Source organism: Oncorhynchus mykiss, chromosome 28, assembly GCF_013265735.2.
Source record: "Oncorhynchus mykiss isolate Arlee chromosome 28, USDA_OmykA_1.1, whole genome shotgun sequence".
In the NCBI taxonomy this organism is placed as follows: domain Eukaryota; kingdom Metazoa; phylum Chordata; class Actinopteri; order Salmoniformes; family Salmonidae; genus Oncorhynchus; species Oncorhynchus mykiss.
The window spans coordinates 16,264,094-16,336,182 of NC_048592.1; the positions used below are offsets into that span (position 1 = coordinate 16,264,094).

General features: G+C 43.4%; 1 pseudogene; it reads left to right on the forward strand.

Annotated features, from left to right (window-relative positions):
- Positions 1–31,250: 31,250 nt before the first annotated feature.
- LOC110508172 lies at positions 31,251–32,186 on the forward strand (annotated as a pseudogene).
- Positions 32,187–72,089: the final 39,903 nt, after the last annotated feature.

The following is a 72,089-nucleotide window of genomic DNA, read 5'->3' on the forward strand; positions in this document are numbered from 1 at the left end:
ATGGCCTGCCGTGTTTCCATCTCTAGTGGTTTCCACTAAGCCGTCATTTGTTGGGATTCCTGATGAGAGTGTACAGATTTTCCCAGAGGTGTTCTCTGCGTGTGCAGTGACACGTTCTATGAGCCGTGGCGAATTGGTCACTGCGCCGACTAATGATAATAATACAAAGAAGTATGCCACTGTTTTCCCTGTTATTCCGTTATCTGTAACCCGCTCAGATTTAATTAATGCGCAACGGGATGACCCCACGTTAGAAGAGTTGCGTGACCAAATTGTGCCTGTAGAACAGTTGGGAGATGTCGCCCATGGCTATTTTCTCCAAGAGGATGTCCTGATGAGAAAGTGGGTGTCTCATGATAGTTGTTTTCTGGGGGAGGCAATTAGTCAGGTTGTTGTACCAGTTAAGCTTCGTGACTTGGTGTTGGAAACTTCCCACAGCGACGTTGCTGGACATATGGGGGTGAGGAAAACCTACAATCGCATTTTAAGACATTTCTTTTGGCCTAGATTAAAGAGGGATGTTTCTGATTTTATAAAAACTTGTCACACCTGTCAATTAACTGGTAAGCCTAATCAAGCTATTAAACCGGTACCATTGTTTCCTATTCCTGTACTCAGCCAACCTTTTGAGTATCTGATTATTGACTGTGTGGGTCCCCTGCCTCGTTCTAAAAAGGGTAGCAGTTACCTGTTCACTGTGATGTGTCAGACCACTAGGTTTCCTGCTGCCTATCCTCTCCGATCTATCACAACTAAATCTGTGTTAAAAGCTTTGACTCAGTTTCTCTCATTGTTTGGAATCCCTAAGGTCATTCAGAGTGATCAAGGATCGAATTTCACCTCTAATCTGTTTAGTCAGGTTCTTCAACAGCTCCATATTCAACACAATTTGTCTAGCGCCTATCACGCGCAAAGTCAAGGAGCACTGGAACGTTTCCATCAAACTCTAAAGTCGTTATTGAGAGCTTATTGTACTGAGATGGATAAGGATTGGGAGGAGGGGTTGCCTTGGTTACTGTTAGCCGCTAGGGAGGTTTCACAGGAGAGCACGGGTTTCAGTCCAAATGACCTTGTGTTTGGACATAGGGTGCGTGGACTTTTATCTGTTCTCCAGGATGACTGGAAGTCTCCCGAGCCTCCTCAGTCCCTGTTATCGTATGTGTGTGATTTCCGGAGACGGCTGTATGCCGCTGGTGAAATGGCTAAAGAGAAGTTATCATCTTCACAGGAGAGGATGAAGGGCATATTTGATCGCCGAGCTGAGCCTCGTCAATTTAGTCCGGGTGACCAGGTTCTTGCTCTGTTACCAATTGTTGGTTCTCCTTTTCAAGCCAAGTTTCAAGGTCCATATACAGTGTTGCGCCAGTACACTGAGCAAAATTATCTAGTGGCCACTCCAGAACGAAGGAAAGCACACCAGCTGTGCCATGTAAATCTGTTAAAACCCTATTATGCACGTTCCTCTGAGACTGAACAGTGGGATTCTGCAGAGGACGCTAAACCTGTTCTTTTGGCTGATACCGTTGTTTCCTTGGGTTCTTGTCGTGCTAGATCTGTGCATGAGGAGGAAGATGTTCCTGGTCCTGACGATTGTATATTGCAGGGTAGATTGAAAAATTCAGAAACACTGGATATCTTAGACAGTCTTCTCACTCACCTACCTGTTGATGGGCGGAAAGAGATGGTTGGTCTGATTCAGAGATTTCCAGGTTTGTTTTCTGATACACCTACACGTACAAACTTAATGGAACATGATATTGACATTGGAGATGCTGACCCCATTCGTCAGCGGTTCTATAGAGTTTCTTCAGAGAAACTACGTTGTCTGGATGCTGAGGTCAAGTACATGCTGGAGAGTAAGATAGCAGAGCCTTCTTTCTCCAGTTGGGCTTCTCCCTGTATCTTGGTCAGTAAACCGGATGGAACAAACCGATTTTGTACGGACTACCGTAAGGTAAACAGTGTCACAAAGCCAGATTCATTTCCTCTTCCTAGGATGGAGGACTGTGTTGATCAAGTCGGTGCAGCTAAGTTTGTGAGCAAATTTGACCTGTTAAAAGGCTATTGGCAGGTGCCACTGACGACTAGGGCACGTGAAATCTCTGCCTTTATTACACCCTTTGGTCTGTACTCATATTCGGTTATGAGTTTCGGTCTGCGTAATGCACCTGCGACTTTTCAGCGACTTATGAACAGGGTTGTTGCCGGTCTGACTGGGTGCGCTGTTTATTTGGACGATGTAGTGATATATGCAGATACTTGGGAAGAACATCTGTCCCGTATTCAAGCCTTGTTCGAGCGTCTGGCTGCGGCTCGCCTCACAATCAATCTGGCTAAATGTGAGTTTGCTCAGGCAACTGTTACATACCTTGGAAAAGTGGTTGGGCAGGGTGAAGTGCGTCCTGTTCGGGCGAAAGTGGTGGCTATTGATGCTTTTCCATCACCAACTACTAAAAAGGAACTGATGCGTTTCTTGGGCATGATTGGTTATTACCGTAGTTTTTGTAGTAACTTCTCTACTGTGGTCGCTCCCTTGACCGATATGCTGAAAGCTAAGGCTGTTTACGTTTGGTCTACTCGTTGTCAACACGCTTTTGAAGAGGCAAAGAGGTTGCTTACCTCAACTCCGGTGCTGGCTGCTCCTCGCATGGATTTGTCATTTACCTTGCAGGTGGATGCTAGTCATGTGGGGGCAGGTGCAGTTTTGCTGCAAGCAGATGTGTCTGGGGTTGAGAGGCCTGTTAGTTTCTTTTCCAAAAAGTTTAACGATTATCAGTTGAACTATTCGGTTATTGAAAAGGAAGCACTAGCACTCATTTGGGCGCTACAACACTTCGAAGTGTATGTCGGGTCGGGGGTAGTACCTATTGTGGTCTACACCGACCATAACCCCCTCACTTTTTTGAGGTCCATGATGTGTCCAAACCAGAGGATAATGCGATGGTGTTTATTTTTACAATCATTCCATCTCGATGTGCGGCACATCAGGGGATCTGAAAACGTGATTGCTGATGCGCTCTCTCGTGCACCCTGCTCCTAAATGTTTACGGGACTGACCATTGCTTCCTATTGTCATGTTCTCTCTGTCCTGTCTGCTCCCTCCTGGTCTTGTTTTCTTCGTTCCTCTTAAATGTTGCTTCCTGTGCGAAGGTTGCTGAGGTTTGGGGAGGAGGTTGGCTGGGGCAAATTGTAAGTGTAAACACATAACCCCTCACCAATTTGGGACTGCAGGGGCTGGTATGTTCCGGGGTCCTTGTTGGTCCCCGGTTTTATGGGGGGGAATGTGACGACCCTCCCACTCTGTCTGCCGTATTTTGTCTTTGTTCTTGTTTCCTTCCTTATTAGGATGCCGGTGGGCGGAGTTGAGAGGGTCGTCAGCTACATGGGAAACACCTGGGCCCAGGTGTTTCCCAGGATAAATACACCCCTTCCCCATTCATGGAGGAGACTCTCTCCATGCAGACATTTGTAGATTGTGTTGTGGTTCTTGTTGACTTTTTGTTTGTTTGCTTTGGCACCGTTCAACACCCTGCATTATCACATTCATGCATGCAAAACACTCACTTACGCTACTGCTTACTGATTACACACATCATTGTATATTTTCCTTAGTTGCTTTAGTTAATAAATATCTTTTGTTACTCCTTATCTCCACGTTGTCTCCCTTTGTTACGGGCTTTGAGCCGGTTCGTGACACATGTATTTACATGACATGAAGAAACATTGAAAATAAGTTGTAAGCTACTTTTGTATCAAAGTTGTTGTAGAACTAGTATCATATGAAACACATTCCAGACACTGGCTCTTGCGATCTGATTTGACAAGAAATATCAGCTAGATAGGATAGCCAGCTGCAGCGATCACCAAGATATGCCAGCTAACTGCTGTCAGCTTGGATAACCACAAGGTCAGCGCAGGCTTTAGCCTATCCATAGAACTGAATTAGCTGACCATCTTGAGATGGCGTGTCCATCAGGAGGAGAGAAGTCCTCAACTTCAAAACAATGTTCTCTCCATAACAAATTAAGCTAGCTGAGCTGTACTCACTACTCCACTTGTTTGTTGTAGCTGAACGGCAAAGACACACTCAAGAAACACCCACACTCCTGCTAATCAAAGGGCTACCCAGACCCCTCTTTTACGCTGCTGCTACTCTCTGTTTATAATCTACGCATAGTCACTTTAACTCTACCTACATGTACATATTACCTCAATTACCTCGACTAACCGGGGCCCCCGCACATTGACTCTGTACCGGGCTGCTGTTTAATTATTTGTTACTTTTATTTTCTATTTAAAAAATTGTACTTATCTATTTTTTACTTAACACTTAAAAAATATATATTCTTAACTTCTTAAAGCAATGTTGGTTGGGCCTGTAAGTAAGCATTTCACTGTAAGGTTGTATTCAGTGCATGTGACAAATAACATTTGATTTGATCAAACCACACTCCCAAGATGGCTCTCGTTTGCCTTCAGTCATGGCCTCTAGCGTTTCTTAATAAGCATCGATGAAAAACGAGGCCAAATCAGTGATTGACCTTTAAACATTGTTTACAAAAAAAATATTAAAACATTTCAACAATGTATTTGCTTTTTAAACTGTTGAATGTAGACTTCTGGTGCCAAATCTATCTGTAAAAGTACACCTTGGAGAAATATGCTTGTGGCTTGTGACCATTTTGAGAAATCATATGAAACTTCTCTAAATGATAATACATAATATGACAATTTTTTTGTAAGTGCAACTTTGACATCTCTGGAGCCTGTAAAGTACAAAAGTTTTGTGCTGCACTATTGTGACCCATGGGATTAAATGGGTTATTAATTGAAAAAGCACCACAGCTGTTTTTAGTCAATCGTTTCTCTGAACAGACTGTTATATATTGCGGCTCCATTTCCCTGCGAGGTCAATTTTCAGCTCTCCGGCCGTGTGATGTGATAGGCTTGGCCCCATTGCTTGCAAGGGTTCCTGACACTATCATGTCCATGTTTACTCCCCTGCTCAGTTGGCCAATCACCTCTCACCACTCCTTATATCCTACTCACCCCTTTGCATCCTCCAGACCTTCTCTTAGAGGCACCGTGGAGATTCAATCATCTCTCGCCCCAGCCGCCCAGCCCATGGACACAAGGTGGAGTGCTGACAGGTGCGAGAGGGGCCAGATGTGCCCCTCGGACGTGAGGTCAGTGATACACTGCTGGGCGACCGGGTCGGGGTCGCCTTCTGATGGGCTTGTAGTCTACTTCCCTCCTCCCCACTGCTTTCTCTGCCCACTTCCTATTTGGCCGATACGGTGCAATAACTGTGCAAAAGTTATACATTACAGTATGTAGCTTACATTCTTCATCATTAGTACTTCTGAGATACATATTCCAATTAAGAAAACCATGTTCCACAGAGAAACACTTTGAATAACAAAGAGTAACAAATAGAGAGGTTAAGATAGAGCCGGAGAATACACATGGTGTTAGATAATAATGAGTTATCATTGGGCGGATAATTGGAATTAGAATGTAATATAGACTCTCTCTTTGTTATAGGGAGAACATAGTGCTTTGTTTCTACTGTGTGGTAATTGCTCATAATAGACTACAGAGAATTTAAAAAACACTTCTCATTTTTATCTGCAAAGCCTACTTCTTCATCATGAGAGTAACTTTCTGGGAAAGCAATGGGCGCACACAAACTTTGCCAGCAGTCCCCCCAAAATATTTGAATTAGGAGTGTTATGAAGTGTTTATAGACTAATTCCTGGTATTGCAGGAGTACAATTTTATTATTTATTTTATATTATTTTATTATTAGTCTTACGTGTCATTACCATTTCTGAGAGCAGACAGTATTTTGTGAACAGCGTGAGACAATAACAGATTCTTGTGCACTGCACCGCTCTCCTGCCTATTGCAAAAATGTTTCTCAACAACATGTATTCTACTTTAATCAATAGTTTAGTTTCAAGATGAATAAACAAACAATCAAGCATCTGAGAATAGAGTGTATCTCATCTGCATATCGTTGCAGGTTGGAAGAAAAATCCATTCCAAAACACATGCACAGTGGTATTTCACAATATCAATGTCAAATCGTGCTCCGACCGGGGTCAATCAAACAAACAAACCAAGTCAAATTGCTTCAAAGATCATTTAATTTCTATTTCTCTCAATTTCACAAGCTGAGTTGGTAATGTAACATTATAATATGAAGTGTGTGTGTGCATGCGTGTGTGTGTGTATACAGCAGTGGTGTAAAGTACTTAAGTAAAAATACTTTAAAGTACAACTTAAGTCGTTTTTTGGGGTTACTGTACTTTACTATCTATATTTTTAACTACTTTTACTTCACTACATTCACTAAGAAAATATTGTACTTTTTACTCCATACATTTTCCTTGGCACCCAAAAGTACTCCTTACATTTTGAATGCTTAGCAGAACAGGAAAAGAGTCAAATTCACGCACTTATCAACCGAACATCCCCTGTTTGTAAATGATGTCTGAATGTTGCAGTGTGCCCAAGCTTTCCATAAATAAATAAAAACAAGAAAATGGTGCCATCTGGTTTGCTTAATATGAGTAATTTAAAATTATTTATACTTTTACTTTTGATACTTAAGTATATTTTAAACCAAATACTTTTAGACTTTTACTCAAGTCGAATTTTACTGGGTAACTTTTACTTTAACTTGAGTCATTTTCTATTAAGGTATCTTTACTTTTACTCAAGTATGACAGTTGGGTACTTTTTCCACCACTGGTATACAGTGGGGTCTGAAATTATTGACACCCTTGATAAAGATTAGCAATACTCTATAAATTAAATAATTCAAATACTTAGCTATATTGAATATTATATTGATATATTGAATTTGGGAAATTATATTATTTTATACCAATACAATTGCTCAGAGAAAGAGATTTTGCTAAACAAGTAATATATTTCTTTATCAAAATGGTAGGGGTCAAAATGATTGACACCCCTAAAGATTCGTATGAATGAAATAGTCAAACGTTTAGTATTTGGTCCCATATTCCTATCATGCAATGATTACATCAAGCTTGTGACTCTACAAACATATTGAAACATTTTCAGTTAGTTTTGGTTGTGTTTCAGAACATTTTGTGCCCAATAGATACATGCATGGTAAATAACATATTATGTCATTTTGGATGTATTTTTAGAATAAATAAGGATATAATTTGTTTTCAAACACTTGTACATTAATGTGGATGCTACCATGATTATGGATAATCCTGAACTAATGAGTGAGAAAGTTAGAGGGTCAAAGACCGTACCCCGAAGGCATACTATCCTCTCACCATTACCAATAATAGGAAAGGTTAGCATGTCTTGGGAGTATGATCTTTGACCCTCTGTGACTTTTTCACTCATCATTATTCACGATTCATTCAGGATTATCCGTAATCATGGTAGCATCCACATTAATGTAGAATGTAGTTCCGAGCCGAAAACGTGACAATTAACTACAATGACCATAATCCATTGTGCCTGTACTGCCCTTTGTTATTCCCATATATGTACAATAGATGACTGATAATGGTGGGCGCTGTGTTGAAACCACAACCATTCCATCTTGGCACTCCTACACCACCATAAAAAATATTTTGCAAGCTATAGAAATGTACTCAACACCGATGAGAGGGATATAGACAGTTTGTGAGATAACTCTACCCCATTGACAGCTGTATAACTTGGGAATTAGCAGTCTTGAAAGTATGCCCTATATATTTTGAAAAACTACTACAATTGTGATTTCGTCAGATAGCTTTGCAGCTACTAGCTTGCCAGCTAGCTAGCTACTAGCCACACATAATAGGATGACTCGTTGAAGAGCACAGAGATAAAGATTTAGATGGTTGTCTGGCTGGCTGGTGTCTTGTTTTGCTCGCTTTGTACAAAATAATAAAATGCAGTATGACAGGATCTTTCTAAATGCAGCTCTTTTTTAGCTAGCTATAACTGGCATGTTCATGTGTCTCCGGCCATGATCAACTGAAAAAGACCTCACGACCTGGGTGGTATTCACCAATCATAGCGCAGTATGAAACGACGGTTAGAATGCAACCAATTACAATTCAGCATGTTGACACATATGCTATTATAGCTGGCTGCTACTGCCTGAGCAGAGATGAGATGATGACAAATAAATTAAATAATAGAAGTCATAAAAAAAGTTAAGACAATGGGAGGTTTTTAATGTTTTGGCAATTGAATGTTCTCAATATTTGGCTTTGGAATTCCAATTAGAAAGCAAAAAAAAATGTATGTTGTTTTTTAAAATCAAAACCAAACTGTGAAAACAGTTTTTTTTAACCAAAACAAAACCGAACCGACCTGAAAAAGAACTAATCGCTCAGCCCTACCAAGCTAGGCCTACCTTTTCTCCGTGTGCCCAAGGATTTACTATCTGTTTTCTCTGGTAGCAGATTGACAAAACATGAAGAAACTAGCCAAAGATGACTCATAATCTTGTTATTTTCAGTAAGACTGCATTATACCCGGAATCTTTGTGCATAGCTCAGTGGCCGTGACATCCTCAAATCTTTCACTCATTAGCACTGCCCCTTTCATGATTTAATAGATTGAAAACACTCAAAGCTGAGCGGCACACATTAGCTTTCAATAGCTCCTTGATTTGAATAATATTCAAATCAACACATCAGGGCTTGGCCCTCGACTCGAGTGCATAGCTCTTCCTCTCAAATATCAAAGATCAAGACAAATATCTCAATTGCTGTTTATTATGTGCTAGATCTTAGTCAGGGGGCCGGGAGACATGTTGAGGTGTGTCTTAGTTTGGATGCCCACTGTGTACCACCTTACTCTTTCTATCAATCCTACATACATACTACAGTACCTTGCGCACATCATAACCCCTGTTGTACTAAGGAACACCTTATTTTCATGTAAATAAACTGGTCATTATATTTTAAAGTTGGAGGAAAAGTGCATAGCACATTCAGTAAGATACTATAAGTAGGTAGCCTTTGGACATGTCTTAGAACTGGACCTCTACCAGCACCAGTCCGTCCGTACACAGTGCATTCTGAAAGTATCCACATTTTGTTAAATTACAGCCTTATTCTAAAATGTATTAAATGCATTTTTTTCCTCATCAATCTGCACCTGAAACCCCATAATGACAAACAAAAATATTTTTTTTAGAAAGTATATATAAAAAATAAATAGTAATACCTTATTTACATAAGTATTCAGACCCTTCGCTATGAGACTCGAAATTGAGCTCAGGTGCATCCTGTTTCCATTGATCATCCTTGAGACGTTTCTACAACTTTATTGGAGTCCACCTGTGGTAAATTCAATTGATGTGACATAATTTGGAAAGGTACACACTTGTCTATATAAGCTCCCACAGTTGACAGTGCATGTCACAGCAAAAACCAAGCCCTGAGGTCGAAGGAATTGTCCGTAGAGCTCCGAGACAGGATTGTATAGAGGCACAGATCTGGGGAAGAGTATCAAAAAAATGTCTCCAACATTGAAGGTCCCTAAGAACACAATGGCCTCCATCATTCTTAAATGGATACAGTTTGGAACCACCAAGTCTCTTCCTAGAGCTGGCCACCCGGCCAAACTGAACAATTGGGGGAGAAGGGATTTGGTCAGGGAGGTGGCCAAGAACCCGATGGCCACTGACAGAGCTCCAGAGTTCCACTATGGAGATGGGAGAACCTTCCAGAAGGATAACCATCTCTGCAGCACTTCACCAATCAGGCCTTTATGGTAGAGTGGTCAGACAGAAGCCACTCCTCAGTAAAAGGTACATGACAGCCCGCTTGGAGTTTGCCAAAAGGAACCTAAAGGACTCAGACTATGAGAAACAAGATTCCCTGGTCTGGTGAAACCAAGACTTAACTCTTTGGCCTGAATGCCATGCGTCATGTCTGGAGGAAACCTGTCACCATCCCTACGGTGAAGCATGGTGGTGGCAGCGTCATACTGTGTGGATGTTTTTCAGCGTCAGGTACTGGGATACTAGTCAGGATCGAAGGAAAGATGAATGGAGCAAATTACAGAGAGATCCTTGATGAAAACCTTCTCCAGAGCGCTCAGGACCTCAGACTGGGGTGAAGGTTAACCTTCCAACAGGACAACAACCCTAAGCACACAGCCAAGACAACGCAGGAGTGGCTTCGACAAGTCTCTAAATATCCTTGAGTGGCCCAGCCAGAGCCCGGACTTGAACGCGGTTGAACATCTCTGGAGAGACCTGAAAATAGCTGTGCAGCAATGCCCCCCATCCAACCTGACTGAGAAGGGGAGAAACTCCCCAAATTACGGTCGTGACAGGCTTGTAGTATCATACCCAAGAAGACTCAAGGCTGTGATCGCTGCCAAAAGTGCTTCAACAAAGTATTGAGTAAAGGATCTGAATACTTATGTAAATGTGATATTTCAGTTTTACATTTTTTATACATTCGCAAAAATGTCTAAAAACCTGTTTTTGCTTTGTCAATATGAGGTATTGTGTGTAGATTGATGAGGGAAAAAAATAGATTTAATCCATTTTAGAGTAAGGCTGTGACGTAACATAATGTGGAAAAAGTCAAGGGGTCTGAATACTTTACAAATGCAGTGCTCAGGGGAGAGAGGGCAAGTTTGGCCTGGTGGTTTGTAACGCACAAGCCTCCTGGAGGCCCGCACAGGATCTCTCAGCAGGTGAGGAGAACCAGGAAGGGCCAGCACCTTCGGTATAAGATCTTTCAACATGGTGCATGCCTCCAATGTCTCCATGGACTGTACTGTGGCAACCAAATCCTCATACACTTTTAATACATGTGTTCTACTAATCAAACCAACCAGGCTGTAAACCTGGAGATTGGAGAAATCTCCATATACTCTGTAAGAGAGCAATGAAATTCAACCAAAAAATTGGAGACACCTTGGAAAAGCCACGCACGCTTCCCCCGTGTTGGAAAGATTCAGAATTTCCTCAATGCCGGCCATAAAAATATGCCGACATTTAAGCTATTGTTGATATTTCACACAATGGTGGAGTAAATGTTTGTTTGGATGTCTATGCCAATATATGTTCATGTCATCATCACCAATCAACTTCATAAAAGTACAGATCAACTATAATGTGAAATTCGCCTCACTAGCAAGCATGCTAGATAATGCTAGGTATTGTAATGAGTGCGCTGAGAGTATAGCGAGTGAGTAATAAATGAACAAAACAATAAACACGAAACTCAAACAATGCACTGACATGAAAACAGTCAATAACACCTGAGGAAAGCACCAAAGGGAGTGACCGATATAGGGAAGATAATCAAGGATGTGATGGAGTCCAGGTGAGTGTCATGAGGCGCTGGTGCGCTTGACAATGGTGACAGGTGTGCGGAATAATCAGCAGCCTGATGATCTAGAGGCCGGAGAGGGAGTATATGTGACATGTATCAAAAGGCAATCCAGTAGACACTGGAAGCTATAGTGAACGTCAATTGGTCAATAGCACCGAAATGTCACAGTGTATTTGCGTAAAGTTAAACTTTACTTCTGTTCTCGCTCCCTCGCCCATGCTCGCATTGCCCAACGGTCCCCCGCCCACTTTGCTTCCCATCATTGAAAATGATTGGGGCTTCCGTTGTTTCATCGCCCACATCCTGTTATGTGGACACGGTCTGCTACATTGAAAAACGGCTTTACCTACCATCACCGATTTTGATATGGCTAGCTTTGCTACCAGCTCATGAGTTAGAATTTGGCAGCCAATTTTTCTAATCCTAAATAATATCCAGCAAAAACAGCCAAATATATCAACATCGGATTTTATTAACTACATTGTGGGCCTGTTAGAATGTTATTCAAATAACTATTTCCATCTCTGCTTCTCTCTCTCTCTCTCTCTCTCTCTCTCTAACTGAGAGAGGGCTTTTCAGAGTGGATTTTTTTTTCTCGCAATATGCTACCAATTATTCAGTAAGGTTCTGGAGAATACTAAAGAGAGGCAGGGCATGTGAGGATATCAAAGATAAAACGAATACTTTATCCTGCAGCACCATTATATTTCATGTCGCTCTGCCGTCAATACATTTTAAAGAAGATGCATTACTGTCCAATTAATATCCTAAATACAAATGTTACATGCAAGTCTGACTGATTAATGCCTTTAAACAACTTACTAAAATGTGTATTAATAACATGATTTAATCATCTTTTAATAAGTGGTCATTAAAAACGTAAAAATATTGCTTCTCTAATGCTAAACCTTTCTTCTGAACTGATGAAGGTTTCTCTTCAGTACCAAAACCATCACTATCAAACCCTTCAAGGCAGCTGTGGAAAGACACACTGACCTTGTTTCCAACATATATCACCGTGGTAACATCTGTCTGTATGACAGCCAGGTGATAGACACGTGACTAAAGCTGCCTCTGAGTCCCTGTTAGCCAAGTGGTAAGGTTCTCTAAGTCGCCTCTGAGCTGTAAAACAAATTGCTCACACACCCGAAACCTTTCCCAGTCTAAGTAGGAGTACGCCAGCACGAACATGTGCAGCTGATGGAGGGAAAGGAGACAGTTTTTTATAGCAGTCAATCGAAAACTGCTTCAATCCGGAAAACAGAACAGGGCTCCTACGCATTAACATAAACATTGATAATGACTTCTTCTCACAGGGAAAGGGGGCCCACAACATGTTTTCCACAATAGCAGGTACAATATCCAATTATGTACAGATGTTAACTTCACACAGCGCTGCTTCGCTCACATCTGTTTGTTAGAGGGAGAGCTCATTAGGACAAGGGAGTTTTAAACCCCCACCATCAAACACAGCTTGGCAAATTTTATGACAGCATGTTGAGCATTTACAACAAACATCCCTGACTCTTGTAAAATTTTGGGTCTTTGGAGTTGATGACTTAGAGAAGTCTTGTAACGATCGTCTTCGGGAGAAAGAGCAGAGGACCAAAGCGCAGCGTGGTAAGTGTTCATCATTTTAATTAAAGAAAGCACTGAACACTGAATCAATACAAAAATAACAAAATGAACGAACTAAACGAAACAGTCCTGTTGACATACACACGTAACACAAAGACAGAAAATAAACACCCACAAAACCCAGGTGGAAAAAGGCTATCTAAGTATGATTCTCAATCAGAGACAACTAACGACACCTGCCTCTGATTGAGAACCATACTAGGCCAAACACAGAAACCAAACATAGAAAAACAAACATAGACTGCCCACCCCAACTCACGCCCTGACCATATAAACAAAGACAAAACAAAGGAAATAAGGTCAGAACATGACAGTACCCCCCCCCCCCCCCCAAAGGTGCGGACTCCGGCCACAAAACCTGAACCTATAGGGGAGGGTTTGGGTGGGCGTCTGTCCGCGGTGGCGGCTCTGGCGCGGGTTGTGGACCCCACTTCACCACAGTTTTTCTCTGCTTCCTCAACCTCCCCCGTGGTCTCTTACGAGCGGCGACCCTCGCCGCCGACCTCCGACTGAGGACCCTAGCCATGGGTCCCGAATGGACGGGAGATTCCAGCAGCGCCGGAGTGAAGGACGACTCCGGCAGCGCCGGAGTGAAGGACGACTCCGGCAGAGCCGGAGTGAAGGACGACTCCGGCAGCGCCGGAGTGAAGGACGACTCCGGCAGCGCCGGAGTGAAGGACGACTCCGGCAGCGCCGGAGTGAAGGACGACTCTGGCAGCGTCGGAGTGAAGGACGGCTCCGGCAGCGGGAGACTCCGGCGGCACCGGACAGTCGGGAGACCCCGGGAGCTCCGGCGTGAAGGGCAATTCTGGCATCGCCAGCGTGACAGGCAGCTCTGACAGCACCTGGCTGACTGACGGCTCAGGACAGACTGGCGGCTCTGGCGGCTCAGGACAGACTGGCGGCTCTGGCGGCTCAGGACAGACGGGAGACTCTGGCGGCTCAGGACAGACGGGAGACTCTGGCGGCTCAGGACAGACGGGAGAATCTGGCGGCTCAGGACAGACGGGAGACTCTGGCGGCTCAGGACAGACGGGAGACTCTGGCGACTCAGGACAGACGGGAGACTCTGGCAGCACAGGACAGACGGGAGACTCTGGCAGCACAGGACAGACGGGAGACTCTGGCAGCTCAGGACAGACGGGAGACTCTGGCAACGCTGGAGAGGAAGGCTCTGACAGCACTGGACAGGCGGGAGCACCTGTAGAGAGAAGACGGAGAGACAGCCTGGTGCGGAGGGCTGCCACCGGAGGGGTGATGCGTGGAGGTGGCACTGGATAGACCGGACCGTGCAGGCATACTGGAGCTCTTGAGCACCGACCCTGCCCAACCTTTCCTGGTTGAATGCTCCCCGTAGCCAGGCCAGTGCGGCGAGGTGGAATAGCCCGCACTGGGCTGTGCTGGCGAACCGGGGACACCATGCGTAAGGCTGGTGCCATGTACGCCGGCCCGAGAAGACGTACTGGAGACCAGATGCGTAGAGCCGGCTTCATGACACCTGGCTCGATGCCCACTCTAGCCCGGCCAATACGAGGAGCTGGAATGTACCGCACACGCACTGGGGACAGCGTGCGCTCCACCGCATAACACGATGCCTGCCCGGTCCCTCTCGCTCTCCGGTAAGCACGGGGAGTTGGCGCAGGTCTCCTACCTGTCTTAGCCACACTCCCTGTGTTCCCCCCCAATACATTTTTGGGGCTGCCTCTCGGGCTTCCTTGTCAGCCATGTTCCCTCGTGTATCGCTGGCTCCTCTCTACGGCTGCCTCTGCTCTCCTAGCTGCCTCCACCTGTTCCCATGGGAGGCGATCCCTTCCAGCCAGGATCTCCTCCCATGTGTAGCAACCCTTCCCATCCAAAACGTCCTCCCATGTCCAGGAGTCCTGACATTGCTGCTGCTGCTGCCCGTTACCACGCTGCTTGGTCCTTTTGTGGTGGGTGTTTCTGTAACGATCGTCTCGGGAGAAAGAGAGGAGGACCAAAGCGCAGCGTGGTAAGTGTTCATAATTTTAAAAAGCACTGAACACTGAATCAATACAAAAATAACAAAATGAACGAACGAAACGAAACAGTCCTGTCTGGTGACATACACACGTAACACAAAGACAGAAAATAAACACCCACAAACCCAGGTGGAAAAAGGCTATGAAATGTATGATTCTCAATCAGAGACAATTAACGACACCTGCCTCTGATTGAGAACCATACTAGGCCGAACACAGAAACAAAACATAGAAAAACAAACATAGACTGCCCACCCCAACTCACGCCCTGACCATATAAACAAAGACAAAACAAAGGAACTAAGGTCAGAACGTGACAAGTCTCTTCTACTCTGACATTACACTCCAGAAATGAAATTTAAGAATCCAGTTTGTACTGTATGATGTATTTCACATTTTTGTATGTAAAAGCCAACTGATGCAATTGACATTTTCCAACATTTCAGTATTGTATAAAAGATTGCTACATGGTCTGATACGAACATTATGACATGTTAACATGTATTATAACACGTATTATATATTTTCAGCAGTATACCCTGGTGGATACTGACTAGCGCCACGTCATATTGAAATGTGAGCTGGGATGCCTGAAATTCTTCCCTGCGAAGTCTGCTTGACACCATGGTATCTTTGAAAATACCCCCCTTGCCCAAATTACTAAAATTGCAAAGTAGACATTTCAAAGCGTCAAGGACACAGCAGGAGCATGTGTGAAACCACTTTTATTTCATTAGAGTATCAGGACACGGGATGTCGAACGGAGGTCCCACGCTGCTAATATAATTGGCTTCTTGTAAGGCAGGGCAGAAGCATGACATTGTGCGCCCCACGAAATAAAAAAAAGTTTATTGGCTTGACTTGCACATATGCTTAACTATATTTCTGACAAGTTACAACTGTGCCATATTATTTATGTCCTTTCCAATAAACAAAGAAGAAGGGTTGCGAGTCAGACAGTGCTTGTTTCCACGTCACTGAGGGATTAATTGATTTGAGCGGAATTCTCAACAACTTCTTAGTTAGCAGTAAACTAAAAATAGTGGCCACTGGGGTGGCTTTCAGAGCGGCTTTCCATCCAGTCACAACTCCCGAGCCCAGCAGCCCTTCGGTTAACAGCATTAATCACTGTAGAGTTGAATGGCATTCTTTAATTTACATATACAACGTAGTGTGTAAACCGTACCCTCTATAAGGTTCTGGTATGCACGGAGGCAGAGAAAACATGACCTTTAAAACCTGCTTTGTCGAGCAGATCTGCTACTTGCACACACTGCAGTACTACTATACACAGCCCTTTCGCAACGCACAGACCCTTTAGAATCAGGTTGATTGAGCGTTGCCCAAAATGGTTCAGGCCTATCTCACATTCTGAAGCCCCGGGTTAGCCCGTTAAACAGGATGGTCTACTAGGCTCAACAAGCACTTGGCTACTCTGGCTGGCAGGGGGTGGCTGGCAGGGGGTGGCTGGCAGGGCTGGTTCAAACTCAATGACGCGAGACTGGAAGTTTTTATAAGAGCATGGCTCGTTGTGATTGACTGCTGTCGTAATGCTCATTAATTAAGTTTTGCCACGATGCCACCCAGGGCGTATAATGCTTGAATTTGAGTCAAACAAAAGGGAAAGTGGTCTACTGCATGGAAAGGCAGAGGTCAACCAGTCTCTCTGTGTCCTCTCACTTTTTAGCTCAGCTGAATGCCCCCATTGTTGTGGGAATTGAGCGATAGAAGGCATTATTATCTCTTTGAAGGAACTTTTTTCCTATTCACAATGTTATTGGGCCGGATGCTGATAGGGGAAACTTGTTGAATGATCAGAGAAATTATATTCAACATTTGTCTTTATTGTTATTTACAGAAAAAGAAGTCCTGGATGCTTCAATAGGCAACAAGAAGTCCAAATGGGCTGACCAATTGGATCCTGGTCTGCTTAAGTTTTCAGCGCCCAACATTGTTGGCTCAATAATCCACATTTTTTATTTAACATTGTTATCAGGAAATATTCCAAAAGTTTGGAAATCAGCTCTTCTGCTGCTACTCCATAATGACAGGGATAGTAGAGATGTTAATAAGTATAGCCCCATTTCAGCGCTTCCTTGTCAAGCTAAGAGACAAAAAAATGGAGCCGACAGAGAGAGCTGCTTCGCTTCTAGTCCTTGGGAAACTTTGGAGGATTTCGTTTTTTTAATGTATCATTTCTTACATTGTTAGCCCAGAAAACTCTTATGTGTTATTACATACAGCCGGGAAGAACTATTGGCTATCAGAGCGGGATAAACTTACCAGCACTACGACCAGGAATAAGACTTTCCAGAAGTGGATCCTTTGTCCGCACCACCCAGGGCATTTGAACTGATTCCAGAGGCCAACCAAAAACAACACCACTGGAGAAGAGGGAGCCAGACCGGTCTTCTCGGCAGACTTAGGTGGCATGCTCAATTCCCACTGCTTCTGAGTATATTACTTGCTAACGTCCAGTCCCTAGATAACAACGTTGACTAGATCAGGGCAAGGGTTGCTTTCCAGAGAGACATCAGGGATTGTAACATACTCTGTTTCACGGAAACATGGCTCTATCGGGATATACTGTCGGAGTCGGTGCAGCCACCTGGATTCTCAGTGAATCGCACCGACAGGTATAAACATCTCTCCAGGAAGAAGAAGGGCGGGCGTGGGTTTCATGATTAATGACTCATGGTGTAATTGTAACCACATACAGGAACTCAAGTCATTTTGTTCAACTGACCTGAACTTCCTCACAATCAAATTCTGACAGTATTATCTCCCAAGACAATTCTCTTTGGTTATCGTCACAGCCGTGTATATCCCCCCCCTCAAGCCGATACCACCCCAAGGAACTTCATTGGACTTTATGCAAACTGGAAACCATATATTCTGGGGCTGCATTTATTGTAGCTGGGGATTTTAACAAAGCAAGTTTGAGGAAAATGATATCTAAATTATATCAGCATATTAACTGTAGCACTCCCGCTGGAAAAACACTTGACCATTGCTACTCTATCTTCTGTGATGCATACAAGGCCCTCCCCCGCCCTCCTTTCGTCAAATCTGAACATGACTCCATTTTGCTCCTCCCTTCCTATAGGCGGAAACTCAAACAGAAAGCACTCGTGCTAAGGACTATTCAATGTTGGTCTGACCAATCGGAATCCACCCTTCAAGATTGTTTTGACCACGCAGACTGGGATATGATTCAGGAAGCTTCCGAGAATAATATTGATGTGTACACTGAGATGGTTACTGATTTCATCAAGAAGTGTATAGGAGATGTTGTATCCACTGTGGCTATTAAAACTTACCCTAATCAGAAACCGTGGATAGATGGCAGAATATGCGCAAAAACTGAAAGCACAAAGCACAGCATTTAACCATGGCAAGGTGACGGGGAATATGCAGAATGCAAACAGAGTAGTAATTCCCTCCACAAGGCAATCAAACAGGAAAAACGTCAATATCGAGACACTGACGTCGCAGACACCAACGTCTTGCTGCCAGACAAGCTTAACACGTTCTTTGACCGCTTTGAGGATAACACAGTGCCACTGATGGGGCCAGCTACCAAGGAATGTGGTTCCTTCTCCGTGGCCGATGTGAGTAAGACATTTAAACATGTTAACCCTCGAAAGGCTGCCGGTCCAGACGGCATCCCTAGCCGCGTCCTAAGAGCATGCGCAGACCAGCTGGCTGGTGTGTTTACAGACATATTCAATCTCTCCCTGTCCCCACATGGCCACCACTGTTCCTGTACCCAAGAATGCAAAGGTAACTGAAGTAAATGACTATCGCCACATAGAACTCGCCTCTGTCATCATGAAGTGCTTTGAGAGGCAAGTTAAGGATCATATCACCTGACCACCTTAGACACTGAGCTGTCAATTTTTTAAAATACTTTTGATCATGCTATTTTATTGAGTAAGTTGTCCTCGATAGACCTGAGTTCTGACCCCTGTTTGTGGTTTCATGATTGTCTTAGTGACAGAAATCAGGCAAGTGTGATTGATGGGGTTAAGTCCAAATTCCTTGAAGTATAGAGCCATGAAAAGTATTTGCCCCCTTTCTAATTTTCTCTGTTTTTGCATATTTTTGATATTGAATGTTATCGAAACCTAATATTAGATAAAGGGAAATTGAGTTTACAAATAACAAAACAAGTGTATACTTATTTAATTTATTAAATTAACAAAGTTATGCAACACAATCAACATCTCGCATTTGAAGTATATATATATATATATATATATATATATATATTTTTTTTTTTTTGGTATACTTGAGTATACTTGTAATATATTTAAAATATACTTTTTTTTATCTTGGGTTAAAACAGGCAAAACTAAATACAGTTCTCATAAGATTGTTTTAGATGGATTGCATCTTTACTCATCAAATGGTTCTATAATCAAATGGGTCCCTACATACAAATAACTTGGAATTTGGATTGACAATGATTTATTGAAAAAAAAAACATACAATTGAGCTTGTTAAGAAACTAAGATTTAAAGTGAACTTTTTTACAGAACCAGATTTAGTCTCTCTCTAGTCAGCAGGAAGCAGATTGTGCAGTCAAACTTTCTACCTGTTCTTGACTATGGTGATACTATTTATCAAAGTGCAGCTGCCTCTTCTCTTGAACCCTTGGATGACGTTTGTCAGGAGACAGGAGACAGTTTAATTAATAGAAGACTAATTGATCAGATATAAAAATATCTGAAGAGTTATATTCTGAAAGTTATAACTTTGTAATTTGAAGACTTTCTGTGGTGCTCGGACTTCCTAGTTACAGTAATTACATTTACATGACTAGTTTAATCACGTAATAACAATTACAGAGAATTGATTTGATAAAATAACAGTCTTCACTTTTAATGATGCCAAAGACACGACAGTGCCATACACATTAGCATTCCAGTCCTCTTTTGATCCATAATACTCTCTTTCCTATGTAACTTGTCAATTCATAAACAGCCTACAGTCAACCTCCTAGAGCTATCCCCCTACTTTTTTCAATTTCCGCCTGAAGACATACCCAAATCTAACTGCCTGTAGCTCTGGCCCAGAAGCAAGGATATGCATATTCTTGGTACCATTTGAAAGAAAACACTCTGAAGTTTGTGTAAATGTGAATTGAATGTAGGATAATATAACAGAATAGATCTGGTTTAGATAATACAATGAAAAAACCGTATGTTTTTTATTTTGATTGTTGTATCATCATCTTTGAAATGAACAAGATAAAACAAACATTCAGATAGGATGATGGGGACAATTTCAGTGACACATTTCAGAGGGAACACTACTTGTGCAAAGTTTCAGAATGATAACTTCCAAAATGAGTGTGCTACATGACATTTATCATGAAGTCACCCAGGTGTCCCACACAAGTAGCCCAAATGTACCCAAGTGGCCAAATTGGTGAAGGTATACATTTTGAAACAAATAACTATATACAAAATGCCAAAATGGTATTCTAACACACACCCACCCCCCAAAAAAAAATTGAGAAAAAAAAATGAAAAAAATATATACATTTACAAAATAACATGGGTAACTATTTACACACTTTCAATTTGGAAGACCCTCAGTCCCCTATGAAATCAAATGTATTTATATAGCCCTTCGTACATCAGCTAATATCTCAAAGTGCAGTACAGAAACCCCGCCTAAAACCCCAAACTGCAAGCAATGCAGGTGTAGAAGCACGGTGGCTTCTACACCTGAAAGGCCAAAACCTAGGAAGAAACCTAGAGAGGAACCAGGCTATGAGGGGTGGCCAGTCCTCTTCTGGCTGTGTCGGGTGGAGATTATAACAGAACATGGCCAAGATTTTCAAACGTTCATAGATGACCAGCAGGGTCAAATAATAATAATCACAGTAGTTGTGACAGGACAGCACCTCAATAGTAAATATGAACAGTTTAGGGTTCCATAGCCGCAGGCAGAACAGTTGAAACTGGAAAAGCAGCAAGGCCAGGTGGACTGGGGACAGAAAGGAGTCATCATGCCAGGTAGTCCTGACTCATGGGCCTAGGGCTCAGGTCCTCCTAGAGAGAGAAAGAGAGAATTAGAGAGAGCATACTTAAATTCACACAGGACACCGGATAAGACAGAAGAAGTACTCCAGATATAACAAACTGACCCTAGCCCCCCAACACAAACTACTTCAGCATAAATACTGGAGGTTGAGACAGGAGGGGTCAGGAGACACTGTGGCCCCATCTGATGAGACCCCCGGACAGGGCCAAACAGGAAGGATATAACATCACTCACTTTGCCAAAGCTCTACACAATATTGTGCTGCTGAGGTATAATAAACAGATATATATATATATATATATAGAGAGAGAGAGCGAGAGAGTACAGGGAACATAAGGTTGAATATATTATTATACACCTGCTAGATCTACTGTCTCTTTTATATTATGACATTTCAGCTAGATCTACTGTCTCTATTATATTACAACAGACCAGCTGTATCTACTGTCTCCATTTCACTTTTGGCCATTGTGGTGGGCCTTCCCTCCCCTCAACAGCCTCAAATAGGCTATTTCATGTGGGTTGGGGTGTTGCGGCAGACACATTTCATCACTTTTCATTACATTTCATTACATAATTTCATCACATTTCATTACATTACATTTTTATATATTGCTTCTAAAATTAAAAAAAAATCACAAATAATATTTTATATTATTAATTTCAAACAAGGGCATTCGCATGAGAAGAACTTACCAGTCCAAAATGGTGACATTGTTCCTCCTCTGCAGGCACCGTTACAGATTATACACAGTGGCTACAACGGTGTCCTCTCCTTTCAAAAAATATTCCTCCACTTGGGAATCGCTAAATTAATCATCCTACAACAATCTCTGTCTCACTTTTCCGATCAATTTCATCTAAAATTGTCTGTACATCTGTATATCTTGACTTAGATTTAGATTTCCCTGACTTAGTCGCCATACTGATTGATATATAAACAGCTGAATCTGCGCGTTTACCAAAACAATGCTGTGTGTAAAATGCGTAGCTCCTTCCGGAATAAAATTTCAATAGCGAATGACTCTCTTTACTTTACCTCAGCTCATTGGCTATCTACCCAGCTAGATTTCAAGACGATCAGTGGTCATTGGGTTAAAATACAGTCAATCAACGAAACAGTGGTCATATCATTGGTGCACAGTGATGTCATTACTTGTTGTCTTCAAATCGGTTTCTTTCAGTCAATACGTCAATATGGCCCATCAGTTTTGGTTGTGTTACAAACAAACCAGTTGATTGCAATGAAACCAAACATGACTGGAAAAGTCACGTTTTGTGTGGGTTATTTACCTGGAATGTGTCGTCGAAAATGGAATGAGACGGAATTCACGACACCAGCGGTTCACAAAATGTTTCGTGTTTAAACAAAAGATCATTCATTGTGTAACAATGAGCATTGGGATTGCAAACAGATGAAGATCGTCGAAGGTAAACAATTTATTTTAATGCAGTTTGTGATGTTGATACGCCTGTGCTGGTTGAAATAGTTGTTTTTTATGGCGCTCTATCCTCAGATAATCGCATCGTATTCTTTCGCAGTAAATCCTTTTTTAAATCTGACAATGCAGTTGGATTAGCATGATTCTAGGCTTTCGATACATGTGAGACATTTGTATTTTCATGAATGTTTAACATGACTATTTATGTAGCGATCACCGTCTGTTGTGGAATTTCAGCCCGCTACCGGGTTCCGTGCTTAAGTGAGAACTGAAGCTTGCCTGTATTATTAGGCCACCTCTGGAGACCGTCTCCCATTCCTCACTTCCCTCATCAACTCATACCTGACAAGTCAAAATGGCCTGAGCTGCTCTCCTCCTCAAGAAACCAACACTCAACTCATCTGACTTCAACAAATATTGACCTGTATATGTTCTTTATTTTCTTTCCAAAACACTTGAGCGTGCTGTCTCTGATGAACTCTGTCGTTATCTTTCTCAGAACGATCTTCTTGACCCTAACCATTCTGGCTTCAAGATGGATCATTCAACAGAGAATGCTTTTGTGATAGAATTGAAAGTGCCTAATAACTAAATAATAATACAGAATCATAATGTGTAAGTAAGTAATATGCCATTCATTTATCTCAATGTTGATTATGCGATCTGTGTTCTCTATTGATGTCTGATCTGAGTTTGATTGGTTATACCTAGGAATTCCTATAGGGTCGCATGGGGCTTCCCAGCTCACTCATTACAAGTGACTTGAAGCCGAATCTCGGTGTGATTTATTAACATATTTCCCCCTTTCAGGAGTATAACATTTTGGAGGCTCTGCTAAAATGCACATAAGATCATCTACACGACCCTTAACCGACAACATTCATCAAATTCAACTCAGGCAGATGACAGAGTGTGACAGACGGCTATAGTGGCGGTTTCACAGACACTGAAAAAGGAGTGCGTGCAAACTGAGATCAGAGTGGACATCAGGGAGCAGCAAGGTCCATTAAGTAAAAGAGAACCCTCACGAAAAGTGTTGTCAACTTTTTTTTCTAGTAAAATAGAACCAGCATTAGAGGAAATGCAAATAGAAGTGAAATGAGCATTGTATAAACTGATGAAAGACAATGTCATTGAAATCACTTATCAAGACCAAACTAACTAGGAACATGCGCATGACACAATGGGAAGAAGTAAAAGACCTAGAGGACGATGGTACGTCTGAACTGTTGAACCTTATAAATGAGATGCAGGAGTTCAGTTCAACGGACGAAGCGAATAAAAATGAAGAAAACGAAAAACTACAAACCGAGCTACAGTAATTAAGGCTTTCACTAAATCAAAAGGAAAGTGAGATGCAGGAGCTTGTTATTGACAAAAATGGAAACGACACTGACACAAACCAGGCCCCGCCCCCTCCTCAAAACACAGTGCAAATTCACTCTTTGTATGGCACAAATAGTTCAAGACAACAGGTGAATCAGGCCAAAAAGACAGACTCACATTTTCCAGCCTTGCTCACCAAATCGAAAACAGACTGAATAAATGGTATCCAGAGATAGAAATAGTGGATGCAGTGGTAAGCATCTGGGAGTGGTATTGGTATTGCATCTGGGATGCAAATGTGGAACTATCTGGAAGAAGTCAGAGTTGACTCTACCCACACTGAGGAGAATACTGCAGTCTCACTACCAAGAGAAGGGTGCAAAGGAACTGTGAAGCCAACTCGCATCAGAAATATAAAGAAGCAAAGAGAACCCACAAAACATCCTAATCCGTTCCTTAGATCTGAGACGCAAAGTCTGGTCTTAAGTATGACCCAGCACTGGTCTAGAGCAGGTTCATGCATCCTGTCTGGTCTACAAAATGACAACACAAGAACGTACATGCAGCCATACCGCTTAGACACAAAAACTACAGATGAGCTGTTCCTAGAGAAACTGAATGCTGCATGTGCTGCATGTGCTAGCGAGACAAGGAAACAGAACAAAAGAGAAACGGCTATGCCACATTGGCCCGGCACTGTCCAATCAGCTCAGACTGATGAGGCTCTTGTTGAAAAGAAATGCCCGCCCCAACAGAATACACCAAAACTTCCCCCTGAACTGGTATCATAGCTAAAAGAACTGAGGTCTGACATGATGATGTTAAAGACCTTGAGTGCTGAAGCCTCACAAATCAGAGAATCCATACAACAACCGGTGTTTATACCGCAGCAATGTGACAGCATGACAACGCATTATCAAGCACAAGTCCCACCGCAGCAGCCCTGGCCAGCTTGTGGCCTGGGACGGATGAGGGAAACCATCCAGGGCCATCAACAGCAATTTGAACCACAGGTGAGAGAAGTAGCCCAGTTCCAGCAGAGATATGCACCACAGCAATACAGTGCACCCGCAAACCGTGCCCCTTTGAGAACGTGCTTCCACTGTCAACACAGCGGATCAGAGGAGTGCTGCCAGCACTGTTACAGATGTGGGAGCAGCGACTACTTTCTGGCAGGCTGCTGGTTCAGATGAACAAGGCCAACGAGAGAGGCCCCTTTAAACGATGACAGGTTGCCCCCGTGGGACAGGGAGTAACCATTCACACAGACACGTCCCAACACTGTACAACCTGTGGAATGAGACAAAAGGGCAATTCACTGAAACAGTGCTCTTCCTGTAAGATCAGTGCTCTTCCTGTAAGAATATCAAAAGGAACACTGGGCTGAACACCGGAAATACTGCACAGAGACCGTACTCCTGTATGAAGACGAATGTAACAAAGAAGACTTCTGCTGAGGTAAGCCAGCCTTCTACTGTAACTGCCTTAGTAGGAAAACAGTGCTTTGTTGAATGCTGTCTACAGGGCCAGAGAACTCAAGCCTTGTGGGACACTGGCTCTACGGTGTGTATCATTGATGAACTGTGGAAAGATGAAAACTTACCTGGTGTTAGGCTGAAAAATGTTGCAGATATAATTGACTCACCTAACTCACTACAGATATCGTAGTAGCTGCCAATTGAATGAACATGCCTTATGCAGTTTGGATAGAAGTGACTTTCAAACTGGCCTCAGAGGCAACTGACATTAAATAACTAGTCATCCCAGTGCTCGAGATGAAGGGCTATCTCATCCAATTATTGGCATTAATGTGATTGAGCAATCGTCAACAACAATGTACAGCTAGGAGGCACACGCACAGAGCAGTTAAATGAGACAGTGAGAATGGCCTTTCCTAGCCTAAAGAAAAACAATGTCCAGGCCTTCATAGAGCTAGTGACTGCTGAACAGTCATACGAGCAGCTGGTGAAACGCACCGGACACCACACTGATCTTTGAGCCTGATATTAACCCTCAGTGGCCTTTAGTTCTATGCGACTCTTAGTAAAGCTGAGAAAAGATGCCTCTCCACATGTCATCCTGACACCAATGTATCCTGCCACCACATGTCATCATTGATGTTCAGAACGTCACAGACCATGACATCATGTTAACAGGGTGAACTGTAATTGGCACTGTGCAGGAAATGAAGTCAGTGTATCCTGCCTTCAACACCCCCCCCCCCCCCCCTTGTTGCTGTCAATAGAGTTCAGACAGAGTGAAAATACTGAAGACTTATAGGATCCTCCTGTTGATCTGAGGTACCTCGACACTCAGCAGCAACAATTCATTCACCAACTGTTGAGAGAGGAATCATGGACAGCCTTGGAGAAAATTCCTAGGTTTTCACCCTTGGATCAGGGACAAGCATATCACTAGGAGTCCATGGCAAAGGAAAGCAGCCTTTGTGACCCCATTGAGCCTGTATGAGTGGGTTTGGTTTCCGTATGGACTCATGAATGCACCAGCAGCCTTCTAGCACTGTATGGAGGAATGTTTGGATGGCTTGAGAGATGAGACCTGTGTCCCGTATCTGGACAACACCCTCGTCTTCAGCAAGAACTTTGAGATCCATGTCAACTATTTTAGAAAAGTACTACAGAGACTAAGAGAATGTGGGAAAAAGCTGAAGCCCAGCAAGTGTGAGATATTCAAAGCGGAGGTCCGCTATTTAGGGAGAATAGTGTCTGCTGAGGGAAGGGACAATCGATCCAGCTGATACTGCAGCAGTCAGAGCTCTGAAGGACAAAAGACCAAGTACAGTAGGAGAGCTCAGAGAAATCATGGGGTTGCTAAGCTACTATAGGTAATACATTAAAGATTTCTCACACATTGCTAGCCCACTCTACAACCTGCTCACAGGGCCCCGTGAAGAAGTTACAGGAACACACAACAAAGCAAAGAAATGGCAGACACAGGGGAAAACATGGGGGAGTGCTCTCTCACAAATCAATCACGTAGGCTGATAAGCATCAACAGATAATGGAGCGGCTGATAGACCATTTAGTACAGCCTCTTGTACTATGTATCCCAGACTTCTCAGAGCAGTCTATCCCTCACACAGACACATAAAACAAAGGTTTAGGAGCTGTGCTGTATCAAAAACAAGATGGATAACTGCGTGTGATAGCCTGTGCGTCTCGGACCTTGAATGCACCAGAGAAATACTACAGTCTCCACTCAGGAAATATTTGAGGTTCTAGTCCTGTACTGGTCAATCACAGTAAAGTTCCGCGACTACTTATACTACAGTATGCATTGACCTTCACAGTGTACAGTGACAACAATCCCTAACCTACGTCTTGTCGATTGCCAAGCTGAACGCAACAGGGTGCAGATGGATTGCAGAACTCGCCAATTTCCATTTCACTATCAGATGTCTTCCATGCAAAGAGAACGTTGAGGCAAACAGTTTGTCCAGAATGCCAATAGACATGGTAATACTGATGAGAGAATGTTCAGAGAACATCGGACTCATTTGAAGCAACTGCACTGGCCATCGAAGCACAACAAGGCTCCAACATATCCTGGTCTCCACTATGTATAATCAACAACAGGACAACTCCCCACCATCTGCAGAGGAATGGAGAGGTTGAGCGCTTTAATAGAACATTATTACAGATGCTCAAGATACTCACAGACAGACAGAAAACAAACTGGAAGGAGTAACTGAACAAGCTGCTGTATGCGTTGTCGTGTCTTTGGCTATGCCGGATTAAGTGATATGACATGCTATTCTATAAAATAATTTATCCGTAATTAATATCACCTGATTGAGCTAATCATGTAAATGTAATTAACCAGAGAGTCGGGACCACGAAATAATATTTATAGAGCTGTTATCTTCCGAATAAACTCTGAAAGACCTAGTAATATTTTACATCAATAGCAGTCAATATCAGTCGTCATCTCACTTCAGTCTGATCTGAAAGTTGTAAATTCTTGGTTATCTGCAAGAATCCTGGCTAACAATTTGAATCAGCAATACAAAATTGGGTTTAATAATTTATTTACTAAATACCTAACTAATCACACAGAATTACACATACACGTAATTAAATCATATCTTGATTACAAATTACGTCATAAAGGAAAACGTCCCTAGCGGGCGGAACAGATATGACAGCTTGTTACACAAAAGAAAAGGGGCTGGGTTGAGTGAAGGAGTGGGAAGACTGATGAACAAAGGGAAGAAGCTGGGCTATCGTAAATACAGTATCTTATGCATTCTAAATTACCGCCCATATGGAAAAGGAAAATGCAATAAATATTTACTCAGGGCTGCGCTTCAGTAGGTTGGTGGTAGATGGAAGATCGTGTTGCCTTTGAAGAATGTCTCTGGTGGTCAATTGGATAAGTTGTAGTAATGTCGTTGTGTGATAGACGGGATACTCTGTATGTTCCTTCCTAACCCTCGTTTGCAGCAGCTGTTGCTAACTCAACGGCTAGGAGGTATCACTTCTGTAGTGAATAAGAGTTCAAAGTTCATACCATTCTCAACCAAAGCTCACACTGATGTTGGCTTCGTTCTGTAGTTATTATCTGAACCATTCTGACATAAGACTGTCATCCTCACATCATCGGAACAGGAAGTTATGTTGTCATCAAGGGCTTATATAGGAAGGGAGAGTGGGCGTGATTGAAAAGTTTTATAGCCCATATCCCTTCACAGGGCGGGCCACTGATTGAGCAGCCCTATCTTATGAAAACCCAAATGTCACATTTTAGCCCATCACAAATAATTTCCTGTTCAAACATTTAAATTGAACAACAATTTCATGTGAATCCGATAATTCTGATGTGTAGACTTTCCACTGTAGAGTGTATGTCTTCTTATCATTGATGAGATGTCTCAGATGACAATGGAACTGACATCATATTCATTAAGTACCAGATTACCAGAATATAGTTCATTTCCCCCCATCTACTGACGTTCCCAGAATCTCTATGTTAACCAAGGGTTTTGCAAATGTAACATCAGTAGGTTAGAGAGAGGAAAAAGGGGGAAAGAGGTATTTATGACTGTCATAAACCTTAGCCCCAGGCCAACATCATGACAGCGTATTTTGCATTCGGAAAGTATTCAGACCCATTGACTTCTGTTACATTCTGTTACATTCTGTTACGTTACGTCACAACCTTATTCTTTAATTGAATAAATTGTTTTTTCCCCCCCTCATCAGTCTACACACAGTACCCCATAATGACAAAGCAAAAACTGTTTTTTAGAAGTAAAATATATATATATATACACAACCGGGCAAAAGTTTTAGAACACCTACTCATTCAAGGGTTTTTCTTTATTTTTACTATTTTCTATATTGAAGAAATGTAGGACATAACACATATGGAATCATGTAGTAACCACAAAAGCGTTAAACAAATCAAAATATATTTTACATATGGGATTCTAGCCATCCTTTGCCTTGATGACAGCTTTGCACACTCTTGGCATTCTCTCAACCAGCTTCATGTGGAATTCATTTCAATTAACAGGTGTGCCATCTTAAAAGTTAATTTGTGGAATTTATTTTCTTCTTAATGTGTTTGAGCCAATCAGTTGTGTTGTGACAAGGTGGGGTGGGGGGGGGGAGGGGGGTATACAAAAGTTAGCCCTATTTGGTAAAAGACCAAGTCCATAATATGGCAAGAACAGCTCAAACAAGCCAAGAGAAACGACAGTCCATCATTACTTTAAGGTATGAAGGTCAGTCAATACGGAAAATGTCAAGAACTTTGAAAGTGCACCATCGAGAACATCCTGACCGGTTGTATCACCGACTGGTATGGCAACTGCTCGGCATCTGACCGCAAGGCGCTACAGAGGGTAATGTGTATGGATGTCCCAGTATATCACTGGGGTCAAGGTTCCTGCAATCCAGGACCTATATACTAGGCAGTGTCAGAAGAAAGACCAAAAAATTGTCAGACTCCAGTCACCCAAGTCATAGACTGTTTTCCCTGCTACTGCACGGCAAGTGATACCGGAGGACCAAAAGGCTCCTTAACAGCTTCTACCCCCAAGCCATAAGACTGCTGAACAATTAATCAAATGGCCACTGAACTATTTACATTGACACCTCCATTTGTTTTGTACACTGCTGCTACTCGCTGTTTATTATCTAAGTATGGTCACTTCCTCCCTACCTTCATTTACAAATTATCTTGACTAACCTGTAACCCCGCACATTGACTCGGTTCCGGTACCCCCTTTACAGTATATAGCCTCGTTATTGTCATTTTATTGTGTTACTTTTAATTTTTTATTATTTGGTAACTATTTTCTTAACTCTTTCTTGAACTGCACTGTTGGTTAATGGCTTGTAAGTAAGCATTTCACGGTAAGTTCTACACTTGTTGTATTCGGCACAGGTGACAAATAAAGTTTGATTTGATTTTGGACTTGATTGATTAGACAAAATAATGTATAAAGAGCCATATAAGGTAAAATGCAAAAGAGCCATACAAAGAATGTCAATCCAAAGAATGTCAAAAGAGTTCCATGAATGCAATTTTCCAGTTAAGTGTTAGGGGGCGCTATTTTAATTTTTGGATGAAAAACGTTCCCGTTTTAAACAAGATATTTTGTCACAAAAAGATGCTTGACTATGCATATAAAAAGAATAAGAATAATTTTGCACGCCCAATTTTTCAGTTTTTGATTTGTTAAAAAAGTTTGAAATATCCAATAAATGTCGTTCCACTTCATGATTGTGTCCCACTTGTTGTTGATTCTTCACAAAAAAATACAGTTTTATATCTTTATGTTTGAAGCCTGAAATGTGGCAAAAGGTCGCAAAGTTCAAGGGGGCCGAATACTTTCGCAAGGCACTGTAATTAAGGTCAATGGTGATGTTATTGGGGCGATAAATAATTCTGAAGGGGAGTGTGTCATAGACTTAAAAGTGCCTTTTAATAACAACAAAATAATGCAGAATCATAATGTGTACCCGTAAGAAATATGCTATTCATTTATCTCAATGTTGATTATATGATCTGTGTGCTCTATTGATGTCTGATCTGAGTTTGATTGGTTATACCTAGGAATTCCTATAGGGGTGCACAGGGCTTCCCAGCTCACTCATTCCAAGTAACTTGAAGCCGAAGCTACATCTCTGTGTGATTTATTCATATATTTCCCTCTTTCAGGGGTATAACACTCTTCTCTGTGTCACGGAGGCTCTCCGCACTACCAAAGCTGACTCTCTCTCCTCTGTTTTCATCCTCCTAGATCTCTCCTCTGCCTTTCGACACAGTGAACAATCAGATCCTCTGCTCCACCCTCTCAGGGCTGGGTGTCTCAGGCTCTGCACACCGCTACTACCAGGTGATGTGAAGAGGATCTGTGTCTGTACCTCGTACTTTCACTACTGGTGTCCCTCAGGGCTCGGTTCTAGGCCCTCACCTCTTCTATCTATACACCAAGTCACTCGGCTCCATCATATCCTCACATGGTCTCTCCTGTCATTGCTATGCAGATGACATTTTTCTCCTCCTCCCCTTCTGACACCCAAGTGGTGACACATATCTCTGCATGCCTGGTAGATATCTCAGCTTTGATCTCAGCCCACCACCTCAAGGTCAACCTCGACAAGACGAAGCTGCTCTTCCTCCCTGGGAAGGCCTGTCCGCTCAAAGACCTTTCTATCATGATTGACAACTCCACAGTGTCGCCCTCCCAGATTGCAAAGAATTTTGGCATGACCCTGGACAACACCATGTTCTCTGCAAACATCAACGTAGTGACTACCTCCTGCAGGTTCATGCTCTACAACATCCGTAGATTACGACCCTACTTTACACAGAAAGCAGCGCAGGTCCTAATCCAGGCACTTGTCATCTCCCATCTAGACTATTTTAACTCTCCGTTGGCTGGGCTCGATGCTTATGAGATCAAACCCCTGCAACTTATCCAGAATGCTGCAGCCCATCTGGTGTTCAACCTTCCCAAATTTTCCTATGTCACCCCGCTCCTCCGCACACTCCGCTGGCTTCCAGTCAATGCTCGCATCCACTACTAGACCATGGTACTTGCATACGGAGCAGAAAGAGGAACTGCCCCTCCCTACCTTCAGGCTATGCTCAAATCCTATACCGCAACACAAGCATTCCATTTGCCACCTCTGGTCTTTTGGCCCTGCCACACCTATGGGCGGGCAGGTCCTGCTCAGCCCAGTCTAAGCTCTCCTCTATCCTCCCACCACAATGGTGGAACCAGCTTCCCCCCTCAATCTAGAACAGAGTCCCTGCCAATCTTCCGAAAGCACCTAAAACCCTACCTCTTCAAAGAGCATCTTAAATAATCCCCCACCTCACCTAAAAAAAAGAATCCCTGCCCTCTTCTAGCTCAGACTTTGCTGATAGCTACTTTATTGAGGAAAAGTGTACTTATTATGCCTTGATATGTGGTTGTCCCACCTAGCTATCTTAAGATGGAACTGTAAATCGCTCTGCTAAATGACAAAATGTCAAATGTAATTATATAAATATGTGTATTATCCCTTGTTCGTAACATCAAACAGACAAGAGCAGACAGCGGTGGACTGACTCAAGCTCTCAGCAACAAACCCTCATGTTTATCAATGAGCACCACAGAGTGGAATTACATAAAAAAATCCCCCCAACTCACAATCTCACTGGTGTCACACTAACAACTCCTCTCCCATCCCGGTATGGTAGTGCAGAAGCCTGTTATCCTCCCCAACATGGCCGCTGTGGCAACTATTAGTATCAATCAGATCACAGTGGAGATGGAAGGGCAATTGAAGTGAAAATGAGGCACAAATCAGCCCTGCTAAACATAATAGAGACTTGTGTCGGTTCCTCCTCCTGCACTCTCTCCCCCATCCTCCCTCCCTCTCCCCAGTGTGTCCACAGTGTGATCGGACGTAGCTGAGAAGGAAAGTGTTGGGTTAGGCAGACAGACAGTAGTCCCAGCTGGAGGCAAATGCAGAGAAGGAGAGAGAGATGACGAGAGAGGGGGGAGTACGGTATGATCGCAGATGGAGATGTGCCACAGGAGATTAATCCACCGCACAATCAGAGGGCCTCTGAGATTTTAAATACAACCTGAAACGAAGGGAGGAGGAGGAGGTGGAGGATAACGGAAGGATAACGGAAAGAAGCCATGAACAAATAAGGAGCTTTTGCCGTTGAGGAACTTTGAACGATCTCCCTTACTGTACAATAAGCGACTGGTGACAGGCTCATCCTATTAGAGGGCTAGCTTATGGGAGGGTGGAGGGGGTGGATTTTATTAACTGTTGATGATTTGAGGAAAAGGTGTAAATAGTGGCCAGACCATGTTTCTCTGAGCCCTTGGCTGGCTAGCAGTTGATCCCTATTGATAAGGGAAGGGATTTATCTGGCTGTGGCCAGTCTCATGGCTAACCTTCGGCTTTTAAACTACCTAAATGTAATTCATAACTGCATATAACATTATCAATGCATACATTGGGCTCCTGAGACACTGCATCCCAATTGCAAGAGGCGACACTACAGTCCCTGGTTCGAATCCAGGCTGAATCACATCCGGCTATGATGGTGAGTCCCCTAGGGCGGCGCACAATTGGCCCAGCATCGTCCGGGATAGGCTGTCATTGTAAATAAGAATACGTTCTTAACTGACTTGCCAAGTTAAATATAAAATCAACTTTTAAAGACTCCCTCCTCTTCAACTTACTTGGAAACTATTGGATGGATACTCAGTGTTGAGTGTACAACTGATTTAGAGTATATATGATGTTTAATAGATTGTCTGTCATATAACTTTATTACTGAAGTAATGAAAATGTATAGACATGAAGGTAAAGGATTCTGTAAAATGGGCTTTCAAACATTCATTTACTTGTTTGAGAGAGTAGAAAAGAGGGGTACTTTGATAGTACAAATCATTACTTTTAGAAAGACGATTTGATGTACTTTTTAGCAGCATTATTATTGTTTATACACAGGCCAACAACAGTCTACTAAATGATACAAATATGTTATATTCTCCTTTGAATTGGACTAGCTAAAACAATCTAACTGGCGTAATTGGGATGCACATAATGTTGATCCCTGGTGGTGTGCCATTTGAAAAGATTGTGAAAGTTAGTTATATCTCATTCCCGCAATCAGAATAAATAGCAATCCCACGTGGGCAAATGTATAAACAAGAGCAACGTTGTACATTACTAATTCATAACATTGGAGAAAGCTTTCAAGTACAAATGAGCCCATTTGTTTTCTCCCTTTACATCGACAGTAACCGTTTCAGTCTCATTCAACCACAACTGAGAATGCTCTATTGTTCTAAACAACACAGCTTCGCCTCTCTTTGTGAGGATATTTGATTCTATTAGATTCAATCTGTTTCATCACGTCAATTACGCAAAAAATAATTACCATCCTGATCTTAATAAACCATCAGAAGCAAGTTATGTACGAGAAATGAACCATGTTGGATATTGTGGGGGTTGATAGCTTACTAGGCTTCAGAGTGATTTATTCCAAAGGGCAAACATGGCAATCATGAAATAATGGACTTAAGAGAAATTGCTATAGAATGAGATAAAATATCAATACGTTAGAAATGCAACAAACAGGAATACAGATACACACATACAGGTGCGTGCACACACACACACACACACACACACACACACACACACACACACACACACACACACACACACACTTCCTGTCTGAGGGAGAAAAGCATCACTGTGGTGAATAAGTTGGGAGCCGGCCACACTATTTGTGTGCTATAGAAACAAACTCAAACAAAGAGCAGCTGCTAGCGTGACTCATGCAGTTACACATCTCTGCCTAAGGAGGGCCTTTACTGTCTTCTTTGAAAAGGAGTATGAACCAGAGGATGTTAGCATTGAACCGATTCCAGTTCACCCTAATGTCAAACAACGCTTTTGTAAATCTGACAATTTCCCAACAGATGACAACAGTCCAAATACTCAAATGTTACACATTTCACTAATGTCACAGAGCTACATGATATACACTGAGTGTACAAAACATTAAGAATATGCTCTTTCCATGACATAGACTGGCCAGGTGAATCCAGGTAAAAGATAGGATCCCTTATTGATGTTGCTTGTTAAATCCACTTCAACCTGTTTAGATAAAGGGGAGGCAACAGGTTAAAGAAGTGTTTTTAAGCCTCGAAACAATTGAGACCTGAAGTGTGTATGTCTGCCATTCAGAGGGTGAATGGGCAAGACAAAATATGTAAGTGCCTTTGAACGGGGTATGGTACTAGCTATAGTAGCTGCCAGGCGCACCGGTTTGTGTCAAGAACTGCAACGCTGCTGGGTTTTTCACACTCAACCGTTCTCCCGTGTGTATCAACAAGGGTCCACCACCCAAAGGACATCCAGCCAACAACTGTGGCAAGCATTAGAGTCAACATAGCCAGCATCTCTTTGGAATGCTTTTGACATTAATCATGTGTTAACACAGTACACAAACATGGTAAGAATACATTTTTGCGTGACTCGAGAATGTATATTGAATCAGTAAACCTACACCAAACACAAACTCAGTGAATTAATACTTGAGTCTGATCTTGAAAAGCATGAACATTTACTGTGAAACCCCTGGGGTTCTAACAGGTCTCCAATGAGAACACTTTGTTTGCCTTGCTCCAGTGGATACACTGTGACTACACATCTGACCTCTATAGCCAGCCTTCCCAGAACAGACCGCACCTAACACCTAAACCAACCCACCCAGTTTCCTGCCATGCCAGACAAGACAGCAGAGAGATTGGAATCAGCCTGAGGGGAGCCAGGGAGGGACTAGAGAAGGAGGCAGGCAGAGAGGGAGGAAAGGAGGGAGGGAAGGAAGGAGGGAGACATTAGTCACCATTACCTCAGCCCGGTTCAGGATGGATGCCGCATGTTGCGCAGCGGAGAACAGATTCACTGGATTGATAAAGTGTCTGAGACGTGAGGAGAAGATCAAAGCACAGAGAGAGAAAGAGAGATTGGAAACTCTGGGTCAAAGTTATGAAATGATTAGATCCGTTGTCAGCTGAGGATACAGTGGTGAAAGTGGATCAGGGAGGAGCACAAGAAGCTACGTGAAGTAGCTTATTTGTTGATTGGTAGCCAGCGTTGTTTCAATATCTAATATTTCAAGTACTGATGCAAAAATGGAAGAATGTGGACTGATATGATGATTGAACAAAGTGATGAAGTGTGGGGGGAGCTGCTTGAGACAGAAATGATTGATTGGTTTGAGTGATGAAGTACATAGGGAGTTGTTTGATTGACTTGAGGAAATGAGGAGAGAGCTGATTGGTTGGAGTGATGAGAAATAGAATGAGCGGATTGGTCAGACTAATGAGAGGCAGAGGGAGCTGATTGGTCAGTGATGAAGCACAGGGATATTTGTTTGGATAATGATTGGGTGCAGAAGGATATGATTGGTCAGAGTGATGAAGAACAGAGATATTGGTTCGAGTGATGAAGAGCAGAAGGATCTGACTGGTTAGCGTGATGAAGCACAGAGATATGTGATTGGTCAGCGTGATGAGTTTGCAGTATGAGCTGTCAGTGGTGATGGAGTGTTGTGTTGTCTGTGACAGGGCATCGTGCCATCCGCCCCAGGCGTTACTATGATCAATAACTTTCCCCTATTGGCTTTCTTTTTTCCACCCATCTCAGAGGGTGGGGGGACTGCTGTCACTTAAAAAAGGGGGCTTGACTGGGGAGCTCTTTGTGTCTTAGAGATATACTGTATTTCTCTATAAGGACATTTTCATAGAAGTCAAGTTCCTAAAAAAAGAGGGAAAAAACAACAATAGGCTACATACAACAGCACTTTAATCTAATCAGAACTCCGCCAAGGTCCCATGCAGTTTGTATAAAAGCAGACATTGTAGTGAAGGTGGAGGTGTTAATCAAGGTCAGCGTATTCTTCTGCCGAAAGGAAAAAGGACAACAAAGAATAGTTTGCCATATCTGGGTCAGCCACTTTCTCCACCTTCCTCCTAATGTTTGAAGTGCATTGCCAGATTTGACAAATGCAACTTCAGAAATAGTCTATTCAGACGTACCTACTTAAGGTGGAATTTATACTTCAGAGAAAATAGATTTAATTACATTTGTGGAAAAAATATCCCCCAGAAGCCCTCCCAAATAATATGCATAGCCTGAAAAGTAGGCTCTATATTAGAACTACCCCAAATTCAATTTTACTCTTCATTTCCCTCCGCCATCGCTCCATGTCGCCCGAAACGATACGAAATGAATTACTTTGCATTTGTACTTAACACAGTCTCACTTGATCTACTATGCAATACGCAGGGATTCAGAGTCGGGCATCAAACAAGACTCCATGAAATATCTCCATGAAAACTGGGTTGTGTTGACTGTGAGGGGAGAAATCCCTGTGATTACCTGAGGATGTGTCCTTCCACTTGAGTGTGTGTGTGTGTGTGTGTGTGTGTGTGTGTGTGTGTGTGTGTGTGTGTGTGTGTGTGTGTGTGTGTGTGTGTGTGTGTGTGTGTGTGTGTGTGTGTGTGTGTGTGTGTGTGTGTGTGTGTGTGTGTGGCGTGGGCCAGGAGCCGGGGGCTCCTTTCAGCCTGCTATTTCCACCTCATATCGTCTGCCTCTGTGGACTGGTGAAAGCAATCTGTGCAGCCCAAAGCCCAGAGGACATGAGTTTGAACAATACAGAGCTGACTGCACCACCTCTCTCTCTCCCTCTCTCTCCCTCTCTCTCTCTCTCTCCTAAAGCACTTCATAGAGGGCCAGTAGAAAACACATAATGTGGTACAGTACATGCAATTGAAACTGTACAATACATAAAAATGTGTGTGCATGCGTGCCTTGACTCTATGCATGTGTGTTTGTGCAAGGTATGTGTGTACTTACTGTAAGTGTGTCAGTTATGTTGAGTATGCTGAACAGTACGCCTACAGTACAGTATCTGAGACATATAGGTGTGTTTCTATTCACACCCCATGTATAGTACTTGTGTGCATGTAAGCATTTCCCTGTGTAGGAGTGTGTGCATGTGTTCACATATTTTCAGCACATCATGTTGAATTCCTGTGGCCCACAAGCCTCCTGCTTTATTTAGCTTGGATAAAAACACAGGTTTACTTTCTATCTGGCCTATCAACATCTGGCTCCCATTACAGAGGAATGAGAACGCAAGCTTGGATTATTAGGATTACTAGGGATTGGTCGGGAAAAAGATCTTCAGCCTAGTCTGCTTAATAATACCTAACCGAACCCTCCCTTTACCCACATAACAGGAGACAGACAAAAAGCTGCAGGGCCTTTCCTACACAACAACAGTTACATCTGTATGCACTTCTCTCACCCCTGGAATAGAAACCCCCTTACAATCCCCTCTGAATCAGCCTCCTCAAACCAATCCCTCTTACACACACGCTGACACACACGCAGGCAGGCATGCACACGCAAGCACACCAGTACACAAGTGGAGATTTACGCTCAAATCAATCTAATCCGGACAACAGAAGACTGCTGTGTATTGTAGACAGTAACACTCTGAGAAACACAAAGGGCCAGCATTTCAATGTGATTTGAAATGTCATTGAAATAGAAAGACCTTGTTTCTCTGTACACCGTCCATAGTGTATTCTATTTAGTTGCATCTTTGTTGTACAGTTCCTTGTATGCATGTACTGCAAAGGAATTCAAAGCATATACAGCACAGTACAGTAAAGTTCTTCTTATTCCCAGTGACTGTCTGTTCTATTATCCTGCCATAGAACCGTTGATTGAAATTCGTAGAACCGTCCATTGTCCTTTACCTTTCTAAATAATGTGTCAAAGACTTGACCTTCTGGGATTTTCCAAACGGTAGGGTTTGAATATAGTGCAACGTACTATTCATGTTGTTGCTATTCATTCCATTGACGTTGTCCACATCTGCAGCATTGTACCTGTGTGTGTATGAGTGCGTGCGTCTGTGCATCTGCCCGTCCGGGGGGGGTGTGTCATTCCTTAAGGCGGATATAAAGGACCACTAATCCAGACAGACAGAGGAATAAACACAATTCCTGATCTGATTTATCTCTCACAATATCATTCAATTATCCAGCCCACCGCTGAACACAGTCCTCTAGCCACAGAGAGAGAGAGAGAGAGCAACAGAGAAAGGCCAACACAACACTGTCTTTCAATAAATGAGAGCCAGCCTGAGCCAGGGCTCAATGGAACGGGATAATAAAAATACAACACACACAGGTAGGTAGGAAATCAACCGACCGAGGGCGACGTGGCAGGCCACCATGCTGCTTTATGACTGAGAAACATGGCAGCCCCAGACCTTCTTCCGTGCGTTATTTATCGCCCCCACCATGAGGCTATTGATGCTATCAGAGGAGAGGAATGTAGTTACACTGGTGGCAGATGGGGAAACTGAGGGGGAGGCAGACGAGCGGTGGTAGACAGACATAGCTAAGTGCTTAGTGCCAGGGGGCTCTCTCCCTCTCTCTCTCTCTGGTGGTGGGTAGGGAAGTAAAGCATTGGAAAAGGCTACAGATACAGTACACTGTACACTGTAGCAGATGCATGATTGGGCTGAGGGGAGGTGGAGCAGAGAGCTGTGCAGATACAGATACTGTATAACCCACTTTGAGCTGTTGCAGCTCTAGCCTGGGTCTTATCACGTCAAGCCTGTTCTCTCCTACCCCCATCCCGCAGAATGGAGACAATGTTCATGTCCCCGTGACAGCTAAGGGCAGCACCGCAGCCAATGGAGTACTCTCATTGGCTCTGGGCTGGACACCGTACTGTTCACTGGAGCCCTAAAGCTGTTGGATGTTAGATCCCCGGAGGGGTTGTGTCTTGACACCTCCCTTAGGCTTCCACAGGGTAGTGAGGCTGAGTATGGGTCTGGGGTCCAGAGACTGGTCTATTCAGGTCTGGTTCTTCCCCCATCACCCCTTGGCTTCACCCCAGGAATGTGGCTTGATTGCGGTTGGACTCTCCCCCTGACACACTGACATATAGGGTTGGGATGGGCCTGGACCAACCCTCAACCTTGACCCTGAACATAGGCCTAGTAGGGCCTCCTAGCTCCTGCCTAGTCCTGGTCTTGTGGCTCACGTTCCCCTTAAAAGCAAATGTTAGTTTTAAAAGTAAGTTTGAGAAGACAACATGTCTTGTGTGGGCCGTCCTGCCATTCGTGGAACATGGAGGAGCAGGGTTTGATGTACGGTGCCAGATGCCCAGTGCCAGATGTTACAACGTGGGTTGAAGTTGTGGGTTTGGCGTGCGTCTCTGTTTCAGAGCTGGGTATGAGCTAATTTATCTACTTCCCTCTCTGTTTCTACAGAAGGTCACTCAGAAAGGATGTTGTGTGTCTCAGAGAACATTTGTGTGTTTGTCGGTGTATGTGCGCTCACAAATGCTTGTGTGTGTGCGTGTCTGCTCTTGTGTGTGTTTAAGGTGTTTATTTTTTCTCTCTTTATATAGTGTTGTGTCTCTTCCCGTGATGTGTGTTTTGTCCTATATTTTAATTTAATATATTTTTAATCCCAGCTCCAGTCCACACAGGAGGCCTTTTGGTAGGCCGTCATTGTAAATAAGAATGTGTTGTTAACTGACTTGTTAACCTAGATAAATAAAGGTTAAATAAAAAATAAAAAAGAGTATCCTCTTCGCAGGAGTACATATATAGTGCCAGGAGAACTGTCTGCTGATGAGAAGGTGGCCTGGTTACAGGGTAAATGGAAACAAGATGTGGCGGCCCGCACTCCTTTGAAGGTGTTCCACACCATACCTCTGAATCTGTGGAGGGTATGAGCACTTCCATAAAAGGACTTTCTGTTTATCTTAACCTGCCAGGGTCTGCTCACCAGATGTTTGAGGGCTTTTGCTTTCATCTCTGCTAGCAAACATTATTTTTATTTTTACTGGTTAGTTATTTTACATTTTTCTGCTGATGGGGAAAAAATAAAAAGTAAACTTTTTTTCGCCCTGAGGGAGGGTAGGTTAAAATTTAACATTGTTTTAGTTGTCTTAGATAGCATGCTGAGATAGTGGGGATTTAGAAGGTAGTAGGATCACAAAGGAGCCCATGCTCTGTTCCCAGCAGCGCAACAGATAAAGATATGAGAACAAGAGCTGTATCCTTTCAAGTCTGCTGTAAAATCTGAATTAATCATCAAAGCTGAACTGTGAACCTAATCTTCCCAACATAGAATGTAGACCTTTTTCAAGAAGGCCTAATGAAAGAGTTCCCCGGATGACTGACCCTCCTTCCAGAGAAACTTGGGTCATCACATGGCTGAGATAGGACTCTGCCAAGGAGCTTCACAACAACCTACTCCACATTTCACCCACATCACTCCCTTGAAAAAACACATCTTTAGTAACTCCACGTAAGATATATGGCATGTGTGTTCCAAGAACAGAGAGAGAGAGTCTGGTCAATCTCAAGTAATGACACAGAGAAAAATATTATTAATTTCTAAGATGGATGGATGTCCATAAACCAAATGCCTCTGTACATGTTGCATGTAATATTGAACAGTAATCTTCCATAAAACCATATATTTCCTGGTAGACCTGAGTGCAATAAGTTAAACCTTGAGAACTACTTGAGAACTCAAAATGATTTGTTATGCCTCAGAATTACCATTAAAATCAAATCATATTTTATTAATCACATAATTCATGAACAACAGATGTAGACTAACAGTGGAATTCTTACTTACGGGCCCTTACCAACAATGCAGAGAGAGAGAAAATAGAGAAATGATAGAAAAGTTACAGCACGTAATAACCAAAGCAATAATACATTGTCAAGTTGTCTAATTATTGGAAACAGGCGCAGGAATACGTAATAGGGGTTTTAATTTTCTCCACCCAAACAGAAGAGCGAGGTGGAAACCTCTAAATAATACACGGGACGGGACGAGACCCGTGAAACAAGTGCACAATAACATGTATCATGGAAGCTGATGCAATAGCACAGGTACTCACAGGACCAACACAAATGGGGAACAGAGGGCACAAAAACACAGCAAACAAAGAAACGCCCGTTTTTCAGGATCCTATCTGTCAACGATAAATCGTAAAAATCCATACAACTTCACAGATCTTCATTGGAAAGGGTTTAAACACTGTTTCCCATGCCTGTTCAATGAACCAGAAACAATTAATGAACATGCACCCGTGGAATGGTCCTTAAGACTCTAATAGCTTACAGACGGTAGGCAATTAAGGTCACAGTTGTGAAAACTTAGGACACTAAAGAGGCCTTTCTACTGACTCTGAAAAACACCAACAGAAAGATGCCCAGGGTCCCTGCTCATCTGTGTGAACGTGCCTTAGACATGCTGCAAGGAGGCATGAGGACTGCAGATGTGGCCAGGGCAATAAATTGCAATGTCCGTACTGTGAGACACCTAAGACAGCGCTACAGGGAGACCGGACGGACAGCTGATCGTCCTCACAGTGGCAGACCACGTGTTTCAACACCTGCACAGGATCAATACATCCGAACATCACACCCGCGGGACAGGTACAGAATGGCAAGAACAACTGCCCGAGTTACACCAGGAACGCACAATCCCTCCATCAGTGCTCACACTCTCCGCCGATAGGCTGAGAGAGGCTGGACTGAGGGCTTGTAGAACTGGCAAATCTTGTACAGTCCATGAGGAGGAGATGCACTGTTGTACTTAATGAAGCTGGTGGCCACACAAGATACTGACTGTTACTTTTGATTTTGACCCACCCTTTGTTCAGGGACACATTATTCAATTTCTGTCACTTGTCTGTGGAACTTGTTCAGTTTATGTCTCAGTTGTTGAATCTTGTTAGGTTCATACAAATATTTACACGCTAAGTTTGCTGAAAATAAACACAGATGACAGTGAGAGGACGTTTATTTTTTTGCTGAGTTTACATACACATACTAAACAGGGGAAATGGGAACCAGGTGTGCGAAATGAGACAAGACAGTCTGGGGTTGGTGGTAATGAATCCAGTTCAGTGACGCCTAGAAGGCCGATGGCGTAGACCTAAGGAGCTGGTGGACAGAATGAGCTGCAGTACCGGGGGGATGCGTGACAGTACCCCTCGACGCGCTGCACCAGCAGTGGGACAACACCGGCCTTGGGTACGACCACAGGGACGTGGTGTGGGTTGGCCCTTATGCCTCAAATCCAGGACTTCACGGTCCGAGTACGCCAGACCTCCCTCGATGTCCAGAGGAGGCGGGTCATCACTGGGTCCAGCCTCAGCGAGGTGACCAGGCAACACTGGCCTGAGGAGAGACACACATTAAAAGTCTGGTTAAAGCGTTAATCAGCAGGGAGTTACAAACGGTAAGTTGCCTCTTTAACCCTCCTCAGGACTTTAAACGCCCCCACAAACCGCGGGCTCAGCTTCCGGCAGGGCAGGCGGAGGGGATGGTTTCGGGTGGAGAGCCAAACCCGGTTGCCTGGAGAGAAGACAGTCGCCTCACTGCAGTGACGGTCGGCCTGTTACTTGTGCTCCCACTGGAGACTAGTGTGCACAGCGTTCCAGGTCTCCTCAGTGCACCGAAACCACTCACCCACCGCAGGGGCCTTGGTCTGGCTCGGATGCCAAGGTGCCAGGGCCGGTTGATACCCCAACACGCACTGGAACAGAGTGAGGTTAGTGGAGGAGTGGCAGAGAGAATTCTGCACGTACTCAGCCCAAGGTAGAAAATCCACCCACACCCCCGGTAGGACCTGACATTAACACCTCACGAACCTGCCCACCTCCTGCTTGATCCTCTCCAACTGCCCCTTAGTCTTGAGGCCGTTCCATGAATGCTTTCCATTCGCTTGAGGTGAACTGACGAACACGGTCTGACAATGTCCTCCGGGATCCCATAGTGCCGGAAGACATGCGTAAAAAGAGCCTCCGCAGTTTGCATGGCCGATTGGAGCCCAGGCAGAGGACGGATGCGACAAGCTTTGGAAAACCAGTCCATCCACACTAGGAAAGGGTGTTTTGACCCCTCCATCCAGTGCCTCCACACCTTCAGAGCCTTCTTGACCGGCAATAATTCCCGGTCCGCTATGTCGTAGTTCCTCTGTGTGGGGCTCAGCTTCTTGGAGTAAAGGCGCAGGGCCGCAGCTTTGGAGAGGTTCCGGTGTGCTTTGGAGGCATCCACAACGATGATTAAGGGAAGTGAGGAGTCGGGATGTGTCAGCACGGGAGCAGTGCTGACATCAGCGTCTCGAATGCCCTCTCCGCCGTCCAACGCAGCTGCTAGGGACCTCCTCTCAGCAGGGAGGTAAGAGGCGCGACTATCGTGCTGAATCCCCGAATGAACCTCCGGAAATAGTTGGCGAACCCCAGGAATCGCTGGACTGCTTTCACAGAGTTGGGGATGGGCCATGACTTGACTGCGCTGACGCGTTGCTCCTCCATCTCCACTATGAGGTAGCCCAAAAAGCACACGGAACCCTGGAAAAACAAACACTTATCTTGTTTAACAAATGGATCGTGCTCCAACAGTTTTCCCAGCACAGACCTGAATAATGAGACATGCTGGGCGTGGTTAGCAGAATAGACCAAAATGTTGTCTATATAAACCACTACACCCAGTCCCAACATGTCCCGAAACACTTCATTAATAAAGGAGCATTAGACAGGCAAAAAGGCATTACGAGATACTCGTAATGGCCCGGGTCGTGGAAAAGGCCGTTTTCCATTTGTCGCCTGCACAAATGCGCACCAGATTGTAGGCGCTCCTCAGGTCCAGTTTCGTGAAGTATTGCACCCTGTGCATATGTTCGAAGATGGTTGGGATGAGGGTTTAAGGATAGCTGAACTCAAAGGTGGCTTTATTCAGAGTTCAGTCTATGACTTTGGTTACTGGAGTCTTTGACAATGTTTAGGGCCATCCTCTGACACTGCCTGGTAAAGAGGTCCTGGATGGCAGGGAGCTTGGCCCCAGTGATGTACTGGGCCATACGCATTTCCCTCTGTTGCGCCTTGCGGTCGTTGCCATATCAAGGGATGGTGCAGTCTTCGTTTCCTGTACTCCACAATCAGCACCTTTTTCTTGCTGACGTTGAGGGAGAGTTTGTTGTCCTGGCACCACACTGCTAGGTCTCTGACCTCCTCCCTATAGGCTGTCTCATCTTCATCAGTGATCAGGCCAACCACCATTGTGTCATCAGGAAACTTAATGATGGTGTTGGAGTCATGCGCAGCCACACAGTTGTGGGTGAACAGTGAGTACAGGAGGGGACTAAGCACACACCTCTGAGGGGCCCCCATGTTGAGGGTCAGTGTGCTAGATGTGTTGTTGCCTACCCTCAAAACCTGGGGACGCATTTTCAGTACCAGGGTCCTTAGCATAGTGATGAGCTTGGATGGCACTATGCTGTTGAACACAGCGCTGTAGTCGATGAAAAGCATTCTCACATAGGTGTTCCTAGATATTAGGTCATCTGTGAATATTTTGGGGCAGTGTGCAAATTGGAGTGAGTCCAGGGTGTCTGGGATGATGGTGTTGATGTCAGCCTTGACCAGCCTTTCAAGGCATTTCATGGATACAGATGTGAGTGCATTCTTGGGCATAGTGACTACGGTGGTCTGCTTGAAACATGTAGGTATTAAAGACTGGCTCAGAGAGAGGTTGAAAATATCAGTGAAGACAGCTGGTCAGGGCATGCTCAGAGTAGTAGATAGTTGGCCTGGACCTGCTGCCTTGTGAATGTTAATTAACCTGTTTAAAGGTCCTTCTCACATCAGCTACAGAGTTAGCCTACAATTATAGTGAATTTGTATTTGATTTTGAATAGCCTAGGTAGAAGGCATTTTATAAATATTTTCATTATTTATGGGCTGACACATTACCTTTAGCTACATAATATCTACCACCGTGAATTTCCATATCCTCCTCTCTCTCCTTCATTCCTTCCTCGAGTGTGCAGAGAAAGTGTCTGTTAACAGGTTAATTAAATATGTTCCCGGACAGATTTTAATTGCTTTCCCATATTAAGCACTGGGTAGCTGCAGGAACATGGTTGGAGAGCCCATGGCATACAGAGTTTGGGCGGAATATCATCTGTCACGCAGCGAGAGGCTGCATGCTCCTCAAACAGTGGTTGATGCCTGAAGTGAAATAAGTGTACTTAAAAGCTCATATATTTCTATATGCAATCCTGTGAAAGCAGAGTTTTGATGGTTGCCTCTAAAATGAGGAGGATCCCAGCTGCTACAATTTTAAATTATCAGTCTGATGGCAATAAGATAGAAGCTGTTGTTCAGTCTCTCGGTCCCAGCTTTGATGCACCTGCACTGACCTCGCCTTCTGGATGATAACAGGGGTGAACAGGCATTGGCTTGGGTGGTTAAGGTCCTTGATGATCTTTTTGGCCTTCATGTGACATAGTTAGCCCCCGGTGATGCGTTGAGTGCACCACCCTCTGGAGAGCCCTGCGGTTGTGGGTGGTGCAGTTGCCATGCCAGGCGGTTATTCAGCCCGAATGTAAAAGTTTGTGAGGGTTTTAGGGGCCAAGCCAGTGCGCCTTCTTCACCACACTGTCTGTGTGGGTTGACCATTTCAGTTTGTCTGTGATCTGTACGCCAAGAATTTAAAACTTTCTACCTTCTCCACTGCGGTCCCATCGATGTGGATAGGGGGCTGCTCCCTCTGCTGCTTCCACGATCAGCGCCTTTGTTTTGTTGACATTGAGTGAGAGGTTATTTTCCTGGCACCACACTCCCAGGTCCCTCTGCAAGCTGTCTCGTCATTGTTGGTAATCAGGCCTACTACTGTTGTGTCGTCTGCAAACTTGATGATTGAGTTGGAGGTGTGCATGGCCATGCAGTCATAGGTGAACAGGGAATACAGGAGGGGACTGAGCACGCACCCTTGTGGAGCCACTGTGTTGAAGATCAGCAAAGTGAAGGTGTTGTTTCCTACATTGACTATGGTGTTGTGTAATGAGGTATATATAGTCAATGAACAGCATTCTTACGTAGGTTTTCCTCTTGTCCAGATAGGATAGGGTAGTGTGCAGTGTGATGGAGATTGCATAATCTATGGATCTATTGGGGGGGGTAAGCAAACTGAAGTGGGTCTAGGGTGTCAGGTAGGGTGGAGGTGATATGATCCTTGACTAGTCTCTCAAAGCACTTCATGGTGACAGAAGGGAGTTCTACGGGACGATTGTCATTTAGTTCAGTTACCTTTGATTTCTTGGGTACAGGAACAATGGTGGACATCTTGAACCATATGGGGAGAGCAGACTGGGATAGGGAGAGATTGACGATGTCCGTAAACACTCCAGCCAGCTGGTCTGCGCATGCTCTGAGGACCCTGCTCAGGATTCCGTCTGGGCCGACAGCCTTGCGAGGGTTAACACTCTTAATTGTCTTACTCACGTCGGCCACAGAGAAGGAGAGCCCACAGTCCTTGGTAGCATTGATGGAACTGTGTTATCCTCAAAGTGGGTGATGAAGGTGTTTAGCTTGTCTGAAAGCAAGACGTGGGTATCCGCAACGTTGCTGGTTTTCACTTTGTAGTCTGTAGACCCTACCACATACATCTCGTGTCTGAGCTTTTGAATTGTGACTCCACATTGTCTCTATACTGACATTTTGCCTTTTTGACCTTGCCATGGTTAAATGCAGTGGTTCGCGCTTTCAGTTTTGCTCGTGTGCTGCCTTCTTATCCATGGAGTCTGGTTAGGGTAGGTTTTAATAGTCACAGTGGGTACAACATCTCCTATACACTTCCTGATAAACTCAGTCACCGTATCAGTGTATTCGTCAATGTTATTCTCAGAGGCTATCCGGAACATATCCCAGTCCACGTCATCAAAACAATCTTGAAGTGTGGATGACGTTTGGTCAGACCACAGTTGAATAGTCCTAAACAAGGATACATCCTGCTTAAGTTTCTGCCAATAGGAAGGGAGGAGCAAAATGGAGTTGTAAGGCATCCCGGAAGTTGGAGTATCAGTGGTCAAGTGTTTTAGCAGCGCGGGTACTACAGTCAATGTGTTGATAGAACTTTGGTAGCGTTTTCCTCAAATTTGCTTTGTTAAAAATCCCCTCAGGATATGTGGTTTCCAGTTTGCATAAAGTCCAGTGAAGTTCTTTGAGGGTCGTCGTGGTATCGGCTTGCGTGGGAATATGCACAGCTGTGACTATAATCGAAGAGAATTATCTTGGAAGGTAATACGGTCAGCATTTGACTGTAAGGTATTCTAGGTCAGGGGAACAAACGGACTTGAGTTTCTGAATGTTATCACAATCACACCATGAGTAGTTAATCATGAAACATACCCTTCTTCTTCCCGGGGGGAGATCTTTATTCTGTTCTGCGCAATGAACTGAGAATCCAACTGGCTGTTTGGACTCAGACAGTATATCCTGAGAGAGCCATGCTTCCGTGAAACAGAGTATGTTACAATCCCTGATGTCTCTCTGGAAGGAAATCCTCGCCCTGAGCTTGTTAAGGTTAACTTTATATCCAGAGACTGTACATTAGCGAGTAATATACTCGGAAGCGATGGGTGGTGTGCTCGCCACCTGAGTCGGACCAGAATCCCACTCCGAATACCTCTTGTTTTGGATCAGCCTCTGGAATCAGTTAAATTAACCTGGGGGGTACGAACAAAGGATCCAATTTGAAAAGTTGTATTTGTGGTCGTAATGCTGTTAGTTCTGGTGAGTTACCGTTCCCGACTGTATGTAATAACCCCCCCCAAAATATTCTGGGCTAATAATGTAAGAAATAACACATTAAAAAAATAAAAAATACTGCAAGGTTGATTAGGAGCTAGAAGCATGGCTGCCCTATCTGAGCGCATGAAGAATCATCAACACTCAGAGTGGGGACATACAGCCCATCTCAGAATGGAGCACAGTTCATAATGCATGTAGACCATCTCATGATGGTAACTTTTTTTTCTTGTGACAGTTAGGCCTACATTTGTTGCAGCATTGTCTTTGCTACAGTAATATAAAGACAGAATGCGTGTCTAATTTACCTATCGCCATCTGGCTTTTGGGGGTCACCTTATTTTTTTATTAAACATATATGTATGTATTTTTTAATTGCAGGTGCAGAGTTTTAAAACAGACTATATCTCGAATAGTGTTGCTTTAAATCAGTGCACACTCTTGCAGTTTCTCTCGCTCCAACAATTCCATTCAAATTGCATCCAAAATAGATCATCCTGTTCTAACTTGATATATAGCCCTATATATAGATGTCATAGCCTACCTCTTTTAGGTAATACATTCAATGCAGTATTAACTGTATATTTTGCTAATTAGTGTTCGGTTATGCATAAAAATATTCTAACTTAGAGCCTCTGTCTATTGCACAACACGCACCTGTTCTCAGCTGACCTCTCTCCTTAAAAAAACGCTCTTTAGCTCTTAGAGACCAGTGAAGGAAAAGCTATACTAGAATATTTTTTTTGCATTTCTTATACCAATAGGCTATTCGAAGAGGGACGCGAGCTCTTGTTTGCTGAATGTTAAATACAGCATCCAATAGAACAGAACTCAAGGGTACTTTGAAAGAAGAGCGAACGTGCGATGGCGGTAGGCTATAGCAGTTATTAATTCAGGCGCTCAATCTTTGTGAAGAGAAGTGAATGCATCTAATTCTAGTCATTTCATGTAACCAAGGCATGCTACCTGCTAATTATCTATAGGCAAATTATTTTCTAACAAGTTTCCTTTCCTAACAACAGTTGGAATTGAGGTGTGTACCGCCGCCTCGTTAATTCACATAAGTAGCAGCCCACATGTGAAGTACGACAATTTATGTTTGAGGCTTTACTGAGCCGTACAAACTTCTCTCTTCAACGAGAGCCTGAGCACTTCACCAGTGTTTCCGCAGATCAAGTATGAAGGCATCTCTAGTTAGAACAGGCCTTGCACAACCCCCCCCCCCCCCCCCCCCCTCCCCCCCCCAGCATTGCCTTCATTGCCTTCAACTTTGGACATGTGTGCCTTCCTATCAAAGTAAGTGCCTTATTTTCTGTATATCGTTTTGTCGCTTCTACTGTAGCATACCATATGTACAGTGGCAAGAAAAAGTATGTGAACCCTTTGGAAATACCTCTATTTTGTCCCTCAGTGTTGCCAGCTCAAATCCCAATTTCTAGGTTTTATTTTTATTTAGTGTATAAACTTGTCCTGTATTAGCCCCCCACTTGTAGCTAAATGTCAGCCTCCTTACAGAGGCAACCAATGGCCAAGTGCTTGGTAAAGTTCATGATGCAGTTGACCTTAACAAGGGACACAGGACCAGTGGAAGCAAAGTAGCCCCATAACATCAAAGAACCACCGTCATATTTTACTGTAGTTATCAGGTACTTTTCTGCATATGCTTCTGTTTTTCAACACCAACACCACTGGTATGTGTGACCAAAGAGCTCAGGTTTCATGTCATCTGACCATAGCATCGGTTCGCTGACACTGAGTGCGCATATTCACTCTATCATTGTTGAGTCAGTGATTGAGTTATATTGTTAGCCTAAATTATGACTATCCAATATACCTTAGGAATAGTAGGCTACTACAGCTTACATAAGTCAGCAAATGCAATGATGCATGGAATGCTTTATTATAATAAATAGTTAATTCCCAAGGGGGAAAAAAAAAATGTTTATATATTACAAGTATACTAAAGTATCCAAAAGAAAGGAGGACCAAGGCACTTTATATATTTAATTAAAATGCATTTATTTGTATGGTATGTTCAATGGAAACAAAGTTTAAAAACTCTGATTCATTTTGGCTGCATGGCCTTCGTCAGGGAGTACTCCTCCTTTTTTTTTGAATGCCAATTTACCCCTTTTACCAAAGAGCAACTTCTGTCTACCAAAATCGACCATTGTGTGCCTTAGCAACACTTCCCTGCCTTCTTTTTTTATACTAAAGTATTCTTAAATATACAAAAAATTCAAATAATATCATTCAAATATGAGATGTATTTTTCTAGTATATCTTAAGTGTACTATAAATATAATATCATTACTTCAACACACCTATTAAAAGTTTACTTTATATCCATTCTTTTTTCAGTGTTTTAGTATACCATAAGAACGCTATCATCACACTTCAAAACACTTATTAAAAGTCGTGTCAGTGGCACTTTTGTCACAAAACTGTGACCGTCGCCGAAACAAAGATGACTTCACACCACTCTCTCACTTGAGTGTCTTACCTAGATATTTACAGATGATCAAATTTTACTGTGTGTGTGTTTCTATACCTGTTCGCACCTCTCCCTGTAGGTTTTACAGATGCTCCCCACTCCTTGGCTGCAACCCTTCTAATTTAGTGTACCCTGCGCGCACAGCCCTTGTGGAATTCTGGGTCTCTGGCAGTGTTTGGAACTGCTGATCTGCGGTTAAGAACGTTGAGTTCATTTCAGCCTATGCTGCCCTTCAGTCCCTTTACTTTTTGTCCCTGACGGAGACACGGATCACCCCAGAGAACACTGCTACTCCAGCTGCTTTTTCTTCATCTGAATATGTTTTCTCTCATAGTCCGAGAGCATCTTGTTGTTGTGGTGGTGGCACAAGTCTACTCATTTCTCCTAAGTGGAGATTTTCTCTTTTCTCCCTCTCTCACCTGTCCATCTCCTCATTTTAATTCCATGCTGTCACTGTCACTTGTCCACTCAAGCTTAACATTATTGTCATCTATCACCCACCAGGTGCCCTTGGAGAGTTCCAACTTGATAAGCTAATTTCCTGACGATGGCTCACCGCATCTTCGTACTTGGCAACTTCAACCTCCCCGACGTCTGCCTTCTTTCCAACTCTTTTGACCTCACCCTTTCCCCGTCCCCTCCCACTCACAAGGCAGGCAACACGCTTGACCTCATCTTTACTAGAGGCTGCTCACCTACTAATCTCACTGCAACCCCCCTCCAGGTCGCAGGATCACTACTTTGTTTCCTTTTCTGTCTCCCTTTCCTCCACCCTAATCACTCAGCCCCCAACCCAGATGGTCATGTGCTGTCGCAATCTTCGCTCTCTCTCCCACTACTCTCCCCTCTTCTATCCTATCATCTCTCCTTTCTGCTAAATCCTTCTCCCTTCTGTCTCCCGATTCTGCCTGTATGCATCCTATGACTCACACTGTCCCCTTTCCTCCCGGACAGCTCAGCCCTCCCCTCCTGCTTCATGGCTGAGTGACTCATTGCGATCTTGCAGAACAGGGCAAGGTGCAGCGAAAATGGAGGAAAACTTAAATTAAATTCTGGAGGACCTATCATCCTTTCACTCCCTACTCTCTACCTTCTCTTCCTCAGTATCTGCTGCTAAATCCACTTTTTACCACTCTAAATGTCAAGCTTCTGCCTCTAACCCTAGGAAACCATTTTGCAACTTCTCCACATGACTTAAACCTCCACCCCCTCCCCCTCCCTCCTCCCTCTCTGCGGACGAATTTATCAATACCTTTGAAAAAAAGGTTTACGACATCCTCTACTCATTCACTCAGCCTATTGAGTCCACTGGTCTCACTGACACAGAACTACCCTATTCCTTGACCTCTTTCTCCCCTCTCTCTCCAGATGGCATCCTACGACTAGTGAGGTCTGGCTGCCCGACAACCTGCCTGCTCGACCTCATCCCCTCCTCCTTTCTCCAGACCATCTCTGGAGACCTTCCCCCATTCCTCACTTCCTTCATCAACTCATCCCTGACTACTGGCTGCGTCCCCTCTGACTTCAAAATGGCCCGAGTTGCTCCCCTCCTCAAGAAACCAACACTCAACTCATCTGACGTCAAAAATATAGACCTGTATCCCGTCTTTCTTCTCTTTCCAAAACACTTGAGCATGCTGTCATTGATCAACTTTCTCTTTATTGCTATCAGAATTAGCGTTTTGACGCTAGCCAGTCAGGCTTCAAGACGGGTAACTCAACCGAGACTGCTCTTCTCTGTGCCACGGGCGCTCTCCGCACTGCCAAAGCTGACTCTCTCTCCTCTGTTCTCATTATCCTAGATCTATTCGCTGCCTTTGACGCCATGAACCATCAGACCTCCTCTCCACCCTCTCACGTCTGGGCATCTAAGGCTATGCACAATCTTGTATTGCATACTAATTGGCAGGTCGCTCCTACCAAGTAATGTGGAGAGGATATGTTTCTGCACCACATACTCTCACTACTGGTGTCCCTCAGGGCTCGGTTCTAGGCCCTCTCATTTTCTCTCTATACACCAAGTCACTCAGCTTGGTCATATCCTCACATGGTCTCTACTATCATTGCTATGCGGATGACAATTAACAACTTTTCTCCTTACCCCCTTCTGACACCCAAGTAGCGACACGCATATCTGCGTGCCTGGCAGATATATAAACTTGGATGTCGGCCCACCTCAAGATCAACCTCGACAAGACAGAACTGCTCTTCCTCCCGTAGAAGGCCTGCCCGCTCAAAGACCTCTCCATCACGGATGACACCTCCACTGTGTAGCCCTCCCAGAGTGCAAAAAACCTTGGCGTGACCCTGGACAACGCCCTGTCGTTCTCTGCAAACATAAAAACAGTGACCCATTCCTGCAGGTTCATGCTCTACAACATCCATAAAGTACGACCCTACCTCACACAGGAAGTGGCGCAGGTCCTAATCCGGGCACTTGTCCTCTCCCTTCTGGACTACTGCAACTCGCTGTTTGCTGGGCTCCACACTTATGCCATCAAACCCTTATAACTTATCCAGAATGAAGCAGCCTGCCTGGTTTTCAACCTTCCCAAGTTCTCTCATGTCGCCCCGCTCCTCCTCCCTACCTTCAGGCTATGCTCAAACCCTACACCCCAATCAGAGCACACTATTCTGCCACCTCAGGTCTCTTGGCCCTCCCACCCCTATGGGAGGGCAGCTCCCACTCAGCCGCGTTCAAGCATTTTTCTGTACTGGCAGAGGTGGAACCAGCTTCCCCCTGAAGCTAGGACAGCAGAATCCTTGCCCATCTTCTGAAAACATCTGAAAACATTTGAAACTATATCTCTTCAAACAGTATCTTAAATAATCCTCTTCATCTCACACTTAATCTGCACCTGCACTTGACCCCCCCACCCCACCCCACCCCCACCCCCACCCCACCCCACCTTCTAGCTCTGACTCTACTAACAGCTACGTTATTGAGGAACATTTTACTTTCTATGCCTATATTATGTGGTTGTCCCACCTGGCTATCTTAAGATGAGTGCACTAACTGTAAGTCGCTCTGGATAAGAGCTTCTGCTAAATGACTAAAATGTAAAAATGTAATTGCTTTTTCAGTCTTTTAGTATACTATAAATATACTATCACCAACTTCCAATACACTTATTAAAGTGGGTATGGTGTTCTTTGGATGCAACTCACCATTTGTCCTCCAAACACGATGAGTTGAGTTTTTACCAAAAAGTTATGTTTTGGTTTCATCTGACCATATGACATTCTCCCAATCTTCTTCTGGATCATCCAAATGCTCTCTAGCAAACTTCAGACGGGCCTGGACATGTACTGGCTTAAGCAGGGGGACACGTCTGGCACTGCAGGATTTGAGTCCCTGGCGGCGTAGTGTGTTACTGATGGTAGGCTTTGTTACTTTGGTCCCAGCTCTCTGGAGGTCATTCACTAGGTCCCCCCATGTGGTTCTGGGATTTTTGCTCACCGTTCTTGTGATTATTTTGACCCCACGGGGTGAGATCTTGCGTAGAGCCCCAGATCGAGGGAGATTATCAGTGGTCTTGTATGTCTTCCATTTCCTAATAATTGCTCCCACAGTTGATTTCTTCAAACCAAGCTGCTTACCTATTGTAGATTCAGTCTCCCCAGCCTGGTGCAGGTCTACAATTTTGTTTCTGGTGTCCTTTGACAGCTCTTTTGTCTTGGCCATAATGGAGTTTGGAGTGTGACTGTTTGAGGTTGTGGACAGGTGTCTTTTATACTGATAACAAGTTCAAACAGGTGCCATTAATACAGGTAACGAGTGGAGGACAGAGGAGCCTCTTAAAGAAGAAGTTACAGGTCTGTGAGAGCCAAACATCTTTCTTGTTTGTAGGTGACCAAATACTTATTTTCCACCATAATTTGCAAATTAAATTCATAAAAAATCCTACAATGTGAATTTCTGGATTTTTGTCTGTCATAGTTGAAGTGTACCTATGATGAAAATTACAGGCCTCTCTCATCTTTTCAAGTGGGAGAACTTGCACAATTGGTGGCTGACTAAACACTTTTTTGCCCCACTGTAGCTCACAGGGATTGGTGGAAGTCATTTTGACGGAACAGTTTTTTCCCTCATTCATGTAATGATGGCACCAAAGCAGACACATTGAGCACACATTTGGCATGCAAAAACTTGTGCTAATTACATACGCCACCATCAAATAATAGGGATTAAATTCATTCTAGGTATAATAGATTGAAGCTGGTATAAATTGCTAATCGCCTCTTATTGGAGCAGGTAGCACAAGGTAGGTTTTACATTTTGGTAGGGGTATGTCAGTTCTAGCTCGGTGGCTGTCACTGGCTAGAAATCGTGTGTGTGGTGTACTGATTCAAAGAAACCATAAAATGAAATTTCAGAATATAATTCATTACAGGGCTAATAGATTGAAGTTAGTATCAACTGCAGATCTCATGTTATGGGAGCCGGTAGCATTGATAGTTTATGCTCAATAGCTAGTTAGCTAGGTAGGTCTACTTAGCTAACTAGTTCTTACCAGTGCCTGGGTGTCGGTGTTTCAGAGCAAGTTCAACCATCATGCTCCCCTGGGAATGCTGTGCCATGATGTTGTGTCCCTAGATTAGCAATGTATCTGTGTGTAGCTGTCAGTCAGTGTCATACAGGTTGTATTGTATCACTATCAGAAAAATGATATGATACCAAGGTAAAAGGCCATAACGGCAGCCAATGGCAGGTTGAAAGTTCAGTTACCTGGTTTCACAGTAACATTTTGCTGTTACTGCTAGCATGACCCCCATTTTCTCCAAAACACAAAACAATAGAGGCAGGATGCTTGTCCACATGATTAAGCATGTATTTAAAGTAGCAATAATGACATTTTGGACCAAATGAACAGTTACGGCCTTTTTGCTTAGTAGGGCAGCATAGCTCCCTGCACTTTATTACAGGTGATAGTTTTAATACTCATCACTGCATCCTGTATCAGAAGGTCAGCTAGGCCTCACTAAAGTCCTGCACATCACTTCAATACTCCCTACTTGTTTACAAAGCTTTGCTCCACAAGCTTCCCACATACTGTGCCTCACTTCCCTGTTCGTTGACTCTTGAGGTCCCGCTTGTCCCCAAAAAGTTTGGTAAAGCCGCTTTTAGTTTTAATGCAACACACTTCTAGAATACCTTACAAAACAAATTGCACTTGCATTCCTTGGTGCCAATAGGGTAGTTTAAAACTTGGTTGTTAAATGAGTTGCACACTGAAGTGTGCAGCTTGTAATAACCTGACGTAATGCACTTAAAGCTGTCTTGTAGTTCAAAAAAATGAGATATTGTTGCTGTGTTGATGTCATTTTTTTGTCCTCGGGGCACCATTGTAATTGAGACACGGGTCTCAATTGGGTTCCGGTAAATAACTAAAAGTTAATCAAATCAAATAAATACAGTACATATATCATTGCTGAATGCAGAGGCTTTCCACGCCAATTTATATGAGAGTCGGTTTTGAAGGATGGGAGGAGTGTGTTGCATCATTTAAGGTAGCTTCGTCTTTAACATGTGACAGCTGTTCCTAATCAGGAATCCCTCTAAAAAAAGACCATCTGTCCAGCCCTTCTCTGACTCTTCTAATAATCATTAAAACACTAGTCTCTGCAAATACAGCTCAGTAGATCTAGCATGGGAAAAGAAATAAGTGGTTCTCTCTGATTCAGATCATACACACAGCCAGTGTCTCTCATTATATGTGCCACCGGGGCCATTGATGCTGTACTGACCACAGCGTTACCCAGGGCCCACAGTCTGTCTGTTCTCTACAGGGGGTCAACAAGCTATTTGAGTTGGGGACCTATCAGTGTGTAGACGATGTCCAGCTGGTCAGCACAATGATGTGGAAATGGAAGGAGGACAGCCTTCATGTCTGTCTGGCGTCTCAACCAACCTCCACTGAAAGATGTGAAAAATGTACATTCAATGTGTACATACTGTATGAGACTACGATACAGCAACATATGGGGTCTCGCAGTATGATAAACACATGCAACAACTAACAAAACCAAACAAATTGTGTGGACATTGAAATTGGACATGGAGAAGAACCGATTTGTCTGTGTGTGTGTGTGTGTGTGTGTGTGTGTGTGTGTGTGTGTGTGTGTGTGTGTGTGTGTGTGTGTGTGTGTGTGTGTGTGTGTGTGTGTGTGTGTGTGTGTGTGTGTGTGTGTGTGTGTGTCCGTTCGTGTGTTTGATGTAGCCGTGGCTGACAGGCTGTGTCCATGGTGTCCGCAGCGTGTTCAGTCGTCGCGGCACAAAAAGCACAGCAGCTGCTCAACGCTAATTGTGGCCCTCAGGTGAGTTGGCAGCTGATGTTTTTTTTTCACCAGACACCTGAGCAGTGATAATTCTGACGCAGAGAAATGTCCTTCTTAGAAAAGAGAGAGGAAAAGATCCGCAGAGTTCATTGGACTTTTTATGACCTTGAAAATGAACAGTTTGTATTATGGAGTACATGGAGTTTCTGGTAGTTATGGTATGTTTGCTTTCAGCCAACCATTTAACCATATTTTACTGTCACAAAGGGATGGGATGGGGGTGGGGGGGTGGATACTTTGCAAACTGGAACTCTAAATGTCTAACACTATAGACGAAATGTGTCTCTCAGAGCGTGTTCACAGACAGACACACATGCCGTTCATATTGCGTCACGCTCAAGCAAACACATGCCGAAAAGATGCCAACTAATTCTATGTAGCAATCAAATAAATAGAATCAGACAGAGCCGTGTGCCTTTCGAAGCAGACGTGGATAATTGTTTATATGTTTAGGGTTCCTGTCCTGTTTGTGTGTGTGTGTGTGTGTGGAGGTGGGGGTGTCCATGCTTTCTTCTGTTTAAGGGATTGCGTATTTGTATATGTGTGTGTGTGTGTGTGTGTGTGTGTGTGTGTGTGTGTGTGTGTGTGTGCGCGTGTGCGTGTGTGTGTGCGTGTGCGTGTGCGTGTGCGTGTGTGTGCATGTGCATGTGTGCATGCGTGTGTGTGTGTGTGTATGTGTTTGAGAGAGTTTGGGGTTGATGTTGAGTGTGAGGGAGAACCATACGGTTCTGCTTCTTCTCCCCTGATGCCTAGTGGCGATGACATGGTCCGCAGGACCTTCTTCATTAGAACGTTCTGACCTAATGTAATAACCATCCAGAGCTGAGTCTTCCCAGATTGTGGGTACTTTATCACAGATGACAAACCCTGTTCTGGTAAGTCCAGCCAGGAGGGAGGGGTAGGGAGGGAGGGCGTGGTTACGGGGGAAGCAGGGACATTACAGAGGAGTGAAGGAGGACCGGGGAGGACAGTCATGGTGCCTTTTTGCAGCATGCCTCCATCCCTGTGTCTCTCCTCTTCCTGTGAGAGAATTCTGCTTCGGTTGTCAGGACAATTGTCAGGCAGTGGGAGAAAAAAAAAAGAGGATCAAGTTGAGCAGGCTCCAATCTGCGAGGCCATGCTCAGGCAGCATGTAAAGTCAACAGTCCTCCTTTCTGGAGGAGAGGAGGACAAAAATAAAGAAAAAAAGGGAACAGAGACAAAGTAGCTATTTTTAGACCAGCCATCATGACTATGTCAGACGTTTTACACAAGAGGATTTACACATAGCTTTCTGTTATGTGTGTGGACAGCACAAGACACACACATACTCTTGGCCATATTTGGCAGCGTGTGTGAGTTTGATGTGACGTGCTGACATTTTGTGCTTTGTGTGGGGTGCGTGTGTGATTGTGCGGTAGGGGGAGGTGGATTTATTAAGGTACTGTAGTTTATCTAGTACATTCCAGAGGTAACTTGGCAGTTCATCTCCTATATTCCAAAATGAAAAGTTAAGCTGGCAATACTGCGACGTACTGTATTTTACGGTAACTTGAGATCCAAGCAAGTAACTCTGCAAGTATTTCATTTAAAAAAAAACATGATTAACGGGAAAGTCAGAGTTAGTATCTCAAGTGAGGATTTGACTAAGCAGTTTTTAATTGCACATACATTTCTCAAAAGGTAAATCTTTCACCCACATACACTATATATACAAAAGTATGTGGACACCCCTTAAAATTATGGATTTGGCTACTTCAGCCACACCCGTTGATGACAGGTGTATAAAATTGAGCACGCATCCATGTCAATCTCCATAGACAAACATTGGCAGTAGAATTGACTTACTGAAGAGCTCAGTGACTTTCAACATGGCACCGTCATAGAATGCCAGCTTTCCAACAAGTCAGTTTGTCAAATTTCTTTCTAAAGCTGCCCAGGTCAACTGTAAGTGCTGTTATTGTGAAGTGGAAAGGTCTAGGAGCAACAACGGCTCAGCCCCGAAGTGGTAGGCCACACAAGCTCACAGAAATTGAGTGCCAAGTGCTGAAGCATGTAGCGGGTAAAAAATGTCTGTCCTCGGATGCAACACTCACTACAGAGTTCTAAACTGCCTCTGGAAGCAACATCAGCACAATAACTGTTCATCAGGAGCTTCATTAAATGGGTTTCCATGGCTGAGCAGCCGAGCGTTGGCCAGGCGTTGGCTTTAGTGGTGCAAAGCTTGCCGCCATTGGACTCTGGAGCGGTGGAAAGGCGTTCTCTGGAGGGATGAATCACGCTTCACCATCTGGCAGTCCGACAGACAAATCTGGGTTGGCGGATGCCAGGAGAACGCTACCTGCCCCAATGCATAGTGCCAACTGTAAAGTTTGGTGGAGGAAGAAGAATGGTCTGGGGCTGATTTTCATAATTTGGGCTAGGCCCCTTAGTTCCAGTGAAGGGAAATCTTAATGCTACAGCATGCAATGACATTCTATGGTATTATTTGTGACAACAGTTCAGCATGACAATATCCCTGTGCACAAATCAAGGTTCATACAGAAATAGTTTGCACAGAGCCCTGACCACAACCCCATCAAAAACCTTTGGGATGAATTGGAACGCTAACTGCGAGTCAGGTCTAATCGCCCAACATAATTTCCCGACCTCACTAATGCTCTTGTGCTGAATGGAAGCAAGTCCCCGCAGCAATGTTACAACATCTAGTGGAAAGCTTTCCCAGAACATTGGAGGCTGTCATAGCAGCAAAGGAGGGACCAACCGTATTAATGCCCATGATTTTGGAATGAGATGTTCGAGGAGCAGGTGTCCAAATACCTTTGGTCATGTAATGTATTTCCAGACACTTAAAAGCATTTCATTTACCACAAGCATTATTAGCAATATGGATATGCGAAGAATAAAAAAAAAATGTTACACAGAAACATGCAGTTTCTTGTCAGTTGTGATGTCTTTTTAATGTTGTATCTTTTCTACCAATCCCCAGCACATGTAGAGCAGTAAGATGCTGAACAGTGGGTGTTCGACTGCACATCCAGTCCCAGAGGCCATTACACCTCTGAGGTAAACGTCCTTTACTTGACTGCTAAATGAGCTGTTAAATAACATCACACTCCTCATCCCTCCCAAGCAGGCAGGAGATCTCAGCAAAGCCTGGACTGCTGGCGGGATTGCAAAGTGTCTGGTGAGAGGAAGCAACACATGTATCCTACTGGGGATGCTGCCGTGAGGCAGAGTAAAAGAATGGTAGAGGAACTTCTCAGCGCCAGACCAAAGCATTGCACTTCTGCATCACACCGTTTGCACACACAAGGGAACATACGCACACACATATGTAGGCTACCTACAGACACACATGCAGGAGTACACGCACACGCACCAACATATGAATGCAAGCACCTGCTCACACATACACACACAAGCACACCCTCCACACTCATACCCCCACTCTCTCCACACTCCAACATATAAATATGAGGTCTGTTTTACTGAGGGACTACCCTCAGTTAGTCCTGTTAAAACTAAGCAGGTTGGCTGACTAAAGAAAACAAACGGCTTCATGGTTTTGTTGCCCTGCATAGCTAGCAAATTAAACATAATAAGGAAGGCTTTAGTGATTAATCTACCTCCCAGCGAGTGTTCTCATCTATCACAGAACGGAGAACCATGGGAACTGTTCTGCATGGGTCAGGAACCCGCCTATCACCATTTTGTACACACTCAAATGTTTAATTACCTTCCTTTCAATTCAAAAACAGATGCTCAAAACACACCCCTGGATTAGATATTTTTCACATTATGTATGTGTTTTGTTTCACTTTATTGCTTTGTCATTATGTTCTTGGCTTAGAGTAGTGCCATTTGTCATAACACATACGTTTACTCTTTGTCCTTTCCCACCTTGTGTGCAGTATGGGCCTACTTCCAAATGCTGCTGTGAACATTGGAGATTTTTTTTGTCAGCGTGACCGACTGGGTCATAGGAGAGATGGACTGTTGTACAGTACCTAATCAAGGTTAATGAGGTTATCTGAACATTCTCCGTTGACTCATGTCCCCGAAATAAAGAGATTTCTCTCACCTAGTTTACATCCTGTGATATAGATGACACACTAGTACAGCCGACAAGATACAATGCCCATTGCCCAAAAACAACGACCCTATCAGGATCGCCACCTAATACCATTGAACAAATGGCCGTCATTGTCATTAAGAGTCCACTTCAGGTGGCATTGTTCAATCCCTGAAAAACCCTTCTGGCAACACATGTATGCAATCTACATCCCACCACAAAACAAGAACGGCACTAATCAGGCACTCAACGAGCTGTCTCCTGCGCCACAAGAGGCACTATCACTCTGGAGGACTTTTACTCTGACGTTGACTTTCCTGTTTACAAGCAAAAACTCAAACAGAAAAATTTGATCATATTACTCCAGTGCTAGCCTCCCTACACTGGCTTCCTGTCAAGGCAAGGGCTGATTTCAAGGTTTTACTGCTAACCTACAAAGCATTACATGGGCTTGCTCCTACCTATCTCTCTGATTTGGTCCTGCCGTACATACCTACGCGTACGCTATGGTCACAAGATGCAGGCCCCCTAATTGTCCCTAGAATTTCTAAGCAAACAGCTGGAGGCTCCTATAGAGCTACATTTTTATGGAATGGTCTGCCTACCCATATGACAGACGCAAACTCGGTCTCAACCTTTAAGTCTTTACTGAAGACTCATCTCTTCAGTGGGTCATATGATTGAGTGTAGTCTGGCCCAGGAGTGTGAAGGTGAACGGTTCCCCTCTTTCCACTGGGATTCTCTGCCTCTAACCCTATTACAGGGGCTGAGTCACTGGCTTACTGGTGCTCTTTCATGCCGTCCCTAGGAGGGGTGCGTCACTTGAGTGGGTTGAATCACTGATGTGATCTTCCTGTCTGGGTTGGCGCCCCCCCTTGGGTTGTGCCGTGAAGGAGATCTTTGTGGGCTATACTCGGCCTTGTCTCAGGATGGTAAGTTGGTGGTTGAAGATATCCCTCTAGTAGTGTGGGGACTCTACTTTGGCAAAGTGGGTGGGGTTATATATGTTTGGCCCTGTCCGGGGGTATCATCGGATGGGGCCACAGTGTCTCCTGACCCCTCCTGTCTCAGCATCCAGTATTTATGCTGCAGTAGTTTATGTGTCAGGGGGCTAGGGTCAGTTTGTTATATCTGGAGTACTTCTCCTGTCTTATCCGGTGTCCTGTGTGAATTTAAGTATGCTCTCTCTAATTCTCTTGTTCTCTCTTTCTTTCTCTCTCGGAGGACCTGAGCCGTAGGACCATGCCTCTGGACTACCTGGCATGATGACTCCGTGCTGTCCCCGGTCCACCTGGCCGGCTCCCATTAGCTTTCTATAGGCTTGGCCTACAATATTTATTTATCAACTTTGCTAATATTAAGCACATTGCTTTGCTTTATAACAGGAGTATAGCCTACCTGGCTGGCATGAAAATAAACCACGGGAAAAGCTTCCTCCATTCGCTATTTAAGCGAATTCGTAGATTACATAATTATATTTTTCCATTTCCCTGTTTAAAGACAGGTGCATGATAATGGTCCATTCTAAATCAAAACTAATTTCCTTCATATAGTATTTAGTATATTTAAAGACAACATTAAATTAAGAATAATCACTTGTGAATGATGCCTAACGTATGCAGTTTAGCTTCTTGAGTGTAGGGGGCAGGATTTCTATTTTTGGCTAAAAAACGTACCCATTTGAAACTGCCGATTTCTCAGGCCCAGAAACTAGAATATGCATATAATTGTCAGATTAAGATAGAAAACACTCTAAAGTTTCAAAACTGTCAATATATTGTCTGAGTATAACAGAACTGATATTGCAGGCGAAAACCTGAGGAAAATCAAACCAGGAAGTACTGTTTTTCCTGAAAGCTCTCTGTTCCATTGGATGCCTTGCCTCCATTTAAAGGGATATCAACCAGATTCCTTTTCATATGGCTTCCTCAAGGTGTCAACAGTCTTTAGACATAGTTTCAGGCTTTTATTTTGAAGAATGAGCGAGAACGATAACATTGTGTCAGTGGATAGCTGGGTGTTCGCAGAGTTTTGCTTGCGCAACAGAGTGGGGCAGCCATTGTCTCTCTCTCTCTCCTATTGAAAAAGCGACAGTCCCGGTTGATATATTATCGATTATATATTTTAAAAACAACCTGAGGATTGATTAAAAAAAAATTTTGACATGTTTCTGTGGACATTACGGATACTATTTTGAATTTTAGTTTGCGATGTCGTGACCGTTCGAGACTGTGGATTTCTGAACATAACGCGCCAAACAAATGGAGGTATTTTGGATATAAAAATCATCTTTGTTGTGTAACTGGGAGTCTCGTGAGTGAAAACATCCGAAGATCATAAAAGGTAAGCGATTTAATCTATTGCTTTTCTGAATTTCGTGACCAATCTACTTGGCTGTTTGTAATATTTTGTCTACTGAGAGAGATGTTCTTACATAAACGCTTGTTATGCTGTCGCCGAAAAGCTGTTTTGAAATCTCACACGCCAGGTGGATTAACAACAAGCTAAGCTGTGTTTTGCTATATTGCACTTGTGATTTCATGGAAATTAAATATGTTTAGTAATTTAATTTGGTGCGCTGCAATTCAGCGGGTGTTGATGAAAATGATCCCGCTAACAAGATGGGTGTCTCAAGAAACATTGCATGCCTTTTTATGCAACTTTTTCAAATCCTAGTCGCACACCTCATGTAGCCTAGCCCATAGGCCTACATGTAGCCCATAGGCCTATATGTTTTGATAAGGTTTGTATCATAACTAAAATGGCCAAATAACTTCTTAAAATTAAGCACATTAATCTGCTTTACAACTGGTGTAGAGCCTAACTGGCATACATAGGTGGCGCTTGAGTTTTGGGAAGATAATTTTCACCATAAAAATGCACCTTTATAATAAAGCATGACAATTGCATTTGCGGTCACTTTTAAGAACAGTGTTTTTCCCGCTAATTGATTGCATTGAGGAACATTCACGCTTATGCCGTGTGCACATTGCTGCGCTTATCATGTGAAGAAATAGCCTAATAGTTTATCAACATTTTAAGCTAAACACTCTGATCTGTTGCATCAGCCTCATTGCTTTTAAACGTTGTTTTGATGCGAGTGGTTGTATGTATTTGGGATCTATCGCATCCAGTGGAGGCTGCTGAGGGGAGGACGGCTCATAATAATGTCTGGAACGGAACGAACAGAATGGCATCAGACACATGAAAACCATGTGTTTGATGTATTTGATATCTTCCACTGATTCTGCTCCAGCCATTACCACAAGCCCATCCTCCCCAATTAACGTGCCACCAACCTCCTGTGATCGCATCCTACAACTGTTCCAAAGTATATTTTGGAATATTTATTTCTTGCACAAGTTGACCAATGGAATAGGTTAACTTTTGTACCTTGGGGGATAGTATATTGACATAGGCTAGTGTTTTTGCTGTTAGTTAGGCCTACTCATCGTGTTGGCTGAGGAAAAGTAGGGTAAAGGTGGACAGTTCTTCTAACATTTTCAATATGACATCGGAATTCGATAAGAGGATGTGCGCAGTTCCGTCCCCGATGTGTCTCTCTTCACTTGTAACCTACTTCTTAGCTGCGATATCTGTTAGATGGACCAATCACGTGACTGGCATTGGCTAATAAGAATTGAAATATCTGAGAGAGCCATGCGAGTGAGAGCTGCTTCAGCGCACGGCAGCTGGGAGAAGGGAATTATAATGATTGTATTCAGCCCAAGGGCACAACAGCCATGGATTTTTTAGGGGGCATTACGGCCACACAAGGGCGATGCTACCGGGTGAGGCCTGGTGAGAAAAACTATAAAGGGCTTGTCAAATTGTGAATGAGAGACTGATGAAGAGCGTGCAGTCTGCACAAAAAAACAACAAATCAGAGCTCATGCCTTTCATGCAACTTTTTTCAAACTATCATTTGAGTCACATCACACTACCGCCCTAAAACTCTAAACATATAGCCCAACATTTGTAAAGCTTAAATAACTTGCTTAAATAACTCTAAATTAAGCATATAGGAGAACCTGTTTCTTTGTTAATCGCTCAACACAGAATAGCGCATGTGCGCACTTACTTGGAAATCGTTTGGAGAAATCATCCTTTCTATTTTATTCAGCTATGTTCAATTATATTCTTCATACAATGAAATAATAAAAAACAATGCCACAGAATTGTAAGCAAATCTGCTAAATGAACTAGTGTACCCCCCAGCCATATGGCATAGCCATATCAGGGCCTATTATAAGGACAACTCAGTATGCTATTCTGTTCATGTTTCTTAGACCTGTCTAAAATAAATAACGGATTTATTAGACTTTTTACAATGCAGATGTTCCAAAGGTCCGCATCAGTGGCTTGTAGGCTGTGCGTTGAAGCCAGGAGATGCTACATGTGTTTATGTTAATTAACGGTCAATTACAGTGACACCGGCAGTTATTTGCTTGAAATTGACTTGCTGACAAAATGTAATGACTGCCACAGCCCTAGGAATACCAAGGTGCGTTCTCAGAGCATGACTCTCTTACACTGACTCTATGCACACTCTCTGGACTCTATCTACACACTCAGGCATATTTACACTGACTCTATGCACACTCTCTGGACTCTATCCACACACTCAGGCATATTTACACTGACTCTATGCACACTCTCTGGACTCTATCCACACACTCAGGCATATTTACACTGACACTCCAACACACACACACACACTTTCACACTCTTCACATATGCTGCTGCTACTCTGTTAATTATCTATCCTGACTGCCTAGTCACTTTACTCCTACCTACTCCTACCTACATATTACCTCGACTACTGTACCTCCTACCCCTGCACACTGAGTTTGTACCGGTACTCCTAGGATATAGTCTCATCATTTTTATTTATTGTGTTACTATTTAACATTTTTAACTTTGCATTGTTTGGAAAGAGCTCGTAAGTAAACATTTCACAGTGAAGTTTACACCTGTTGAATTCGGGGGCAGGGATCTGGGATATGGTACCAGGTAATACATTGTGGTAAACCTTAGGGACAGGGATATGGTGCCAGGTAATACATTGTGGTAAACCTTAGGGACAGGGATATGGTACCAGGTAATACATTGTGGCAAACCTTAGGGACAGGGATATGGTACCAGGTAATATATTGTGGTAAACCTTAGGGACAGGGATATGATGCCAGGTAATACATTGTGGTAAACCTTAGGGACAGGGATATGGTGCCAGGTAATACATTGTGGTAAAACCAGCGGTAAACCTTAGGGAGTGGGATATGATGCCAGGTAATACATTGTGGTAAACCCATTAAGGGAGATATTGATATGTAATTGTCTGATTGGAGGCCAGGACCCTGGAGGAGATCAGACCTAATGGGATTGGGCATAGAGTGTGTGTGTCCCGCCATGCAGTCACCAGGCAAAAGATAGTCCTGACCTTCCCCTCCCTCCCTCCCTCCCTCCCTCCCTCCCTCCCTCCCTCCCTCCCTCCCTCCCCTCCTCTCCTCCACAGCCAGCAGGAGGGATGATGCCTTATATTTTATTTAATTCACAGGTAATGTAAAAAAAACAGGTGAATTTGTTATTCAGCAGCATTGAGGGAACCCCCCTACCATATCACCAGCTGTTACAGAAGGCTGAGGCAGTGGCCAGACCTGTCCAGGTTCAGAGTAATTGAGGGCAATTGAATCGGGTTAGTCACTTTTGAACTGGTCAATAGTCAAAATAATATCTGTCCTGGAATTCACCTAACCACCATTGATAATGTAATCAGTGCTGTGTATATGTGTGTCGTGGGTCGTGTATGTGGAAAGGAGGTGCCCCCTTCCAATTTGCCAATGGACTACTCCTGGGCCCGAGTGAGTAATGCCAACCAGTCAGGGCAATGATGGCACATCATAATTAGCTGTGAATAATAATCTCTGATTGTCTATGTTCAACTGTGTATTTACTGTTGGCTTCCCTCCGTCTCTTTGGCCGTGATAGGAGCTGGGTCGGATCTGTAAATCAGGCGAGGTGGACCTGGAGCTGATCTACCGGCACTGGCACACACCTTAGAAGAGACTAAATGTGATTATTAATAAGACAGGACATCACAAGTGTCTAGCAATATCAGAGTCAGAATCAACTGTATTCGCCAAATATATTTGCATGTACAGGAATTTGACTCAGTGAAATAGTGCTACCACAAAAAAATTGAAATTATAGACATCTACAGATAAACTGTATATACGGACAAGATAACACCACCCTTTATGTACATGACATGAGAGAGGCTTTGGTCATGGAGTCCTCTGACTGAAAGACATGTTGATATTGATGTAGGAATTGGGAAAAACCTTTTACTCAGCATTCAAATTCTACAAGACACATCTACAACTTATGGGGGGGGGGGGGGGGGGGGGGTATGGTACACCCATGCTTTGGTTAGGTTACTTTCCAAATGTAAACCGTTACAGTTACTAGTCACCTGTCAAGAATTGTCATCAGTAACGTAGCTTTTGGATTATCCAAACACAGTAACGTAATCTGATTACATTAAGTTACTTTTAGATTATTTTCCCCTTAAGCGGCATTAGAAGAAGACAAAATGTATGTTACCAATTGAACGACATCTATTGCAGGATAAATCAATGTTCAAGTTTATATAGCTGGCCATATATAGATTCAATAGTAGTTGAATCCAACTTAGTTCTATTTAACTTTATGGGTTGGTTATTTTGGCTTCTTCTAACCCATAGTTTTTTACTACATAAAATAATCTGATTAAATTCTATCTTTATGTAAAAACCAAAGTATCAGAATTCCAGCCATAAATGTTATACCCCTTGATTTTACAAGAATAGGACTATGAAATGTGGAAGTATAGATTATCCAAATAGTTTTACCTAAGCAAAACTGTAATCATAAGAACGTATTAGCCAGCCCTACTCTGTTGTTTATGACTTTGTTGTCATGGAGGACTGATTGGGCTCATTTATTTGAGTTGGAAAATAAATGCTACGCTCATGGAACGGCAGGCTTTGAGCACTACTGATAAGTGCTATTTACATGTGAAAATGAATGCCATATGTTTCATTTGCTATAGGCCTCTTGTTTACCTTTTTGTTTGTGACACTTTATCTTGATAATATGCAGCTGCTTAAAGGGCAAATCCACAGATGAAACAATAACAAAACGGACCCCCAGCCTCTGTTTTGGTAAAAAGCTGATGGATGGGCCTGGAGAAATGTAACCACTCTCAGTTTAATAGACAGAGCTATGGATGTAAGGACGGACCATCCATGATATCAAAATGTTTGTTTCAACCATGTTATGAGGCTATATAGTGTTGGTTTACATTTAAAATGTTTACAAACACTGGAGAAAAACAAGTTTATATTTTGGGTTCACATGGAGTGTGACATTTGAACTATATCAAATCAAATCAAAGTTTATTTGTCACGTGTGCCAAATACAACCGACCTTACAGTGAAATGTTTACTTACAGGCTCTAACCAATAGTGCAAAAAAGGTATTAGCTGAACAATAGGTAGGTAAAGAAATAAAACAACAGTAAAAAAACAGGCTATATACAGTAGCGAGGCTATAAAAGTAGAGGCTACATACAGACACCGGTTAGTCAGGCTGATTGAGTTAGTATGTACATGTAGATATGGTTAAAGTGACAATGCATATATGATGAACAGAGAGTAGTAGTAGCGTAAAAGAGGGGTTGGCGGGTGGTGGGTGGTGAGACACAATGCAAATAGCCCGGTTAGCCAATGTAAAGTTAAAGTGAGCTCATGAGGCATTTATAAGTTATAGTCATCAAGAATCAATGGATATATATGAATGAAGTTACATTCATGGGATCATGTAGTAACCAAAAAAGTGTTCAACAAATCCAAATATCATTTTATATTTGAGATTCTTCAAAGTAGCCACCATTTGCACACTCTTGGCATTATAAAATGTCAAGAACTTTGAAAGTTTCTTCAAGTGCAGTCGCAAAAATCATCAAGCGCTATGATTGACTCATGAGGACCGCCACAGGAAAGGAAGACCCAGAGTGACCTCTGCTGCAGAGGAAACGTTCATTAGAGTTACTAGCCTCAGAAACTGCAGCCTCACGGAGTTCAAGTAACAGACACATCTCAACATCAACTCTTCAGAGGAGACTGCGTGAATCAGGCCTTCATGGTTGACATGAGAAATGTACATTAGACAGGTAGAAATCTGTCCTTTGGTCTGAGTCCAAATTTGAGATTTTTGGTTCCAACCACGTGTCTTTCCCACTGTGAAGCATAGAGCAAGAGGTGTGATGGTGTGAGGGTGCTTTGCTGGTGACACTGTCAATGGTTAATTTAGAATTCAAGGCACACTTAAACAGCATGGCTACCTGTAACGATCGTCGTTGGAATGAGGTGAGGACCAAAGCGCAGCGTGGTATGTGTTCATCATGATATTTATTTAAACTCAGAACACTAAACAAAATAACCATAGAGAAAGAAACGAAACCGAAACAGTTCTGTAAGGTGACAAAACACACTAGACAGAAAATAAACACCCAAGAAACACAAGTGGGAAAAGGCTATCTAAGTATGATTCTCAATCAGAGACAACGAACGACACCTTCCTCTGATTGAGAACCATACCAGGCCAAACGCAAAAACACAACATAGAAAAAGGAACATAGACAACCCACCCAACTCACGCCCTGACCATACTAAAACAAAGACATAACAAAGGATCTAAGGTCAGAACGTGACAGTACCTCTCCCCCCCCCCCCCCCCAAAGGTGCGGACTCCGGCCGCAAAACCTGAACCTATAGGGGAGGGTCTGGGTGGGTGTCTGTCCACGGTGGTGGCTCTGGCGCGGGACGTGGACCCCACTCCACCACAGTCTTTGTCCGCCTCCTCAACCGCCTCCGTGGCCTCTTTCGAGCGGCGACCCTCGCCGCACACCTCGGACTGGGGACCCTAGCAATGGGTCCCAAATGGACGGGAGATTCCGGCAGCGCCGGACAGGCGAGAGACTCCGGCAGTGCCGGAGTGAAGGACGGCTCCGGCAGCGAGTAGGTGTGTCCAAACGTTTGAACTGGTACTGTGTCAGGCCTTAACCAATAATAAGAAAATACTTGCTTAGGCCAAGAAACACAAGCAATGGAAATCTGTCCTTAGGCCTCATGAGTCCAAATTTGAAGTTTTGTGTCTTTGAGGGATGCAGAGTAGGTGAACAGATGATCTCTGCATGCGTGGTTCCCACAGTGAATCATGGAGGAGGAGATGTAATGGTGTGGGGGTGCTTTGCTGGTGACAGTGTCAGTGACCTCTTTAGAATTCAAGGCACATTTAACCAACATGGCTACCACAGCATTCTGCAGCGATCCGCCATCCCATCTGGTTTGTGCTTAGTGGGTCTATCATTAGTTTTCTAACAGGACAGTGACCCAACACTCCTCCAGGCTGTATGAAAGCTATTTGACCAATAAGGAGTGGGATGGAGTGCTGCATCAGTTGACCTGTCCTCCACAATCACCTGACCTCAACCCAACTTACATGGTTTGGGAATAGTTGGACCGCAGAGTGAAGGAGTCAACAGGTGCTCAGCATATCTGGGAACTCCTTCAAAACTGTTAAAGAAGCATTCCAGGTGAAGCTGGTTGAGAAAAGGCCAAGAGTGTGCAAAGCTGTCATGGGGTGGCAAGTAGCCTAGTGGTTAGAGCATTGGGTCCATAACCAAACGGTTGCTGGATCATATCCCCTAGTTGACAAGGAAAAAATCTGCTGTTCTGCCCCTGAACAAGGCAGTTAACACGGTGTTCCCCGGTAGGCCGTCTTTGTAAATACGAATTTGTTCTTAACTAAAAGGCAAAGGGTGGCTACTTTGAAGAATCTCAAATATATTTTGATTTGTTTAACACTTTTTGGGTTACTACATGATTCCATATGTGTTATTTCATAGTTTTGATTTTATTATTCTACAATGTAGAAAATAGTACAAATAGAAAATTCCTTGAATGAGTAGGTGTGACCAAACTTTTGACTGGTTTTGGATGTAATTTATATGTCCACAAATGGATGTAGCAACTACATATTGACCCTTTAAGTCTATCAAAAGTGTGTAAATTTGAGCATGTGTCCATTAAGCCTATTGATTTTTAGATTGAATTAGATTGAGCAATAAAATACCTACTTTTATTCCATAGGCTGGGATCTGCACTTTGCAGCTGTTGCAAGAGCGCATTTTTCAGTTGCTGGTTTCAAAAACAATGATCGATAGGCAGCTTCAATTCTTGAATTAAACCTTTATTGGGTTCAAATACACATTTAGATTTGTATACAGCCATCCACAACAACCACAATCCGTAAGGCGCAAATATCTAAATGAGAGAACAGCAGTGTGACTCACATCAATGCGCTATGTAGATATCAATAATAAGTGATATCCGTATCGCCGTAGACTACACCGCTGCTGTCATCCTTACCTCCAAGCGTTTATTCAAGTTGGATAATCTTTGGATGCCGACAGCAGTCGCACCATTGGAAGGCATAGCTTGGAATTTAACCTAGAAAAGCCTATTCCTGCTCTTCTCCCGCGATCCATCAAACGCATTTGGTGTGTTTATCATAGTGATCTCTGACTTGTGGTCATACTTTCTCAGGTGTAACAAACTTCAATTTGGGCCTTTTTGTAATTGAG